Here is a 72,089-nt window from a genome sequence, read left to right on the forward strand (position 1 = left end):
TCTGTGGCTTGGGTCTGCGTGCTATCGCAGTGCATCGTGTGTGGGTGCCTGTGGTGTCAGTGGCTTCTCAGCACTTTCTGGATGTTTGAGGAGGGATGTGTGCACTGCTCTTGGCTTCTCAGTGCGCTGGTACCGTGTTCGGGAGCATCCTGTGGGGCAGGTGTGGGTGGCTAGCGCTGTGCAAGGCGGGCAGCGTGGAGAAGTGTCGACAGCAAGTGGGAGTTAGCAGATAAGATGTGCGAGGTGTGATGGTTGAAGGCTGATGTTGTGCGTACTGGCTACTGTTTTTGGCATACTTATGGGTGCTGGAAGCATGTGTGAGGCATGGAAGCGATGTGTGGGCCTGTGCTGGGGGAGGGTAGGTTGGTGAAACAGCCTGGAGACAGTATCTATGGGTGTCAGTGAGTGACTCTTCTTGTTTTTGGGAATACTGTTCCATCCATGGGGATAGGGGGCAGGCAGATGAACGCTTTTGTGTTCAGCACCGTACGCGCGACTGTGAGAGCAGGGCGAGTGAGGGTGGCACAGGGCGGCGTATGGCTTCTTGTAAGGGCTGCCCCACCTGCGTGGCAGGGGCGAGTGACAGCAGGCGCAGTCACCTCAGTGCCTCATCTTGCTCCCAAGACATACTGCAGGTGTGTGCCTGCAGTACGAGGAGAGACCTAGCGTTCCCGCTTTGAACGGTACGCGGCCGGCATTTGGCACCGCGTTTGTCAGAGCTGGGGGTGAGGGAGCGCGCGGGTGCCGGGCCTGAGGGCGCTGGGCAGGAGCGGCGCCCGTTTGGGCCGCGGGGAGGAGGGAGCAGCCGCCTCAGGGTGACTGTGCCTCAGGGTGCCCGTCACAGAGCGGCGGCTGAGACGGTTGGGGGCGGGGGGGGGGGGCGGTTGCCGGCCGCTGGAGGCGCGTGACTGCGCGTGCCCTGCGCGACCGAGGGGAGGGGGGGAGGAGGGGGGGCGCGCGGCCGTTAACCGCCGCGGCTGGGCGCTGCGCGCGCGCGCACACGCCCGCCCTCCCCCCCTCAGCGCCAACCGCCTGACACCAGCGGGGCCCGCGAGGGGGCGCGCGCGCGTGTGCCCGCCCGGCCCTTCCCCGCCTCCCTCCCTCAGCGCCGCGCGGCAGCCGGGCGTGCTGCCCGCCTCCCGCGCGGGGTGACAGGAGGAGAGAACGAGCGCGTGACGGTGCGCAACGCCCGCGCGCTTCCTCCGCCTCCTCCTCCTCTTCCTCCTCTTCTTCGCGCCGCGGAAGGACGCCGCCGCCACCACCCTCCTCCTCGGCCCGGACGCGGGCGGGCGGGCGGGCGGCGCAGCCATGGAGCCGGAGCGCGAGTGCCGGGTGCTCTCCATCCAGAGCCACGTCGTCCGCGGCTACGTGGGCAACAAGGCGGCCACCTTCCCCCTGCAGGTGAGGCCCGGCGCCGCTCCTCCGCCCGGGGGCGGCCAGGTGGTGTCGCGGCGGGCGGGCTCGTCCTGCCAGGTGGGGTGGCCGAGGTCAGCCTGTGTCGTCGTCGTCGCCCCCCCCCCCCCCACGAAAGTAGCGGGGAGGGAGGCGGAGGGCATCACGATTTTTGGCCGGGCGCTGGGGGCGGCAGTGACCGTTGGAGGGCTTCGCGTCCCTCCGGCGAGCCGTTGCCGCTGCGCCTGCCGTCGGCTCCGCGCTGCCCGGCCCGGGCCGCGGCTGCCGCTAGCGGCCGGTGCTGTCGGCAGCGCTGTGGCCGGAGCGGCGGCAGCGCCTCGGTGCTGAAAGCGTATTTTCTTCTTTACAGTCGCTTGAGGGTTTTAATGCGGCGGGTAGGTTTTAAAAAGGCTGCTTCTGATTGCCCGTTTGCTTGGCTTCATCGTGCGGCGTTTCATGCCTTGTGGGCACTTGGGGCTGTCGCTGCACCGAGCATGTTTCAGCGTCCCCTGAGCGCTCCGGGCTGAGGACGACACCGCTTGAGGCCACTGCTTTTAACGGGCTCTCGGCCTCCACAGCTTGTTTCCCCGTGACCCTCAACGGGGACGGAGGTCTGGATTTGATGGACCGGTGAGCTGACCTAGTACAGTGCAAAGCCGCTGTGGTCCTCCTGTTTGGTGGTGCTGAGTAAACCTCCCCCCCCCCCCAAATTTCTGAGGGTTGAGGGAACCTGCAGCAGAGTAGAATGGCCACTGGGTGACTGCAGAAGGCTGAGCCAGAGAAACTGCCTTACATATCTTGCGGCTTGGGGGTATAATTGGATCTTGGCCTTTACGGTTGTTATGTGCTGACTTGAGAGTTGCTTGCTAAGGTCTGGCTGACTGTGGGAAAACTCTGGTGTGCTTTGGAACAAGCTTTTGTATGTCTTATTTTTGTCTCTTGTGAAATGTCTTTGTCATAAAAGGGTTAATTTGGGGCCTAACCATAAAGAGGTCTTTGTGTGTTGACAAGAGCATGGCTGTACTAGGCTTGCTGTCTAAGAATTTAATTGCCAGAACACTATGTGTTGTCACATTTGTTATCTTAGTACATGTTTAACAAACAATGGTGTGTAATCTCACTTGACTAGGCAGAAGAGATGGTATAGTCTGATAAATGGTATATTTGAGAACAGACCTGCAGCAAGCTACAAAGTGCAACCCTTTATCGTCATCGTGCAATTATGATGTAACCAGGTCTCTTGAAAATTAGTATATAGTTAAGGATGATGTGCATATGAAATGTGTATATTGTAGAGAAATCTGTGAATGTGGAGACTCATGTCTGAAAGGCTGTCATGATCTATAGGCCAACTATTCTTCCTTTCCAGGTGATGTCAGCTTGCCTTTCATACCTATGCTACCCTAATGGAACGGTATCTAGCTATGGGATTCTCTCCCTTCAAGCTATTTTTGTGACAGCAGAAAAGCACACAGTAGGCCTTATTTCAGAAATCTCCAGCCTCTTAAACTGATGTCTGTCTTTTAATTCGGAGTTAAAGGTTCTCTTTACTCTTTTGAAACTCAGTCCTCCTGTGGCATGTGAATGTTAGTTCCTTGACCATAACGTTATAAAACGCTACTATTTTTTTAAAAATGCCTGTTGGTGTAGTAGCTGTGTTCTGTTTTGGAAGCTGTAAAACTTATGCTGTGTAAGATTCCTCAGTGAACAGTACAATGTGAAGTCGCTGGGATGAGAAAGAACTGAACTACTGTCACTGAAGGTGATTTTTAATAGGCAACTCTTAATGAAATTGTGCTTGCTGGAACGTTATTTAAACTCTGATTCTGGTGGAACGTCAGAAGTATCAAGCTGCTATCAGGTGAAGTTTTCCATTTTTAATGTTTTTTTGAACTAAGGAAAGGAATTATAAAGCTAAGCCTCTTAATTTAGTTTTTGTATAACAAGGAAACCTGGTGCCAGTCTAGAGGATTAGTGCAAATCCTCTGCCATGTTTATGTCATTTCTCTCTCTCTTTTGTACTTTGGTCTTCTGAGCCAATGCTGGTGAAATGAGGATTCCTTCTCAACTCATCAGTCCTAAGTTTGCCAGGCAAGATATCTGTAGATAGAGAGAGGTTGGGGTGTTGTCTAATGGGCTCAAATCATGACAGAAGACTTTAGGAATCTCAGTTTGGACAGCAGTATCCAAATGAAAAACAGACTTAGTTTCACCTGGGTTTTACAGACTTCTGTGGAAAGGGCGGTCATGTTTGAATGATTTGATCTTTGATGGAAGTCTATGAAATTATTATCTGTTAAAAATAGCCATTTTATGAATGTACACAACAGAGAAGAATTCTTTAGTGCCTTTCCTTAACCAGTTGTTTTTGCCTTGTCAGACTTGCATTATACTGAAAGTTAAACTTATTTAAGAAGAAGGTTTGTTGAAAGACTTTCTCTGTGAAGTATACAGTATGCATTTTGATGCATATATTATAGCAGTTGTATCTCTAGACTGTATGATAATAGAAGTAATATAGCTGAGTGAGAACTAGAACCCTGTGCTTTGATTTTTTTCTTGCCACAAGTTTAATTTTTTTTTTTTTACTGCACAGTGTTACCGCCTCCTTAAATGTTCTCAAGGTTTTTCTGAATTTTTTTTTTTTTAATGGTCATAAGCTATTTCATAATCATGCCACTTCAGCCACTCTTGGTATCGGGAAATGGTTTAGGATTGCCCAGCATTTAGGTGGGGACGAGTGACTGCATATACATTAACTTAGGGAGCTGCTACTCTTTGCCAGATAAATGGCTTTAAAGTGCCAAAGGATGTTTGCCTTGCTTGACTAAGGGTTGTCATAGTTTTCATGACATAAAATACAAATGCATGTTTTTACCATACCATTCACTACTACTTTTATCATGTGTTCTCTTCCCTTGAGGTATCTCTTATCATTAATTTTCAATATCATTTTAACATAACTTGCTTACCTGACCTTCTACTGAATGATAGGTAGATAAGGTAGAATGTGGCAATGAAATAAAAGGTGTGGTACTGGCAAATAGAGAGCTATACTCCTCCCCAAACCACAGAGTGAATGCACAAGGGTGAGTTTTCTCATTTCTCTTCTACTGAGGTACTTAATCCTGACCATCAGGAAAATTTCAGTAGGTAGTTGTATTTAAGATTCATATACTCTGCCCATCATAATACCAGCTCTTCTGAAAGAGTATTTCAGTCTTTATGGTCAGTTTTTTTGGCCTCTAACTTTTCAAAAAAGGGGTTTTGAAAGTCCAGGGAAGGGACAGGAGAAAGTCCCAACCAGTTTCACCTCGGTGTTGGATGTTAACATTTGGTTGCCATTGGACTAGTTTATACTCCTATCTGCAAGCTAGAGACTATTGATTTTTGTTTATGTGTAAGTAACAATGAGGGCCAAAGAGTTTTGTATGTTACTTTCTTACCTTGTGTTTGATAATGCTGATGGAATATGGTTCCTTTTTTTCTTCTTCTGCCCTCACATTCACAGAACATGAGAAAATTTTGTTTCTATTTCGAATATTTGGTTCTGAAGTTCCTTTTTACATCTGCTTATATTGAAAATTGAGCTAAAACCTTGGACAAACACCGTTTTTTATTTGTATCTGGATAATGAAATTGTCTGTTCTGCGTTATAGGACGCAACTGTAAAGACTTCTACGATACAGCAATTTTGAATTCTGTTCAGTGATTTATTTGTTTTTTTTTCTGACTGGAAAGAGCTGTCTGCTCAGGCATTAATAAAGACAGGTGATGCTCATTCTTCTTGGACTATATGTCTTCACTGATTCTTTCACAGAAAAAGCAGTGGGTTTGCATTTTTAGTTCTTTCTTAATTATAAAAAAGATATGAAAACAGCTTTGACCAGCACAGGTGGGAATTTCTGTGGCATTTAAGGATAGTCTTAAACTGCATTGTTCAGTCACAGGTATAATTTTCTTCCATATGCTGAGACCAAAACCATCATAAACCTATTTCTAATGATTATCTGTTACCCTTAGCAAAAAAAGTTTGTCTTTTTTTTTTCTTTTTTGAACAGTGCAGTTAAATGTATTAAGTACTCTGCAGACACAGAGAGAAGACAGTCTTTTAAGGTGACAGCTTGTTCTGTTTTTCAAAAGGTTACCTCTATTACGTTGATTGATTCTTCCTTTCTCTGCCTCAAACAATCAAAAGTGTTTTACAGAATGCCACTAAGAAATGTACCTGTTGGCTAACCCTTAGTTTCATTATAGATCAAAGGCTGGGAAAAAAAAAACTAGCCTTTAAACAAAAAATAAATACAAAGATAAAAGAGTGCATTTTCTGTTTGTAGTATCCAAAAATCGTCCCAAATTACACATCTAAAACAGGAATTGTGGCTCTAGATTCATGCTTCAAATGAAGCTTGCAGAAACATTACTTCTTGCCTGTGTTTTTGTTCTTGTATGCAGGGTAAGGAAGTGACAGATCATTTAAAAAAAAAAAAAAATCCAAAACCATCAACAGCAACAAAAACCCTGCTTCTGATAAGGTTCATTTGTGGTTATGTAAACAGCAATTTTTTTGTAATGTGAATGCCAGTATATTTAGTTGTGGAAGTCTGGTGAATGCCATATGCAGGAGGAGGCCCTGAAAGAAACTTGTAATCTGAAAGGTCCTAGCAGGGTTGTTCTCTCTAGCATTCTTGATTTCTGTGAAAAGGCTTTGCCTAAAGACTGTAGGAGACAAGCATTTGATCAGTATGGTACATAGAGCGGGACAAGACTGAGAGAGGGCGAGAGAACAAGAATTACAGTGGAAATCTTGAAAGAAAGGGGGAGAGGAAAGGCTGTTGTCACTCTTTCAGATCCTGCATTGCGGGAAGACAGATTAGACTGAGGCAAAATGCTGGGAAAAGTATTGTGTTCTCACTTTACTTAACAGAAATAGTTTACATTTTGTAACACTGTAAACCAATAAATCCTAATTTTCTTTGCAAACTTCATACAGAAATCATTTCAACTACTAATGCAAAATGAAAAATTTGAAAAATTAGAGACTCTTTAACCTGCCGAAAGAATTGTAGCCGGGGTTATTGACGTGCTGTGGAATCTAAACAATAGTTTGAACAGAGTATCTAGTACCTGTTGGCCTATTAAGCAGAGAGCAGGGCAGACTGAACGATCATCATCTGAGGTTGAGTCTAAGTGTATGGTAGTGGTAATCATAATTGTTCATAGAAACATTCAATTGTGATAACTTATTTAATAAGTTTTTTTCCCCCAAGATTCTTTCAAAGCTAAAATGACATACTTTGAAAGGACAAAAACTTTTAATGTTGTCAGCAATATTTTAACTTCTCCTTCACAAAGAAAACAATTTTACTTAATAAAGAATTGTTTTTTGTTTTTTTTTTTCTGCTGATGTCTCAAAGCCGGGAAATAACAAAATATTTCCAGTAGTTCAGTACTCCACAAGTGAAAGTGAAATTAATTCATTTTCTGTCCTTAAAAATGTGTTAGGATAGTTTTTTAAAAGTACATTGATATCAAATGATTTGAATGTTAGTTTGTCATTTGCAGCTAATGATGCTAATTGTAGTTACAGTTAATGGGAGATGAGATGGATAAGCACTTGGTTAATAACCTATAAGTATGTAACACAAAAAAGTTCATTATAGATTATGTAATAGATGTCATTCATCACTTTCCGTTTGTTTGACCAAAGAGATTAAGTACAGGACCTGGCATTTCATCTTGTCAGTAATGAAAATACAGAACTGCTGAGGCATATTCCCGCAGATTGATTACATATTGCAGTTGAAAAACTTAGGATGATTTTATGATGAATAAAGGTTATTTTGCAGTGTGTGTATAGGGCCAGTTGACTTGTTGCGATTTCAAACCTTTGAAAAAGGAGATGATAAACACTTCCAGTGATTGATTATTCTTTCAGTAGAATTTACTAACTTTTTCATGGTACCTTATGAAAATTGGAACTATCCCGTTGCATTTGCTGATATATGACATAATATTTCGACCACAGTGCGTGCTGCAATGAAGAACTCGTAGCTTTTTATAGACATAAATATAATCTGTTAATCTAAGAGCATAACAGAGCAAAGCAAACCAAATGAGATCCTCTTTCATCTCTCTGTACAACAACATGCAAATATTTGGCTCCACAATTTGATTTTGGTAAAGAAAACTGCCTTACCCTGATTTACACACTTTCTTTGGGAAAAAATCAAGTTATCAAGTCTTCCTAAAGGACTGAAAAACCTTGCCTAAAGGTGGATCAGCATTGTTCGTATGGAGACTGTCACGTGCTCAGAGACTCTGTAGAAGGTGTCTGCTTGCTTAAGGCATTTTTTTTTTTTTAGTTAGGAAATGGCCTTATATTTTATCTTCAAATCTTGTTGTTTTGATTGTTTAACTTGTTACAGATATTATGCCTATTTCTACTCCAAATGAAACAGTTGGGACCCAAGTATTTTCCCTGTATAAATAGGCAAGCACAGAAAACAGTTCATATTTATCAGATTTCTGCAAAGACTGAGCTTCAGGTTAAAGTTCATTTCATTTGTGGAATAATTAAAATGTGCTGGAATGTATTAAAATCAGACGTATAGTAATTTTAAATAACAAAACGAATCTTGAATTGTATGAGGATGATAGAAATGTACGCTTGAGGAAAAATAGGTGATACACAAAGCTACTGATGCATCTCTGAAATACCGCTGTAAACAAAGTGTTTTCTCTTACTTCTCATTTATCCTGTTTTCATCCAAAAATGATGGTCAACTTTTCTTGAAGAGCTTATTTGGTCATTTTAGATAAGGGAGATAGCATTATCCATAGCTGACTAAACACATGCATTGCAGTACCTTAGACTTCCTTAGCTGAAAAGATGCAAGTGACAGTTATACTTCAGTTTCTTGTGTTACGTGAACAATAGGCTTGAGTGGATGAAGCAAGGTTAATGTAAGAAGTCTGGCATTCACTCTGGTACATAAAATATCCATTCTTCTGAAGTACCTGTGCATGAGAAAGAATGTGTGGCTGTACAGTAATCTACAGAGAAAAAAAGAAAACTATTCATGTGTATTAAAGTTGAAACATGCCAAGAAGATCATTGTTGAGTGATAATACATGCCCCAACAGAAATCTGGCGAGTTCATCATCTTGTGGTTTGGCAACAGTGGGGTAACTTGTCATAGTAATGAAGTATTACTGAACTGAAATTTGGCTGAACTGGACTTCATTCAGGATGCGTATTTGTTCATGTTAATTCATCTGCGATTCCTCCAAGCTTCAGTTCCCTTAACATCTTAAACAATTATGAATAGAGCAGGAGAGAGAACCAAAACCCATTATATACTTCATTTAAAAACAAAAAAAAAAAAACCCTCATTTCCCCTTCGGTCATCCTTTGTAAATTCTGAGTTTATCGACAAGTTTGGGCTATCCTTACTAACAGTAGAAATCCATCCACTGTGGTTGACTTTGCTGTTGTGGGAATGCAAAGCACTTCTTACCAGAGGAATGCATTGGAGAGAATTGGGGTTAGAGTGCACGCTGTGAAATGACAGGGTCTCTTCTGTTGCAAAGCAAAAGCCACGGGGCCACTTTCTGATCTGTAGAGGCAGCTGTTTCCACAAGCAGAAGTAAATGATTTTCTTGACCAGAGGAACCTTTCCAGTCTGATCACAGTTGTTCCCATTTTCTGTATTATGAGGTCCAGTAATATTTTACTTCTCAGAACAGGATGTGGGAACTATACAGAAATCTCTAGCAAGGATGACACAGTTGTTATTAATGCTATTAATAAGTTGAAGGGGTTTTCATGGCTGCTGGAAGAATAGCATTCTGCAGTTCATAGGTCATCACACTTGCAGTTGTCGAAGAAATTAAGTGTTGATCAGTTATATAATAACAGTATCAAAACAATTCGGCGTTTTTTTCTGCTCCTTACCCTGGCAGATTGTTAGCCAATAAAGACAGGTGTCGTTGCTTTGATGTTGCCCTTAAAAGTTTTCTACTTGATCTGCCAGTTTCTGAACACTGACTCAGTTTTCTTCTTAAGTCTTGTGTGCGTTCGTAGTTTCTATGCACAGTAATTCTGCTCACCCTCTTTTGGAAAGAGGGAAGAAAAAGAGAATAAGCTATAATAGAAACAAATGTTATCTAAATTCTAAAAATTTGCCATTTCTGTAAAATGATATATCAGTTTATGATGAAGTATGTAATAAAAACAAGCCTGAAGCTAGTCAATTTAAAAAAAAATACTGATTTTATAGTTCTGTTTATTTTTGTATATGTTGCAGTATTTGTTGATGAGCGCTACTGGACAAACTTAGGTTGAAACAAAAGGTTTCTTCCATCTGTCCAAGTCTTTACTGTGGCTGCTCTCACTTTTCTGGCAGAATACAGCCTCTTTCGCATAGGCGGTAGGCACCGTGTTGCCCATGGAAACCATCAGACGTTATGGGCAGGTAACAGAAGTGAAAAAATATAGTTAAAATATCCTCAGAAGTGAGGCTAGCAGGGATATATTTCCTGCACTGTATTAATTCCTCAGTATTGCTGTTTATGGACCAGTACAAGCTATGACCTGTGTCACAGGTCATTGCCTTTGCAGTCCACTACTGCCAATCGCTTTGAAGTTTCAGCCACCGGTATATAGGGATGGTTTTTCCTGTTCTCACTGTAGTTAGTAGAAGTAACATTAGGCCTCTGCTCATTCGTCCAGTGACCAAAGAAATGTATGGCAGCTTAGCAGTGTTGATATTTGAAACGTTTTTGTATTGTCACCCGTCTTCTAGGGTGTAGTTTTGTGATTTGCTGGCTTCAGTAGTGAAGCCAGCTTGAGAAACTCTTGCCTTCCCAATGCCAGCTGCTTCTTCCACCTGCACTATTTTGCTGTCCCCTTCAGTTGTTCAAGGAGAATCATTTTGTGAGGTCATGTGGTATACTGCTCTGAGAAGCCATTCAGATTATAAATAACTTGACCAAGCAGAAAAAAATGTCATGAATGAGTTTTCTGATCTGATTCACTGCACAGCCCCACATATATTTATTCTGGCAGATCTGAAGCACCGAAGAAAGAACAAGGCCCAGGCTCTTGCACCTTGCACCAACTCTGAATGGAACATTCTTCAAAGTACTCATTTACCTAAGACATTTGCTTTCTGTGAAGGAATTGGTGAGACATTCAACTGTTCCCTAGAAGCTTCTCGTTTTCCAGATGGTGGCCTTTGTGAGATCTTTACATAACATGGTGGCTCTTTTGGAAAGTTGTTTTCTGTAACATTTTAATGAGTGTTTTTTGTTATCTTGCAGCTTAACATCTAAAGCTATGTTAGAAGAGTGGGATCCATTCATAGTCTTTACCTAAGAGGGCTAAACAGATAAAACAAATGCCTTCTAGGGTAACTCCACTTTGGATGTGCATAACGTACTTACCAGGCCTTGCTAATGGATGGACAGATAGAGAGCTAGCTATGCAAAATCTGAGCAGCAGAATTCAAAAAAAATCCAGGGGAAGATAATGTGATTACACTCTTTTGTTCTCGTTCTCAAAAAATGAATGTCGGTCACCTGTGTCAGGGGTGGGTTTTTTTTCCCCTCCTGTACAATCCGATACCTTAAAAAAGGCTGGAGATTAAATCCAGGCCTCAACAGTCGGACCTATTGCTTCTACGTATATGTCTGCCGCTCCTGATCTGTGTCTCTAAACTTACTTGTGCAGCGTTGTGCATGATTCCAGTTTGCAAGAGTTTGCAGTGACAGGTGTTATGCATTCGTGAAATTACGTTGAAGTGTAGAAGGAAGCAACATAAAGATCATGAAGCTGAAACGTGAAGTGAACCTGCAGGTTTTCAGCAGTTCTTCAAAAGGATATGCAAACTGCTCCTTCTCCTTGTGAAAGCAGCATCAGAAGTCGCTGTTACTTAGTAGGGAACAGAGTCTCAGGATGGGAGAAAAATGTATTTCATGAGTAGAAGGTGGTCAGATACTGAAAGCACCACCTTGTTTTCCTATTTTGTTTGTCCTTTAGTGGAAAGAATGAAGGGGGAAACAGAGGCTAATATTTCCCTGTCTTTCATTACCTTACCCCTTATAAATCAATGTCTTGCAGATCTGTCTATCTATCTATGTCTTGCAGATCTATCACTTAATTCCACCCAGATGGATAGATAATATAACCTCCTGCCCAGAGGAGGATTAATAGAACAACTACTCTATAAATCTCCCAGCTCTGTAGTGGGGTTGATCCTGAACTGAACTGGTATAATGCATCATGGGAAGCTGATGGCCGTGTGCATCTTCCAGGCACAGGAAGTTTATTTGTTTAAATAATCTGAAAAAAATGTTGATGACGTAGGACAGGGACTTTGTTAGTACTAAGCAAAGTGGCTTAGAGGGTGGTTAGTAGAGGCGTGTATCTTATGTCTGCTTAGTATCCCGCATTGAATAACATTAGCGGTGCATTCCAGTCTTTATGTCAAGGTGGAAAGTAAAATTGAGTTATCTGGTGATATTTATTCTGAAGCATTACTGTGTCTCTGAGGTTCGTTTGAAGGAGCATCTTTGAAACAGTGTTATGCTTTCGAATTTGGCCTGTTTGTGTTTCAGATATGCACTTATGTTGTGAGCCTTTTCAGAAGACAAAAAGGAATAAACTATTTGAGAATAAGTTCACTGCAGTCTCAGGCTGTTCGAGTCTTTTTTCTTCAGACAGTCATGTTACAGCCAGATCTGCCCATCTGCAAATTCTCACTATATACCTGTTTTGCCAGAGCGCTTTGATTAAAAGTTGCAATCTGCTCTAGCAGAAGAGAGAGGTATTTGTTTTCTGCTCCAATCTTTAGTATGCCCTCTAGGGTGTCCAAAGCTGAAGTCAGTTTGTAAATCCTGAAAGTTCATATGCATTTCATAAATACAGGAACATTTGGTTTCACAGCTATGGCTGCATGAAGGAGTTACCTTTCTAGTGGGAATGAAGTTATTCACCTAATTTGTTTCTGTATATTCTGCTGCACGTTTCTATTTTGACCTGATAGAATTGTGCTCATTAGCTCCATCTTACCTTCATTTTCCTTTTCTCTTTTTGTTCTTATTGTTCTTTAAGGTATTGGGTATGCACATCGGTTATAGTTGCTGGCAAGTGTACGTGCTGTTTGTTACAGGCTGAAATGTCTTGGCTAAGGATTAATTACCAGCTAGTTTTCCATTCCATTGTGTTATGCTTATGTTACACGGATTGTTTTTGTTTATTCAGCTGCCTAGAGTCCACAAACCCTAACAAAGAAGCCCTAAACAACATCGTGGGATCAGGTTGACTGCATGTCTTCTTGATCTTAGCAGTACAACCAGTTCAGTTTTTCCTGATGTGGCAGTATTTATAGATGAACTATGCTTTCTGTACTTGAACAACTTTGAGAGGTAAAAAAAACATTGTGGGTGGAGGTATTGTTTCTTTGCTTTCCTTCTTTCTAGAAACTCAATAGGAGCAGACTTTAATTGCACTGAGAGGAAGAAAGAAAGATTGATTTTTTTTTTTTTTTTTTTTAATTAAAATGCAGTGTGACCGTAACCTAATATGAACCAACCCAACTGGCTGTGCTGCCTTGAGATTGATTATTATATGAAAAATTGTCTTACTTTGGTGCTGTTAGATAGGTTTTATTTTGCCATGACAGAATAATTGAGGTAGGAAAGGACCTCTGGAGATTGTCTAGTCTGATCCCCCCACTCAAAGCACGGTCAACTAGAGCAGGTTGCTCAGGACCACATCCAGTTGGCTTTTTAGTATCTCCAATGATGGAGAATCCACAAGCTCTCTGGACAACCTGCTCCAGTGTTTTACCACCCTTACAGTATGAAAGCTTTTCCTTATGTTTAAATGGAATTTCCTGTAGTTCAGTCTGTGCCAGTTACCTCTTGACCTTTCCTTGGACACCACTGAGAAGAGTCTCGCTCCATTTTCTTTGCTCCCTTCCATCAGGTATATACTCAAACAGTAAAATATCTTGTATAGATTATATTTCTTATTGTGGAGATTCTATCTGCCTGTATGTCTTGTCTTTTGAGGATATCCCAAAGCAGCTAAGCCCAATTCTAGCTTCCTGGACTGAGTTTAACAATAACACCACAAAAACAGAGGTTAGGGAAGGCACAGTGTTGCTTACAGAACTGGAAGGATCCAGGGTTACTATTAATGGCTAACTGTGCTTTTGGTCTCTCTTCTTTGTCAGAACACAGTGAAATAACTTTTTTTTCTCAAGGTCATCTGTATGTTTTGTTACTGTCTATTTTGTAATTGTCTCTTTCTAACCCTAGAGCTGGAAGTGGCCTATTTGGTGCCTGACTGTAGCCTGATGAATCACCAAAAATACCTCCTGCATCCCCTATTTGTAAGCTAGTTTATATGTTCTTAACATTTATGTCCTGGCACAATATCTCCAATACCTTAAAGAGTTTTCTGTGCAGTATCTTGTCAAACACCGTACTAAAATATATCTATATTATTACCTACAGAGTTGTCATTATCTACTTTGTATGGTTTATTAAAAGCCCAGAAAGAGAAAAGGAAATTAGGTTGGTCAATAGCAGTTTCAGTTCACTCCATCAACCTGTGCCAGCCATTCTGCCTGCTTCGCTAGTTGCCAGGACATGCCTTTTCTTTTAAGCAAGTTCCTTTTCTGAAATTCAATTTGAGTTCTAATTTTCTACATCCAGTATGATGTATGGTTTTTGATTCAGTATCAGATGGAAGGAGGTGCAGTTAAGTGAAAGAGCTGGCACACAGATGGCGAGAGGTGCAGACAACAACAGGAAGAATCATTTCCCTTCCTTTCCCTCCAAATTGATTTGATTGTAGAAAATTAGCTTTTTTAAAAACATATTTCTGTTCTGAGTCCAAAGGAGTATAATGGAGGAATGATGTTCACTGGAAGATGGTGGTGGCTGTTACTGGAACTACAGTGAGGACTGTATGAGACAAAGTCCAAACTATAGTACCTAAACATTAGTGCATGTATGTAAACCACTTACAATAGAATGGGTACTTAGTGTTTCATGGCCTGGTATGAAGACTTTCCTATTGGAAAGTCTTGCAGCCATTGCTTAGCAAAATATATGTGTGTGTGTGTGTGTGCGCGCGCATGTATGAACAGCTAGTGTAATCTGTTTCACAGGCTAATTAACACTGTGGCATTAATTTTAATGCTTCTAATGATTTTTGTTTAAGCTCAGTTTCAGTATGTCCAAAAAGAATTGGAAGAAATGGAATGGTTTTGGTTTATGTGATTTAGTGCTTGTCTTTATAGTGGTTTTATAGACAAATACAGGTCCTACTGGCTAATTCATTTTACACGTTATACATGTGCTCTGCTAAAAGTCAGCAATTCGGAGACTTGTGCACCAGATTTCTTGAAAATACTTCATAAATTCAATCTGTTTAAGTCAATGTTAACCCCTTTTGTTTATGTTTGTCTTTATGCTATAAAAGTTTCTTATTTAAGCGTTCCATCTGTCAGTGTTACGTTGCTTAAAAAAAAAAAAAAAAGTAATTTTCCTATTGATCTACGGCCTACCATATGTGCATCTTGTGAACGGCAGTAGAGCCGACTATGATCCAAATGTGCTTGATGAGATACTCTGGAAGGAAATGTGATATGATTGTATACAAGTCTTTGGTTGGTTTTGTGTTGCTATCATGTACTCTCAAATAAAGGCTCTCTGTAGCTAATCAGATATGCCTTGTGCAATGCTGAACATGGCATCTCTTGTGCTTTAGTACATATATCGTGGCTCTTACAGACTTGTGGTTAATATTTTTTGGATGCTTTCCCCTCACATGGGGTGCCAGACACATTCTGTTAATACACCTGTCTACCTTTTTCTTCTTTTTTTGGCCCAGAAACATTCATGTGTTTAAGAGCCTGGCTGCAAATTCCATCTTACTGTTGAGTTTCCTTGTGTTAACTATATTTGTGGAGACGGAGGAAATAAATACTTAATAATTTCCTAATCACATTCTTATGAATTTGTTAATTAAAATTCATAGTCATAGTTAAGGTATTTGTGTTGGGATAAAATTCATGTATTTTCATGCTTCATAAAAATCGTGTGTGTGTGTATATATATATGTGTGTGTGTATGTATGTATTTGACCTGTAGCATTTGCTCTTAAATATTCATTTCCATTTTTTAAAAATGCTGCTGTGTGCTTTAAATGATATAACCACAAACTATTTCCCCATCATGTAGAAACCTTAACTAGTTCTTGAAACTGAGGACTTTTTTTTTTCCTTTCTCTATACCACCTAGGCTTGTCATGTGCTTCTATTAACTTTTAAAAATTAAATACTACTTTTGATTTTGAGTATTCCATAGAAAGCCGTTAACTTGTGAGGGGAAAAAATAGGAGTGTTTTGAGTCTGTTGTGGTTGTTGCAATAGCAGGTGGCATGGTCTGTGTTCTGAAAAGTGAAGAGTAATATGATATGTATTACACAGTATTGTGCTGTTCATTACAGTACACAGATAAACTGTGTATAGTGCCATATAATTGATTCCATGCAACATGAATTCCATAAGCTGTTCCTTAGCAGTGTGGAAGAGACCAGCATCTTTTTTTCAAGCAGTATTACTACCGTGCGTGGGAGGAACAGCACTTTTGTCTGAGTTCAAGTGATACTAGTTTAAGCACAATGCTTTGCAGAGCGATCCTGTCATTTCTTTGTCACTATTTACTGATAAAATTGTTTGTCTTGAGCATATAACACCTGTCCACTTCACAGGGCTTTATTAAGACTTATGTTTTTAATACTTTAAGGAGGCAAACATTCTGTGTTCAAAGCAGCATTTTTTACGACTTCTGTCACCGAAACCTATAGTAGCACTGTGTTTAAGATGGCATGATGATAGACCATGTCCTTCAGATATCTTCCTTCTACTCCTTTTCCAAAGGACAGCACAGTTGTTAGAAAGGGTTTGGAAATATAAAATGATCTGGAGGTTAGATAGTGATGTCTGAATGCGTTTTACAACTTACATATCTTCATCAAGAGTCCTGCTAAGTAAGAAATTTGAGCACAATACACTTTTTTAGAATGGGTTTAACAACACCCTCTTTCAACATAGTCCTGCTTCCTGGCTTTTCACCTTTCTGCAAAGGTAAGTTTTCTCTACAGAGCCAATTACTCTAAATTCAGGCAAAAGATATTTGGGCATTTGAACAGGAGTCCAACTTTTGTGGAGCACAGGTGAGAGTCTGAGCTAAACTGCAATAAAGGGGAGCCTGACAGTCACTTCTAAGTGAAAATAAAGAGATCTGCCTGGGTTTGATGACTTTATTAGTCATTCCTAGGCATCCCAATTTAGTCATCAAATGGGAAAGCAGCTGAAATTAATGATTGTTTCTGAAAATGTGCTTACATATTGAACTTGCCCAATACTAGAAAACAAACCAGGAGTACAGTTGAATTTACATATTTGATTCCTTGATTTGGAATTTTGCACAGAATTCACCAGACCTTGCTGCCTTTTTAGGCAGTATCTGGATGTTTTTGATTAACCTGCCAGGTCTGTGCTAATCTTCTCGTTATTCTGAGCATTTACTGCTACTTTGCTCTAAGTCATTGGTCTGTTACCATCCATTGGCACAAAGGGCAGGACACAGCTGGTTTGGCTGGTTCATCATTTAAATACTGAATAAAACAATGTCGTCCTCTTATAAGAAAAGTATACAGAAAAATGAATATCATCTTATAAAGCAGAAGAGTTGAAGTGCAAGGAAGTTAAGTATTAAAGCACAATGCCGCGTTTATTTTTGGGAAGAAATTGTTGCATGCAAGTAAGAAAAGTCTTAAATCCTCCTTTCGTAGCTGGAATCTGAAAGGTTCTCTTCTCCTAGCTAGCAGTATCTTGTTTTTTGTTTGTTTGTTTGTTTTGTTGTTTTCCCTTAGCCAGTGCCATTTTCTGACACAGTGTTTGCCTTGGGAATAAACTTTCCTTTTAGAAATGTGAACAAACAGTTTATAAAAGGAGGTTGTCACCTGTGACACATCTGTAACTCAGATCTGGGTGTGAAGCTCTAATAGCACATAAGAGAAATGAGGAGCCTTTGTGTGGACATTAAAAGGATTTGCATGAACAATGTCCTGAGCTGGTTACCTCTGATGTTTTCCCTGGATTTGTGGTTTCCAACCTTTTTTGCTTGTGGGCTCACTTGGGAAAGCTGGTTATGTTCTGTGCTGAACTGATAACATTAATGTCTTCCAAAATTAAGAACTTTGAAGGAACTGGAGCATTTGGAAGGAGGTCTCTGTTTTGTTTCCTGAAATATAGATAGCCACTTATGAACATACAGCAGAGGGTATGAATACCATGGAAGAAACATGAAATGTAGTTTACCTAGCCTGTTTTTACACAATCATTTTTTTTCTTTTCTTCCTTAGCACTTCTTTTTCCTCTTTCTTATTCTCCCTTTCACTTCTTCCAGATTCTTTGCCCTGTCTAACATGGGCCACAGTACTGCATCATGTTTTTAGTTTTGAACCTTAAAATGAAAGCGCTTGGAGGCAGGAACTCAGTGCCCGGAGAGGGTAATACGTCCAGATCATGTTGCAGAACAGAAAAATGTTATTAATGGAATTTCATTCTAGCAGAACTAGGTCATTGTTCTCAAAGATGGTCTAAATTAAATATGAACTTAAATGTTCTAGTTAAATTGGTCTGTTGATCATTTAATAGCGAAGGACGTATCATCTTTACTGACGAAGCTAATGTAAATGTTAATAGTGTAAACAGGCCATAATGTTGCTTTTTATCTTTATAACTACAAACTTTAGGATGGGAAGCAGATAATTATAATCTGGTAATTTTATACATGGGGTTTTACAACAGGTAAAGATGAGCTTTTCATATATAACAGTATCATAGAACCATAGGATCACCCAGGTTAGACGGGACCTCAGGAGGCCTGCAGTCTCCTGCTCCAAGCAGGGTCAACACTGAGTTCAGACCAGGTTGCTGAGGACTTTCTCCTGTTTGGCCTTGAAAAACTCTGAGGACAGCAGTTCCACAGCATCTCTGTGAACCTCCTGTTAACTTCTCTCTCGATATGTGTATATAATGCATTGTAAGTAGTTTGTTTTGCTTGTTTCTAATATTTAGCACCCAGGAAAGCAAGCACACTTTGTTCATTTTATTTTAGAAGTTTATGCAATTCAGACGACAGTTTTCCTCATGTACTGTGGAGATTTAACAGATTTCTCCTTTTTTTTCAAACTCAGTACAGAGCAAGAAAGGAAAAGGTTTGAAAACTCTTTGACTATTACGAAGTGAGTGGTACTTTTAAAAATTCTTTCTCTGCAGAAGAATAGTAAAACTGCAATATAAAAAGAAGCAGTTACTGTACCAGCTCTTAGCATTTCTCAGAGTAATTAAAATTAGTGGGAATTTATATCAGTATTTACTCTGAGGCAGAGCTAACTTTAAAGTTAGCAATTTTCTGTCTCAAGTGGTTTTAACAATCAACTAGCAAGTAGCATTAGCATTTGAAAAATGGTTATCTTTTATTGTCTCATGACCTTTGGTATATAATGTAGATTATACAAATATAAATGTAAAGCCTAGCAGTCAATAAAAACTGAATTTGAGATGTTGCATTTGCCTCAAAATCCTGCCCATTTCTCGGATGCTCGTCACATTTTTTTGTGCTGTAGAATAGTTTTCATTCTCTTGCTACTTTAACAACCCCCTACCCCCTTACATAACAAGCACAGATTAGACTGACCTCTAGAAAGATTGTACGCTTCTAATCTTTCATTTCTAACAGTCTTAGGTGCTAGTTCTTTGCAATGAAGAAATAGCATGTTTCTGTGTGTGCATGATTGAAATATGTTTTCTGGAGGGGAGAGGGAGGGACTGTAAATAAAATTAAAAAAAAAAAACCACCCTGTAATTTTCCAAGAAATGCGTTAACACAGTGGTAAAACACACTTTTTTAGGTGTGTTTTTAGAGGTGAACTAGAATTGTAAAGTGCAGATCTGGCTATATAACACAAGATGCTTTCTGTGTATCTAGGAATCTTGAAAGAGATCCATTTTTTTTCGGCTTGATATATTAGGGCTTGATAGTTGGATGCAAGCTTAAATTACTTCTGTGCTTTTAGAAAAAATAGGTTGTTGCTTCTGTTCTCCAGAAAGAGTCAACACCTTTAAAGGTTATTCTCGTATTTCAAAGTATCTTCCTTTCTTTTGTGCTGTTTTTTTCCTTGAACGCTTGTTAGTTCAAAGACGTGCATTCTAATTCTTCTGCGGACTAGGTGCCTGCATGGATGATACGCTTGTATTTCCAAGGCTGGGATAGCACCCTCTGTGTTGTGGGCAGAACTGGATGACGTTTGTCCCTTTCTTTCAGTTATTTGTGAGAAAGAACCAAGTCTAACTTTATTTTGGGCGTAATGTTGGATTATATGTTCCATGACAGCTGTTTCTTGAAATGCATTCTGTCCCAGCGTATGTGAGCATTTTAATTTAATCTTCCAGATATTTTCCTGAAACGTGTAAATTGGATCTGCCAGTCATGCCTTCCAAATATTGAACTCCCCTGTTTTTGATGTTTTATGGTTTGTTTTTAGAAATATAACAGTCCTTTACCAAAGGAGAAAGATACTTTTAAAAAAAAGAATGATGGACTCACCCATTCACCTCTCAGATTTCTGTCAAAATAAATGACTCTATATGACATGATATGAGACATATCTTAAGGAGAACATTGTTTGACATGTGCTTAGATTGGAGGCAAGGGGATTTAGGATGAACTGAGTAGGCTTTTTTCCTTTCAGGAGTGCTTATCATCCTTACCTGAATTGTCTGTGGGTTTAGAGTTGCCCAGGATTTGCAGTTCTTTGAGCACATGATATTTTTACATATATGTAAAAATACGCTGAGAGAGGGAACGGAAACCAAGAATCCTCCTCTATTGGAGGACCTGCAGGAGACCAGTTCACCTAAGAAAAGAATAATGGTAATGTAGATCTCTCTCCCTGGCAGCTGGAGCTCTGGAGGCTTGCAGAGTATCCACTGTAATCTACTCTTCCAAAACCAGGGACAGGAGTATCATCATAGGCCCCTTTTTATGGAGGGACAGTGGAAGTAACACTATGTATAGGCTATTTACAAGCTTGTGTAGGAAAGAAATATATATTAATCATTACTCTACATTTTGTTGTAACGTGCACTCCTAGCACTAATCAAGTAGTGATTTCCTCCTGATTATTTACACAGCAGTGAAAGGTTTCACAGTAGAGTGCATGCGTGTGCATGCACGCGCACACACACGTGCACACAGGCATGTGGAAAAATGACAGTTCTGAGATCCAGAGTTGGGTCATTTTGCAAATGTTCCTGCTGTATTGATCTATGGTTGCGTTTTGTTGCTTGGTGGACTGATAGGCAGCATGTGTGATTCGCTAAGATTTTACTAAGGTTATTAGTAAAATATCTACCTTTTCGTGTGTGTTGTGGAGGGTGGTTGTAGCAAACTAGCATGCAAAGAAATTCATGAAACAATGGGAAAGGGGCAAATCAGTGAGTATAAGGTGAAATTTTTCAATGTCTAGATAAAGGCATTTGTCGCATTGGTAGAACTGGCAAAGTGGTACTCATGGCCTCTGCCGCATTTGTCAAGCGAAGCATAAAGATAACTGTGCACTTCAGTGAACCATGATAAACCATTACCAGCTTGAATTTGTTCTCTGTTGACTGAACTCCACAAAACTACTATATGGATCTAACATATATTTATTTACCGTTTCACTTGCAGTCTTTGCTGAATTACAGCATTTTGATTGCTCAGAAAATAACAGAAAGTGTTGAGATTATGTTTTAGCCTGTACACACAGACACACGCATATACACGCATATACACACTTTGGAAATGTGAAGATAGGTTTGAGCTTTATTTCAGCCTTTTCTTTCTTCTATATGTAGAAATAACATCAATAATCAGAGTGGGTTGATTTTAATTAAAATCAAATTAATGAAATGAATTAAAAAGAGCAATTTAAATGTGTGTTATATCAACAAGCAAGTAACAGTGTAAGTAATGGATTTTAATCTTGTTTGAATTTGTACTTTTTAGTAGCTTTCTTAAAGAAAAGTTGATTTTTGCCAGTTTATGACATGGGAAAATTTGTTGATTTCCAATTAAATACATACTTTCAGATGATAGTTTGGTACCTGTATGTGCAAATCTGGGAGATATGCTTTACTGTATGTGAATTAACTTAATATGTTTACTGTGATCTGAATTTTCTAGGTCTGTGCACATGAAAACTATTACGTATTTATTTCTCTTCTTAGGCAGTGATTATCTTAAGATTTATTCATCCTCTGTTTTGGATAGAAATTTAAAATTAAATAAAAAATACAAAATCAATATTTTAATTTAGCTCTGCTTGTGAAATTAAAGGCTTGGTCTCTATAAGAAAAAAAATTAGCAATGCATGTTTTGAAGCAAACTGCCTTAAGTAGAGGGAGTATTATCTATCATTCAGTGAATCGGAAAATAACTGTTTCTGTCAATATGGTCTTTTAGATGTGAGAGGATGATAGCTACTCATTCTATTTTTTCATCATTGGTTGAAAGAGGAAAATAATATTTCCTTATCCACTTTCAGTGATGACTTTGTTAAAATGAACTACACAAACCAAAATTAAGATACTATTCTCTCTGTAGCTACGGAAGAGAAAATTGCTGTCAAAAGCTGATTTTAATACTTTAACATATTCTGTTTTCAGATCTTCATCTGGTGACTAAATTCCATGAAACGTCTCAATTCAGTTAGCCTTCATAGCAAATATAAACATAATTTTAAAATTAATTTAAATTACATTAATGCTATATACTAAGCCTAGACCTTCACATTGGCTGCTGTCAATTAAAATGTAATACTGGATAGTTTTTGTAACTGTACTTTGGCTATTTGTTTAAAATAACATTTTATATGTCTTTTAGCTGCTCTCTCTATTTTGAAAAGAACCTTTATAAAAGGACATTTCCTAAAATAGATTAACTATGTATTACTTTGAGAGTTGAATTTGAACTACAAAATTGTATAAATGGGTGTGTTAAAGTAACGTGCATTTATTCAAATCAAAACTTTGGGACAGATTAGAATTTGTGAGAGAGATTAGACTGACCACTGTTATGTGATTGCTAAGGAGGCTTCTAAAGTTTGTTTTATCCTCTTTAGTGCTGATGAGAAAACTGAGAGTATCAAGCTCCTTTGCTGAATTTGATCTGTTGATTTTTTTTTTTTTCTCAGCTATTCACAAGCACTTTCTTCAGCTCTGTTTTACCAAGCGCATGGCTAAGTTAACTTGACACCTAGCTGTCTCCCAGAGGTGGCCTCTCCTTTGTTTTCCTTTCTATTAGTTGAAGGAGATAAACTTGCCAAAACAAACTGAAAAGCAGTAATCCTACAAAAAAGTTTGCTGTGAAATGGAATGATAGGTAGTGCTGGTGGAAACAGTAAAGCACAAGCACTGCCTGTTCCAATGATCATCAGCTGTTACAATGCTTATCTGTGTCAGAAAACACAGGCCTCCCTAGGAGTAAACCTCACTGATTAGTTAGTAAATCATAATAATGTGTTCTGAGGTGTCAGGTGTTGAAGAGTTGGAGAGACACAATGTAAACATCGCAAAGAAATAGATTAATTCACTGTTGTTGCCAAGATGTTTGGGGGTAATTAGAACTTACTAGGTCTGCTACTTAAACGGAGGGGAATTTAATAGGGAACAACAAACTTTGTAGAGGCAGGATTCTCATTTACTTCCTTGAAGGGCGTATGCAAACATGAATGATCAAGACAAAAGAGTATCACTCTGTTCCCACCCTCTTTTTTCGTGGGCCTTTTAAAATAAAATCTACAAAGGTGAAATAAGAAACTGGTTTAAGGGTTGAAGCAGAGGTTAACTTTCATGTGATTAGACTGAGGCAACCCACCGTTCTGTCTAGCCTTAACATAAGATTACTTTGCTCTGTAGCAAGAAACAAACAGAAACCTTTATTTATTTAAATAAGAGACTGATTGTGCAGAGAGAGACCTCTGTAGACTTTAATCTGTAAAATGATAGCTATGCATTCCCTGCAGGCAGAAGGAAACATCCACTGCAACACATATCTCCATTTTTCTAATGGCTCAGGTTTTTAAATGAGGAGATTCACGCTTACCAGCTTTCATGTGTGAGAAAAAGTACATGCATAAAGAAAATCCAATGCCTGCTACAGCTTACCTGTATATTTTAATATATGTGAGGAGGTTGCCTTTGTGATGAAAAGGGAGAGATGTGCATCTTGGTGAAGAACGTTGCTGGTAAAAGCTTCATTTATTCCCTCCTCCCCATCCCAGCTACTTGCCTGAAAATGGATCATACACAATGATGCATCATTACTTTTACCTCCTTGTATGACTCACCGAGCCATATATAGCAACTCTTCTTTTGAAAAGAATTCTTATTCAGAGCAAGTAGGATGTGAAAACAAGTATTAAAATATCAGACTGTTGCCTCACTATTGTATTAGGATTTCTTCAATGGCAGATAAAAATGTAGCATGTTTTGAACAGTAATGGCTTTTTGTATTAAGCAGGTACTGTCAGGTTAAAAATCCTCATTAGTTTTCTCCTGATTTTGTGTTCTTATTTTCATAACATTTATCTCTGGGCGATGAGAATGGTTTTGATTGCACTAGCAAATTCTTTGCTATTTCAGTGCTTGGATTGCTGGTAATGTAAAGTAGAAGGTGGCTTTTGGAGCATGGTCTTAGCTTTTGGGGTTTTAGCCTTTTAAAAAGCTCTCTGCCTTGAATTACCCAGTTATTCCCAGAATTAATTCTCTGCGCTAGCTTTTTATTCTCTTAGCATTGAGTTGTAAAAAAAAACCTGCTTGTGAAATCAAAATATGGCTTATGAAGTTGAGCCCTTTTAAGATTCTTCTGTCCTCTTAGAAAGATTGGCTTTCTGTAATGCTAACAGCATCCTTCCCCCATATTTTAGTACCTCATTTAGTACCCTGAAATTTAGACTGTGCTTTTCTTGCCAAGAAAGTCTAGCCAAGGCTTTCTTCAGGACTTCAGTGACGGCTGCTGGGGCAGTGTCCCCTTCCTTATCCCCGGATGAACTCTTGCCTGAGAATTCAGAGGTCTGTTTTTCTGGTGCTTTTTAAGCCAAAGTCACTCTTGTTCCCTATCTCCTTCTGTAGTAAAGTACCGCATTGTTTGTTTAATGTTGCATCTATGTTGACTCGCTTTTACTTTAAAACTGCACTCAAGGTTTCTAAATATGCAGTTGGAGCTTTCTTGCTGTTTTGTGATACTGATAACATATTGAAAAGCAGTATTATTAAAATAAATATTCCTGCATTTTGTTCCAGGTTTTGGGATTTGAAGTTGATACAGTGAACTCTGTCCAGTTTTCAAACCACACAGGTAAAACATTTATGTATATCTTAAGACATCATTCCGCACTTACTCAGCTCTTCTCAACATGTGACTAACCTTATCACATGACAGTGGAAAGGAGCTTTGTTTTCTAGTTTTCACTCTCATTTTCTGGATGTAGGACAGAAGCGTAGTTTTCACATGTTGGTCCAAGTCTCACTGAAGTCAGTGTGTTTGGATGAGGACATGACGTGACATGGTAATGTCCTATTCTGCTACTTCAGGATGTGAGTTTGTTTTGTTAGATTTTGTTAATCTAAGTGTCTCAGGGATGAATTAACACAAATCTGGCCATCTACACAGACAGTCCTGTGAGCAGGGGAGTCTCCAGGATTTTCTGCACGGTATGGCCCTGTGAAGCTCATAATCACGCTACCAACCCCAGATATCAGAAAATACTGAAATAGATGCAACCTCTCCTCTATATAGCCCACCCAGAAGGCTAACAGCTATTCTAAAATTATATCGGGGAGGGTGTAGTTTAAACAGCTGAAATTCTTTTTACTTGGATTCTGAGCCTGAGCATGATGTGCTTGCAACATGCTTTCAGAGTTCCTAACGCTCACAGTGCTAGAGAATTTCTTCTTCAAATGAAAGTTTTTGAAATTTGTTTATTTTAATAATACCTTTCACCCATAAAGGAGTTCCAAGTGACTTAAATCAGTAGAGACACATCTACCATGCCAGAGTGGTGGCAGGTTGTTTTTGGGGAGATGAATTCTAAGTGTATCTTTAAAAAAAAAAAAAAAAAAAAAAATCCAGCAACAAATCCTGACTTTAATATCTTGGAAAGGAGCAAAAATGGTTTCTGACAAAACAAAAAAAAATGACAAAAATTTGAGATATTTTTTGTGAAGCCACAAGTATAGTGCTGTTAATCAACTGCTAATTTTTGGAACTGAGAGCCCACCAGGAAGCCTCTTTCAAAAGGTTAAAGCATGTTCCTAGCATGGAGAGAGTTAACTGTCAGCAGGGTTTCATCCTGGGAAGAAGAAATGAATGTTTCAAGGGCAGCTAGAAAGCCAATAAAATCTGCTTATTGAAAGCACAGAAGCAATAATTAAACAAGGGGTACAGGTACTTCCTGTATCAGGCAAAAAAGCTGCTTATTCGGCTTGTAACCTTTTGGCGCAGTACAAAGGTGCTCTCATGTTTAAGATGTGTTTACACTTGATTTACATTTTTTTAATGCATTTAGCTTTGGAATTGAGGATTTTTTTGTTGTTTTTTTCTTTAGCTTTTGTTAACTGACTAAAACAGTTGTAATCTCCAGAAATTAAGCAATGTGTTCACCTAAAATAATTGACTAAGTGATCAAAATGGATAAGGGATTTTTCTTTTGTTGGTCTTTGGTTCCAAGAATAAATCAAATTTATAGGGCATTAGAAGAGCTAAATAAAGTTTTTATGAGACCGTGAACAATGTGTCCGAAGGCAGACAAATTTCATTATCAATAGAATGACTAGATTCTTGAAACAGAAAACAGGGATCTTTTTTTTTTAATGGTATCTCATCTGGAGAAAGTTTACCATAGCTTTGTGCAAGGCTTGTCAGACAACGAAGATAGCAGAAGGAATAATAACCTGATTTTTTCTGTTTTTTCTAAAGTGGCCTAAATGGACATTCCAAAAATCATAAAAATGTCTCTAGGATCGCAAGACTTGAAAATAGTTGGACCTTTTGTCTAGTGGTGTTTCGGAATCACATTATCGTTTTTTTCTTTAATCTTGATCATCTTCAGTAAACATATTAAAAATGAAAGATTGTTGCACAATCTCATGATTTTGGGAAGCAGAGCTTTCAGAAAAATATCCGAATATTACAACTATTCCAGTAACTGTTTGGCACTTGGCAAAAGTACATAGAAGGAGGTTGTATTTAGACATGTTGGTTGTCTACCTGAAGGAAGAGGGAATGGAGAAGGAGGGAAGGAGCGTATTCCCTTTTATGAGAGCTAGTTTTTTGAACACTACAGTTTTCCCATTAAATCCTATCTACCCTTCCTTAAATTGATGGATAAATTTTAAGTGCAGTTGTCTTCACACCTCCTCCTTTGGCAGTAACATGTAGGAACACACATTACTGTCCTTGTATGGAGACTTTCCCAAAATTGGACGTTTATGCATGCCTTCACACAAACTTGCATTAGTATCTGCAAGTCAATGTATGCGCAGTCTGCGCTCTTAAGGAATTAATGAACAAGAACTGCAGTTTGGGGCTCTGACTTGACTGGAGCCGTACTATAATATACAAGAATCGTGTGCTGGATAAAACGAGGAAGATAACTGTTGTTGTTCCTACAAGAATGAGATCTTACCAGAAGTCATTCTGCTGCATGGCCCCGATCAAAGCTGAAGGGCAAACTTCTCTTTCAACGTCTAGCTGTGAACTCTAGTTTATGAAAAAATGCTACATGACAGAGGGGACAGGCAGCAAAGTGTGTCTGAGAGGTTTTGGACATGACGTTCGTTCTTTCCCCCTTCCCTTCTTTAAACTTGATCTTGTCAGCAAAAGATAAAATGCAAAGAGAATTTATGACTATCAGGCCTTCTTTAATTAATCCCTATTGCTTTTTTTTTTTTTTTTTTTTTTTTTTTTTTTGCAAAAAGCAAAAAGAGCCCTGTCTCTAAATCAGTAAGACACCACTGGCCTATTTCTGCTGACTCCTGCTCAGAAAATTCAGCTTTAGTCGCTGATAATCCTGAAAATGTGTTTTAAATCAATCCCCCGTAGGAGAACATTTTGTCATGTTACTTGGAGAGGAGCTTTTACTCTATGATTAGAGTGACTCAGCCTTAAATGGCATCATGCTTCATGTACAAATAAAAGAAGCTGTCATATAACCTACAGAGATTCTGTGGATTTTCCTCTATTTTATTTTACTGTATTGTTTGCAAGAGCGTTGCACCTTCTGAGGTGCGCAAAATACAAATCTAGGTTTTGGAGTTTTTTGTTACAGTTTGTTTTTGGGGGGAGACATTTTGATTCTTCAGTGTATTTGAATTTTTGTTTTTAATTGCTAGATTAATTTATGGTAAGCACATGATGTGCTTACTTTGCCATCCAAATCGTATCTTTGAAACTATTCCAGAACAAATTGCTGTCATCTTTTCTTTTTTAAGCAAAGCATTTTGACTTCCGCTTAGTGGATGTGTAGTGGGTGGTTGGGTTGGCTGGTAGGTCTGGTATGTTAGAAATTATAATTATGCTTTGTTGACCTGATTCTTCACAGCCTACCACCCCTAGTCATTCCCACCTGTGCAGTTTGTGTGTGTGTGGGGGGGGGGGGGGGACAAAATGAAAAAATCTCCGCTCATGTCTAACAGTGGTTACATTTTACTCTCACACTGCCCAGCTGTAAATCTTCCAGTTTCTTCCCAATGGAGAATTAGCTACTGTATTTCTGGGTTTCATTTAAGCCCTCCCGATAGCTGAGGGTTGAGAAATGTTGGCATAGAATTCTTTTAGACCAGGTTGTCTGCCAGCATTTGTATGTGAATTTCTTGGCACAGGCTGGGACCAGCTTGCTAATCGCATGCCTTAAACACAAGATCTTTCTTCCTTTCCCCCGTGCAAAAAACTTGGCTATTGAAGCCTCTCGGTACAGTTTTGCAGGGAGCACCATGGGAGAAACTCAGACCTCAGAACAGAATGTCTTAGGTTGAGAAACAAAGAAATCTTACGTGCCTTGCTATTTTAAGTAGTACTTTTATTTGCTTTTTTTCTTCTGATGTGCCTAGGATTTTTCCTTTTCTTTTTCAAAGTAATGCAGAAGCTTATAAATACATTCCAAAGGAAAAAAAAAAAGTACCAGAGGAGGAAGGTGAGAAAAAGTGTGTTTAAAAGCATCCTGGGTTTAGTACTGGCTTCCTCTTGTGGTATTTTTTTTTCCCTCTTAATACAGATAAAGCAAGACCTTACCTTGGACACTAATGAGTAGGTTAATCATTTTAGAGGGATGACAAGCAAGAAGCATCGTATCTTACAATTTTTTTCATTCCTTCAGCTGCTTAAAAACAAATATGTAAAACTTAATTGCAATAAGAGGCTAGAACCCAGATATGTAGAAGGAGTATACAGATGTTCTAATGCTTATGTTCATCTCTGTGTTTACGTCTTTTATCAATCTGGGAAACTAATGCTGTGAGTTTGAGCCAAATACAGTTCTGGAGAGCTGTATCCCGATCTGCCGTGTTCTCTCTGCTCTGTCCTGCACTGACCAAAATTATTTGGAGGTTTTGTAACCAAAGGTAGGAAGGGAAGACCCAGCTTTCTTCCTTTATGCAAGATACAATCCAAAATACAACCCAAGATAATGCCCAGGATAAAAGATTAATAAACTGATCCAGCTGCTATGCCTAACCGGCCAAGTCTCCAAGTGGGATGCAGTTGTTTTGTCGAGTACAAACTGCTTATCCTTAAGTTTTCTTGGCTGTGCTTTTCATATGTGTGCAAATAGTCAAGTACTGTGGGACTTCAAACTTTTGTACTGTTAAATGCTACAAGGAGAATATTATTACATAGTAGGCGTTATAGCAAGTGGCCGGTTAGACATAAGATTTTAAATTTTCTCTTGTAGTTCCCCAAATGTTCATGTGTAGTGATGCAGGAATAGGGATCGGGAAGGAAGCTGACTTTCCTTTGGGTCTTGCAAGGTGTACAGTGCAACTTTGGACCATCACTTCCCTTGGTTAGCTGAGAAAGACAGCAATTCCCCATAATCATCCTTAATTCCAACCATATTCTTGTTTTCCCAAAGCCAGCTGGACTTACCATGTTAAAGACTGCTGTTGGCGTTCCCTGCTAAGTACCTTTGGGTTCAGGACTATGCAGCGTTTTTTCCTGTCACAGTGTCCATCTGGATTTTTGCTAGACCTTACTCATGCCTTTCCCCTTTTGAAAGAGTCCCTCTTCCTGGAACTCCACGGCATCCATTCTTCAGTTAGTGAAACCCTTTTTAAACGTGAGCAACTGGCTTTGTCCTCTGTCCTTCTACAGAAGCTGCTTTTTTGGCTCCGAGTTCTAGCAGGAGAGTAGGATAAATCTAAGGTCACAGGTTTTGGCCCTTTTGTTCATTATATTACATGAAGTTATCCTGGTTTCCAACTCACTGCCAATTATGATTTTGTTTGTTTTCTTCCTTCAAACCCTTTTCAGCCCCTGGGGAAGTTACAGTTCTCTGCAGATCCAGTGAAGGCTTTGCCCTTTTTGTTCTGTTTCAGTATCTGAGCCTTCCCTCAGGGCTTCCAGAGGGCTATTTTTCTCCAGCTATTGTATAATTAGATTTTAGTTTGTATTACATTCGTTACCAGGTGGTAAAAAGGAAAAAAGGATCTTCTAGATACCCTTGGAAGCCATTCCTGTAGAGTTCACACGACCTCCCTGCCTACCTGGGCACTTTACCGATACCTAAGTGCAGCCAGGCTGCTACCTTACATTTTGTTTACATGTATATATTTCCCTCCCCTTCTAAAACTCAGTGGAGGATAAATATAGGGATGACTTCCAAGGGTATCTGGAGATCGTCTTGGCAATGTATTGTAGTTATTTTTGTGACCATGTTCACTATAAGATGAGTGACTGCTCTTTTGTTGGCTAACCTTGATTTTTGGGTGAAAACTGCACTGTCCTGTAATGTGCTCAGTGAGTTTACATGGGTGCTGAAACAGATTAAAGCTCATTGATGAGTTTCGGTAATGGACACAACGAAATGAAAAGAACTTGGTTGTGTCCCGCGATGGGCTGGCTCTGCAGAGCTGAGAGAAGTAGAGGTTTGGGGAAGAGGAGCGGGCAGATGATGTCTGTCTAAAGCTGGCAGATATGACAGAACAAATGGGTGCGTATGTGTTAAATAAGCGAAGTACATGAAGCAGTTGGAGTTACACTTGAAGTTAGATGTGTGCCTAGGTGTTAGGCATTGCCATTTTGAATATTGTCATGTTCTAAATGGAGCTACAGTCTTCAAAGGGGAATCCCTCTCCCTCATTTTGTCCATTTCTTCACAAAGACTTTCTAAAAAATACGTGCTAAAGAGAGAATCCTCGTGGCTGATGTGAGTCAGTCCCTTAGCCAGCTGGCACAGAGTAATGTTTTAGAGGCTAGGCCTTTGTGAGATGAGAACAAAACGATCTGTTCTCCCTACTGTGGGTATATTTGCATATATAAGAAGGAAAACTGAAAAATGTGCTTACCTCAGGCTCTAGGCATCTTTTTGCAATTACTCTAATAACATAGTTTAGAGTGCTAATCAAAGCCAACAGCTTTTATCACAGAATTTTCTAACTCCAAGTGAAGAAATTAAAACAAACAAACAAAATACCATTGTCTTCTCTCAGGAGTGATCTGGAAGAACATCTGTCATGTAACGTTTCACTTTTCGTAATCTCAGTTAATAAAAAGATGAAGTTTTAAACACAGTGTGAATTTCTGGAGAGTGGAAGAGTTAAATTGTGGGGGCCTCATGTAATTTTTTGGAGGAAACCCCATTCTTACATAGAAGGGAGAGATAGCCGCTATCTGGATGCGCAGGCTTTGATGACGTGGTGCAAGATGCATTTACATTCTTCAATGAATGCTCAGAGGCTGTCAACAAAGTTTTGTTTTGTTTTGTTTTTTTCCAAGAATTGGCTGCCTTGGACCCTGGTCTGTTGTCTGCTGAAATGAGTTCAGCTTCTCCCAATAACTTCAGCTTTCATCCACTTCTCAGCCAAGAACTTGTACTTGTAGTTCTTAGAGATCATTTCAAGGATAACACTGTATGGATATTCTGTGTTTATAGTAAGAGTCCTCCTTACCCATTTGCCTCCTCCAGGATCCTCAGCATTACAAACGTGCTATTTTGGAAGACAGTCCATCTGATGAAGATGAGATGGTGATAAGAACGTTCCATGACAATGTTCTGCTGTGGTCACTCTATTTGTTACATGCAGGACACAGAGAAAGCTGTATCTGACGACGAGTACATCAGTGCAGCATACTTGTGTTCAGATAGGCTGACCCACAAGCCTGTTTTCTTCCAAGTGAGACCTAGCCTCTGAATTGCTGCATAGTGCAGCGCTTATGGTTGGTATTTAAGCCTGTCATCTGGTTGTCGATTTCTTGTTTACAGTGTAAAATAACAAAAATAGATATTCTGATACCCTCCCCCAGTGAAGACTAAAACATATGTCTGTCTCCCTCCTAGCAGTTTCTCCAGAAAAGGAATAATTGTAAAGGCTCCATGGGGAAACTTGCAAGAGTGACTGTGTGTGCTCAGCTTCATTTGCTAATAAATGGACAGTCTGAAATTCCAGAGTAGTTGTGCTAGTTCCTTTGGGAGACAGAGGTGCTAAGAAAAAGCTGAGCGTGTACCTGTCCTACTGACAGCAGCTTTCGTTCAGCAACATTATTTTAGAGGAGAGAAGGTAAAAATGCCTTCTGGTGCTAATGTCTCATGCTGTCTGTCCAAGTATATGATCTGTGTGATCCTGTGTGATCCTAAGCAGAGTATCTAGCTCTTGAAAAATGGTCTGGCTTTTATTTTGCAGGCTATGCCCACTGGAAGGGTCAGGTGTTAAAATCAGATGAACTTCATGAACTGTATGAAGGACTTAAGCTGAACAATGTCAACCAGTATGATTATGTACTCACAGGTAAGAACTTGTTCCTTTGGAGTTCCCATGAAATGCACACAAGAGTAAGGATATTTAAACCACATCCCTTGTTATTCCAAACCAAGCAATTGCATTTTCCCTTCTTAAGCCTCTCCAAGATTTTCAGTTGGATATTATAGTCTTAAGCACTTGTGCTGTATAGTTTGAAACAGCTGGTGTTTTCCAGCCTGAAGGTTGTAATTGGGTAGGTGAATTGATCCCTTTGTTTAGTTTGAAGACTTGTACAGGCCAGTGTTGTACAGGCTTAGTTAATGTATTGGGAGGGATGCTAATGAGAAAGGAAGAGGAATGTCAGAGTATTTTTAAACTTATGATGATGATATGGGTTAACCCCTCCTCTTGTAGTGCTAGTACTCCATGGTATAATAGAATACTTATATACACAATTGGCTATGCTTGTTTTTCATAGTTGATCCTTAAGAGGTAGTGCATTGAGTATGGTGCAAAGGGTGAGCAGGGTTGGATTCTGTCGTTCACTCTGTCATAATATTTCTTGATCTTTTGCTCTCGTCACTGTATAGGCCCTTTTTATCCTCTCCAAGTGAGTGTAGTTCTGCAGCACGTACAGACATACTTAGTACAACGTCTTCCTTTGCTTGCCACTAGGTGCAGAGTGCTACCTTGTACAGGTAAAAGGAGCTTCTCGAAGAACACTTTACAGAAAGGAGATGTTAAGTGTGCAGTTTCTATTACAGATTGCTTCTCAGTTACTATATTTCCTGCTTCTGCAGTGTAGATTGCTGATCGGGTTCTAACTCCGTGAGGGCTATGCCTCTAGGTTAGATTTCAGTGAACAGTCACTTTTAGGAAGGCAAACAGAATTAATTGCCAGATTTAATTGCTTTCACAGCTTCCACGTGTAGGAAAGTGCTTTATATGCAGGGAAAACTGGAGGATCTGACTGTATGGATCTGGGATTATGACCCAAAGCAATCATCCTGTCATGAAGGGTATGGCATGTCTGAAGAGTTATTTTCCTTTCAGTTTCAGAGAATCTCTCTGAAGTAAAGGAGATAATAAATTGCAAATAAACTGAGCTTAGGTTAAGAAATTAATTTCAACGGAACTGTGTTCTTGTGTGGTTGAGATATAAAAAAAATTATATATGTATATTTTTTTTTTTCTTTGAAAGAAGTCACATCGAGGAAATTTCCAGGAAAGGCATGCTGTGCTGTAGGACTTCTGAGGAGGTCTTTGTATGCAAAATTTGTAAATAATGATGTTTGAATATTCTTTTTACTGACACTTTATTTTTTTTATTTTACTCTCAGCTCTTGGAAAAGGCCCCATTTCCTTTCCTATTACTGTCTTGTTTCTATTGGCAAAATGAATGTAAGAAATTTAAAATGCTAGAAGGAAAAATGGATATCTTCAGCAAATACATTTTAAAGAAAAAGCTGAAACTAAATATTTGTTAAAATGCCTCTTAATGTGATTTGTGGGTAGATGGGTTATAGTGTATTGTTTAGGTTCATTTAAAAATCTCATTCAGATCGGCCTTTTTTAATATGGACAAAGAAAAGGAACGGTCAGAAATCTTGGCTTTAAATGGAGATCATAATGCTGATTATGCAAAATTAAATTTATTAACTTTTGTGACTTGTGGCTGCTTATAGATCTTCACATAGTTTTTTTCATTTAAAGGAAAAAAATAGATAAGATTCTGCATAATGCTTTTGAAATACCTCTATTAAAAATGTCAGTCGTACTGTAGCTCTGAGAGTTGTTTTCTCAGCAGTCTATCATGGCAGATCATTTTAAACGAAAATGTTTACTAGATTTTTTTTTCCACTGATTATCAACATTTTGTGAACATAAAGCATTTAAGCCAAAAATCTTGGAAGCTTTCTCCATTTTCTCTAAAATAAATAAATAATTTTATGAGTTAAAAAAAAAAAAAATCTCCCAAATGTTTTACATTTTAATTAAAATGGACATTTCCAAGTTGAAGGCTTGAAGAAGTTACCTTGCTAAAAATAGTAATATTAAATAAACTAAAATAAACAAAAATTGCTGATTAATTGATAAATAAATTTTTATTTATAAAATGTATATAGTAAGTACATAAATACAACAAGAACAAAAAATAAGTAGCTAAATAAACAGATAACAAAGTGGTGAAAAATTAAATAAAGCTGTTATAGTGCTAGCACTGTTGTTAGTGTCTTGAGTTTTTACGAAACCTATTTTCAGCTTCCTTTACTGATAAACCTCAACAGAAGAATTTTATTGGTATGTCAGCCATTGCTCTAAAATGTTGAAGATTAAGTCTCCTCCGTTGCATTAATGTGTTAGACTGTATCACCACAAACATTAATAATAATAAAAAACTGCTGCTAGCTAGAATATGAGAGACGTATATGGAATTTAAAGCATTTCTTCTTTGCTACATGATAGATAGTACTGATTCAGACTGGTGAAGAAAATGAGTGTTCTTTCCGTTCAGCCTGACTTTTTAATATATATGTTCAAGCATTTTGAAATTGATGAGCACTTCTTCCACAAGGTATTTAGTAAATCGATTTTCAAGGTTGAATTTGTGGGTGAGCAAGCACTGTCTGGATCTGTCTTTCACCTACTTATTCCTAAATAATGAAAGACTAAAATGCCTTTGTTCTGAAAATGCATCATTCCAGAGAATGAGAAGTAGGCAGCATTCCTGTCCAATTATTAAAAAAAAAAAAAAAAGGCAAGAAACTCTTCATGAAAATTTACTGTAAAAATGTCCTTTTTTTCCCAAAGGGTATACAAGGGACACTTCATTTCTTGCAATGGTGGTGGATATTATCCAGGAGTTGAAGCAGCAGAACTCTCACCTGGTATATGGTAAGGATGTGAATTATAATCTTTTCTCCTTTATCATCCTATGTGCCCATTGTTTTCACTGTTCAGGATGAAAACGCTATTCTGACATTATCGAGCATTTCTGATCTGGCAGGCTTCAGCTGAGAATGCAGTGAAATTTCAGTTCAGCATTGCTTAAGTATTGAGGGAGTTGTTTTTCATTTTTTTTAGTCTTTTTGATTTTATGCCTTTCAGTATGTTTCTTGCATTATGCCAGCCAAAGGAGAATGTGCCTTAAGGAGTGATTGTCTGTATCAAAGAAAGTCCTGTGAAATCCCAGCTGGCTACTGCTGTTTGTAGTTCAGTGACATAGGCTGGAAGCGCTGATAATTGAATCCTTTTTGATTTCCAAGTCAGGCAAAAGCAGAATAGGCTCTTCTGTATTGCCCTGCCATGGTTTCTTGTTACATCCCAGAAGTAGCATGCTGCTGTGCCTTATACGCTTGGAAATTTAGCTTAAACTCAAAGACTTTTTCTTAATTCTGATCCTCTGTGCTGTGATTACCCAGAAATGCTCAAAGAGCAACAAACTGTAAGAAAGGTATCACTAGTATGTCATGTCAGGCTTAAACTGTGAGAAAAGATTGCCATCTTTTATTCCTGACTCTTAGTGTTTCAGGACTTTTCAACGTTACCAGCGTAGACTTGAATTGAGCAAAACTTGGAGAATGACAGAGCAAAGTTGATGAGAATTTACAGTGCATAGAGAGCTGTGAATGGTGGTTTGAGCCTCTCATGTTCAGGCTTTGTCAAACCATGCGGTCAGGAAACGACTGGAATGGCTCACAGGAATTGCTAGGTTTAATACTGCGTATTGTGAGATTGGATTTACTGGCCATTAATAAAGTACAGTTCTCATTTTGAAAGCGTAATAGAGATATCTTCATGAGCTTGATTTTTGTTGTTTGTTAACCTTTATCAAAACCGTTGTGTTCTCAGCTTCTCCAGAGCCTTGTGCGAATAAGTGAAAGCTATAAACTGTATTATGTGTGAACAGAAGCATCTAATTGCATAGAACAGGAAGGAGGTAGTTAGATAGTGAGAACGGAACTGGGCTTGTTAAGATTCTTTATATTTTAAAAAAACAGATTACATTGCATGGCAAATGCTTTTAAAAAGTAAAAATGAATGATGCTCTTGTAACTCGTGGAAGCTTTCCTGAACGCTGACTGGACATTGAGTAGATACCTTGCAGTTTTTTCTTTCATTTTTTTATCTGGCTGAAAACTCTCTTAATACAGTGAACAGTACTCCTTGTTTAATACAAGGCTTGGATGTTTCCAGTCTTACTTTGAAATTGAGGCCACTAAGAATATGCTGTTAATGTTTTTTATGATTCTGAACCTGTGCCAAATGTGTGTTAACATTATTGTGACAAGTATGAGCTTATGCAGTTTGGCGAGGATTTTCTTCTTGTTTCATAATAATACATGCAATTTTGTTCTTTCACAAATACTAGCTTCTCCCATATTTCTTTCCCACCATAGTAATATTCCAGAGTTTTGGGGTGGGGAATGAAAGGGAAAGCTCTCTGCTCTTTTCACAACAAAAGCCCCTTCACTCACAGCAGTCAGACATAACAGCGTGGAAGGAGAGGGTGAGTGCCACCTTCTGACACCTGTTTTAAGACCCTTGCCCTACTCTTTCAGGATTGCCAGCCACCAGTTACAAATCTCTGGTTGAGTATGCTGCAAGAGCTGTGTGAGCGTGTAAGCTATCAAAGGACAATGCTGTAACAGGGCCACTACTGTTACTTAAAACTTTTACTCCCCCCAGGGTCTCTATGATTGTCCCCCATTTCTAAAGCTAGATTTACTCTCTGTTACAGTATGCGATCCAGTGATGGGTGACAAATGGAGTGGAGAAGGTTCTATGGTTAGTACTTACCTACTTGGGTTCTGTATACAGTGCCTATAGGGATGTATAAAGTTTTATTAATTTTTAAATACCAAAACTAAGCTGCTTTACCTAGATTTGGCTTTGGATCCCCTCACCACTGTTTTACTGTGGTATCTTGTACCTGAATGAACCCTGGGACTTGCATTTAACCCTCTGCTGAGACAACAGGTAGAATACAGACCTTGACAGCAGGAAAATATCCCCCTGCTCCCCGCTCCACTGCTCCACTGGAGTTTTCTCATCTTCTGACAAGAGAGCTGTTTTGGCTAGTAGCCTTGCTCGCATTGTCAGTGAGCATGTGAATTGACATACCACTTGAACCTAAATTAGGATGAGTTATTTCGTGTGAGATCCAACAGCTGTTAGGCATTGGGCTAACAGACAGAAAGACTGTGTGTGCCAAGACCAGATTGCATATTGACAAAGAAGCATTCGTTTTTAATCAAAACTAGCCAATATTTTTAATGGAAAAAATGCAGTGTGGGAAGACACCAGCAATAATGATATTTTATGTTTTCTTCTGCCTTAGCTAGTCGTGCTCTATGCATTACTCTTTGTCCTTGTACCTTTTCATAGTTTACCTGCTCGTAACACATCACATTAACCAGCACTTAGTAATAAATTTGTCGTTGCTCTTGTGTTCTCATTCATTCAGTTTACATCTAGTGCAATATTTGTTGTCCTTGGCTTTTCCTAACAAGGCAAAGATCTAGCAGGTGCAGAGTCACGTTGCAAAGCCTTAGCTTTTAGGAGAAGTCATAACCATAGGCTTACACCGTGGCTGTAGCATGGAAGGCAAGATAGATGGAAGAAGAGGAAAAATTTTTACCACGCAGCCCACCAATTCATGTCTACTGTTTAAAAAAAGGTTACAAAAACATCTTGACTTTAGATGTGAATGTGTCTTGCATTTCTGTCTAAAGGCAGGGTCCCTGTGACATCATCGCTTCACCTTGACTGCATGGCTGAGCTCAGTATCAGTAGGATGGGTGTTTTAGTAGCACCTTGCAGTCAGCACTGTGGTGGGGTTATATTCGTTGCTGATGTAATTGCAATGGGAGGCAGTAACACACTTCCTTGTTTACTTGTGGACACATGTACCTTGTTGTAAGTAGCTTGTGAGCCTAACAGAGAGAATAAAGAAAGCAGAGATGAAAGGGAGTATTAATTATGGTTTAGCAGATAGGGTGCTACTGAAGAATATCAGCTACTAGTAAGCAATGGACTTTCATAAAGGGTTTTGTTAAATTGAATTACAGCAAGACTGAAGAGGATGAGATGACTCCTCTACCTACCTAACTGGAACTCCCGAGTGAGCTGCAGTATGTGCCAAAACAGCTGATACTTGCCATTATACTTTTAAACTTTATTTGAATCCAAAGAACATACAGGCTGGTAGGCTCCTGCTACATCTTAATGTATGTCACCTGCTTAGACTGTCAGTCTGCCTTTGTTAATGAGCTATAGATAGCTAAAGAAGATGGGATAGAGTTAGGATAGGAAAGGAGAAGGGGGAGTGTTGGCCCTCGTTACTTGAAGAGCTGATTCTGCAGTCAGTGAAGTGTGTTAGCGGTCTGCAGTCAGTGAAGTGTATTAGTGGTTCGTTAGACTTGTGTACAACATGAGCAAAATATTTTAAATATACTTATCATAACTGCTTTACAGAATAAATTGTACTGAATAAATTACAAATGTGATTCCTTCTCACACATAGGAATGTACAGCACATCTAGAAATACTGTACTGAAAGGAGACAAAAAATACATGGGGTGAATGTTACTTGTTCCTGAATCACAGTCTGCAACACAATTAATGTGGGTGCACACAGAGGCACAGAAGGGCCTCCATACTGTCAGTGTAGCAACAAAGTAGTTTCCTCTGGAGGTAAGGACGTGAAAAAGTGTTCCCCATGTGGGTACTGTATTTCCTCATCATACTGCTGTCACCTTGCTAATGGGGAACCCAAAAATTCTTCATCCAGGCACCACTTTCATTTAATGCTACCAGTTCGCACTCAGTTGCATAGTGATGTTTCCCTTTGCCTCCAGTGAAAAAGAGGTTGTTGGCAGTACTATCATCAGACAGAGAGTGCACTGACATTGTAATTTCTGCTAAATATCGATATACCAGGAGCTTTAAAGTTACTAAGTGACAGTATGAATGGCAGTTCAGGGAAGGAAAGTTACACCTCTACATTTGATGTGGCTGCTGACATTTGATTCCGTTTCTTCTCCCCTCCTAGTATGTGCCCAAGGATCTTCTCCCCGTCTACAGGGACAAAGTTGTTCCTGTTGCTGATATAATTACTCCTAATCAGTTTGAGGCTGAGTAAGTACTCATTTCCATTTTTATATCCAAATAAACCTAGGGATGAAAGCAGGGGAGACTGACCCTTTTTTTTTTTTTAATTCATCTCGGTATGATACCATATCCATGTATGTGTTGGGCTTTGATTTTTAGCTGTTGCTTCTAAGTAGTACTCTTCAACAAATCACACTGTTCCATACTGAAAACAACATTAAAAACCTGGGGATTATTTGAGGAATATAATTCTCTTGTTTTCTCCTATTTTCATGATTACTTTTCATTGTCTCCAGAGGTCTGTCTCTAGGGCTGGTTGAAAAAACACCTCTTTCCTACCTCATTCTTAACCATTCCCGGGAAAATGTGTATTATTTTTCAGGATAATGAAACTGCAATAGTTTGACTCATTTCCCCCCCCCCCCCCCCCCCCCGCCCCAAAATTAGATTTTAAAAGGACCACCATGGCAACATCTCATAGGAGTTAAGAGCTTACATGCCTCATGCCATCCTGTCTCCATAGCTGAGACTCTATGTTCAGGAGCTAGCCTAATACAATACATCACAGGCTGTCCCCCTAAAAGGAGGGGTACCAGCAGCCACATGGGAGATGGAGAGGATACTTATGAAATAATGTTAGTATAACAGAGATCTCGACAGTAAACAGGTTAGGACTGGTATAAATCTATGTGAGAAGCACTGTATATCTGTGCACGTAACTTTTAAAGGCAGTAGTCTGATACAACAAACTACTTCAGTGCTAAGCAATTTGTTAGCTACATGTATTGTGCAGTCCAAACTTTCATCCTTTCAAAGCGTGAACAAAGCAGTGATTGCCCGGAGCGTTTGTGCTCTTTTAAAACTTGTGTTTTATTCTCAGGTTACTCACTGGTAGAAAGATTCACACAGAAGAAGAAGCTTTAGAGGTAAGTGGGTGAGGGATGTAGGCAGAAAAACAGACAAAGATCTTGCACAATGCTTCAGTTTGCCATTTGTGTTTAACCTTGAAATCACCTTAGCCACTATCCTTTCTCTTCATTCATTATTAAAGCTTGTGCACTCCATGCCCAAAATACTTTTTGTTCTAGTGCCAGACTTCTGAAGAAACTTCCTGAAGGAGCTACAAACGAAGGCATTGTAGTGATAATGATGAGTAAGATTACTGTGAGTTTGTCTTCCTGAAGTGTAAGAAGGGAAGCAGCAGCACACATAGCATAAGTGCGAGCCATGTGGAAATGCACTGGTTGTGGTGAAAACCCCTGCTGACGTTCTTCAGAAAGTGACGCCTGGCAACAGAAACGTGTACAAGTAGCTCCCTCTGCTGCCCCCATGGGACTCATGCGGCTGTAACACTGTGTCTGTTAGGACGGCCTGACATTCTCATTTTCCCAAAGGGTCTGCCTGCAAAGCAGAGAGCTTGCAATTAAGCTCGCACAAGAATTGAATAGACTCTGAATCCTCTTCCTAGACTTTGCTGATGTTTTATTTTCTTAAATTAACTCAGAGGGGATGAGACCTAGGTTGCAAAAGGAGTGCATGAACAAGAAACCAGGCTGGGAGCGATTGGCTTTCAGGTGCTTCTTGGTGAAAGGCAGACAGATCCACACTGGCAGTACTGACAGCTGCTGTCATCACCATACAAAGATGATGGGTAGACCGCAAATATACTATGCTGAGGTGTAAGGATTTACTCTTCTACACAAACTGAAGAATCCTAAAAAGCTGCAGAGCCTGGTGATGAAGGACAAAATAGAAATGTGGTTTTATGGATATTTTAAGAAAGCTGAACTCTTTGTTTCGATGACTGCGGTCAAGTGCTTTCGTAATGGACTAACATGATTTCTTCCTGTTTGCTTTTGAACTCCAAAGGATCACAAAATTTTTAGACAAATAGCAGCTGCAGTGGCACCCAGGAGAGTAGCTGGGCTCTGTCCATCCTAGTGTTTGTTATTTTTTCCTCCAGCAAAGCCATGTGAACATCTTTTCATAGCAAAAAGCGGCTCCTAAGATCAGATCTTTTTTTTTCTTTCCTCCTCCTCCCTTCCCCCCCTCCCCCCCACCTTCCAGTTTTATGTTCCCACGCTGTGCTGGAGCAAGGAAAAAGCACTGTGCTTCATGCTACTGGCTGCAAAGTATAAGCCAGTTCTGCTATTCTTATCTTTACCAGTGGAACCACAAGCCAGAGTGCGACAGTCCTTCCACTGTTAGCTGAGTAGCCACTAGTTTTAGGTGTGCGTATTTCAGCTGCCTACACGAGCTGCATGTGCTAAACAATTTTACGAGTCAGTCATCTGCCAGTCTTCCTGACTCGTGCATGCAAGCTCTCATCAATGATGGGCTTTTTTTTAAAGCCTCTCTAAAACAAATGGTATCTTATTTAGGAATGGAAACGGTTTTAAAATAGTTGCTTGCAGGATATATGTATTTTCATATGTCCGTCTCTTCAGCTGCATGTCTTATATAGGTTTATCCTTCTGAGTAATAATCCATGCTGGAAATTGTCCCCTTTGGAATTGGTAGGAACTTTGCCATGGAGTTACATGCTGGTACACTTTGATTCATTGCGTTAGCAAGACTAATAATGACAGTATCATTGTCTGATGTAAAATTAAATATGGCCTAATATTAATGTAGAAGGGGCTGAACGCTGCAGCTAGAAATCCTAGTGATCCTTGGTGAATTGCCAATGAGGAATGAGACTGAGATTACTGTTTCTTCACAGAATGATTATGTAAGCACCTGCAGGTGGACTTACTGCTTCTTTTAAAAATCCAACCCAGTGTCTGTGCAAAGAGGTCTGACAGCTGAAGAAACTTTGAGGCTTAAACAAGAGAGAAATGCAATAGAGAATTAGAAATGGCAGAAATAAATCCTTATCATTCAGCTACTCATGAGTTATAGCTAGGCAAAGAGGATTTTTAATTAAACTCTTCTGTGAGAATTAATATTTTATCTGTATCTTATGCTAAACCCATTATTAAAGTTATCCTTTCTTCTGTGAAATGAAAATCACTTTTGTAGCAACCAGTTGTGATGTCAGAAGCAGAATATTAATGGTTTCAGGTGAGGAACATGCAGAGAGGAAATAAACCTACAAACATATGTAATTTACAGATGTAAATGTGAGTTTTGAAACAGAATGAGAAGGAAGGATTGAGACAGACATACTCATGCCTCTGATTTGAGCTCTTTCTAATTCTTTAAAAAGTGACCATATAAGAATTTGTGACCTGGATTTATTTTCTCTCTAGCAATTGTTTCGAGATGCCAGCTCAGGTGCATATATTTGTGTATTTGTTCTCTACTTGCTAATATTTTCTGAAAACGTGGTGCAGACAAAAATTCTGATCACAGCTGAAGTTGGAGTATTCTTTCCAGAGAAGCAACCAAAGATAGTGCAAATAGAGATGCTTGTAGACTTTAAAAAGCATATACATTTAAACACTAATGTTTTGATTCTCATATTTCAAGCAAATTCCTCTAATTCAGGTGAATCCTTTGAGTAGGAATTGTTCTTTCTCTTTACAAAAGACTCCACAATTAGATGTTTGTCAAAAATCCTCAGTATTAAGAATGATTCGAGACTTCATTAACATGTATTGCAATCACTGATTCCTGCCCTTTTGCACGTGGAAAGGTAATGGATATGCTCCATGCCATGGGACCAGAGACTGTGGTGATCACAAGCTCAGATCTACAGGCTCCTTTAGGAAATGACTACCTAATTGCACTGGGAAGCCACAGGAAAAGTAAGTCATGAACTCCTTCATTGAAATGCCCTTTTTTTTTTTTTTTTTTTTCCCCTAAACGTGTTCTGTGCTTTCAGTCACTTTAAGGAGCAACGGCTTCATCAGACCCATCTGTAGTGCATGGAAGTAGCTCATCTAAGTGAACTTCTTCTGCAGTAGTGTCAGGGAGCAGGGAAGGGGAGCTGGGAGTCGAGGGTGACCACAGCACAGGCAGAGTACTCCCCTCACTGACAAGGTGCAGGCCCACAGATCTGAACAGGGTGAGCAGAGCAGGGGTAGTGATGACAAACAGGTCCCACTGACAGTCCACTGATCATCAAAGAAAGATGAGACAAGTCAGGTCTGAGGTCAAGCTGGGAAATCCAGTCAACAAGACCGGACAGCAGGGCTGCGTGCAGCTACACCTACAACATAGCTCAGGCAAGGATTGCTGGGCCAGAGCTTCCATGCAGCTCCTGGGCCAGTGGGCAGACAGTACGCGGGTGCAGGTCCCAGGTGAGGCTGGTCAGGGCTATTAAAGTGAGTGGCCCTGACAAGTAGTTGGGGTATAAAACAGAAAATTTGGATATTTTATAGGTTTGGATGCTTTTATGAGAAGTTATACTGTCCTGTTAACGGATTGTTCCCGCTCTGATGCGTTATGACATGTCCTTCTGCTTGTTCCTTATATTCCCTTCCATATTGTCACCAAGATTGACTGTGTGTTTGGGCTGTTACAGATTGTTTTCATATCAGAAGGGCATATTTGTGTGGGATAGTAAATAATCTCACTTTCTTGTTTGCCTATGTGGTATAGGCAAACACTTGTATTACCTACGTGATATAAATCCGGGCATCGTGCTCTAGACTCTGAGAGAAATAAATGTGTTTAATATAGACTCTACTAAGAACCACTCAGTATTTCTTAACACTTAGTACACATCAGGTCTGAAATGAGTCCGATCAGTCCCATGGCACATGGATTAGATATTCTCTGCTGATGTCTACAGCTGCTCTTGTGCCTCCATACAACCTAGAGATATTATAGGTTCCGGTTTGGGAAGCCCCATCTAGGATTCAGCAGTCTGCATAAACATGTGGCTTCCAGAGTAAGCTGCCACTGATGCGTAGATGAAAAATAGGTAGACTGTGTCTCTCAGTCCTCTCTGAAGATGAAGGTGCCAGCTACCTGCTCCCTCTTAGTGTACAGTATGTAAGTTGTATATGCTATCCCAGCTAGGCAAAGTTTCCGAAGGTTTCACATTTAAAAGAACTGGAACAATCTTTACAGTTCTCCTTAGGATCTTTAAGTTCCAAATAGCATAGGCTTTTGAGTGTGGTGATCACTTTTAAACGTTGGTAAATGTTATTGTATTAATTGCTGGATGTGTTACTTAACTGTCTGTCTATGTTGTAGCTAAAGCAGATGGTACCAAGATGACACAAAGAATTCGAGTGGAATCTCCTAAAGTGGATGCTGCCTTTGTTGGAACAGGAGACTTATTTGCTGCTATGCTTTTGGCGTGGACACATAAGCATCCAAACAATCTGAAGGTGTGGGAGAGGTTATTTGTCTGTCTGCGAATCTGGACTACAATATTTCTTTTTTGTTATTTTTATTCTGTAACATTATTTAAAGACTCTTCTGGTTTTGTTTTTTTTTTTTTCTTTCTCCTCACCATAAGGAGGGGAAAAAAAGCAGAATTTTCCTTCTTGCCGCAACATTTTAGATTGTATAAGCTTGGGTGACCGCATTTCAGTTAAAGCTGATGTGGTCTTTTTCTCTAGTCTGTAAGCATACTTTGTAATTTTGCCAAATAAGACATTCTTTTCTCTCTCTGTAGTGAGATACTGCATGTGTTTTGTTCCTAGCATCTGTTTTGGGAGAATTAAGAGATTCTAAAACTTTTTCTTTCCCAAACTCTGTTACGTTTTGTCTTTATTGGTTTGAAGAGAATAACTCATTAACTCTCTTTACTCTTCTGATCAGTCATGCTGGCCACTTAATATTATTATTTCAAAAGCACTGCTACTAAACTGGGCTACTGAAGCGTCATTAAAATCTAAATGAATTCTGTTAATGTGCAGGTGGCATGTGAAAAGACTGTATCAGCCATGCAACATGTTCTGCAAAGGACCATTAAGAGTGCAAAAGGTAACTCATTCAAACCTTGTTCCCAGATTTCCTCTGTCTGGATTTGTGTCAAAAGAAACATTTAGAGAGCTTTCTGTTTCCTAACTAAAGGTACTCCTCGCTGTGGAGGCAGCCAGGGAGAATTTTAAGAGAATTTACAAAATGAAAGCTAGGTAATCTATCAGTGGTGTTCCTTACTGTGTCCTCCAGTCCTATTCTTGACAACACCAGACAGAAGATGTCACTGTTCAACTTATACTTGGACTACAGTGGTGGTGAGACTTAACTGCTCTTTGAAGCAGTGGTAGAAGAACTTGAGGAAATGCTGTTTGACTGCAAAAGAGCCTATATTTTCAGTATAGCTTGCTCACTTGCCCTTTTAGTACCTGTGTATAGAGTTGAGAGTGGTTTATCAACTGGTAATAAACGGTAGGTCTATTTGTTGTGTAGGCTATGGAAGAAGTGTGTGTGTGTGTTTTTTTTTTTTTTTTTTCCCTAGCCCCTCTTCCCTTTGATTTGCCATGTTCTGTCAACTCCCAAGGAGATTCAGAAGGGAACTGTTTGCTCTTGGAGCATCTGTTTATCACTTTGTAATTGACAGCAGAGCTGTATTATTTTCCTGGAGAGAGATGCTAGGCAGGGATGTTGGCAGTTACAATGCTGACCTGTATCTTCCATCTTGAAGCCTTACACAGTAGTAAGGCAGGTGGGGAAAAGAAGAAAAAAAAAAAAAAAAAAGGATAGGCTAACAGAACAGTGTAACTTGTTTACGTTTGTACTGCTGTTTTTACTGATGTTCTGATATCATCTTTTTAGCACAAGCTGGAGAAGGAAACAAACCAAACTCAGCCCAGCTGGAATTGAGAATGGTCCAAAGCAGAAAGGACATAGAAAACCCAGACATCATAGTGAAAGCTACTGTGTTATAAAGGCTTTATGTCTCTACTAACGCACAATGTATTGATGTCCTCCTTTCTTTCCTGTAAATTGTAATATTTGCCTTAGATCTGTGACAGAAACCTGACTTTCATGAAATAGTGCCCAGCATAGGCAGATATCCACACTCAAACATATGTGCTGGCCTTGTTCAGTTTTAAAAACAAAACAGAGTTAATGTGCATTAATGCATATTCCCAGGTATCAAAATGGCTGTCAAATTCACCTAGTCTGTGTATTACCCTGGGCAAGGGAATATAATGTTCCTGCCTTGCCAAAGACTTGAGATGTGAATTTGCTAATGGAATGCTTGACTGACTGGAGAATATATTTCGAGATGACATCTAATGCCAGTGGAGCTGGTTATGTGCTTCTGTTTCCTGGAGATACCTGGTTACTTATTCTGGTATTCAGTATCTCGGCTGCTATGAAACTAAGCAGGGTTAAAACTGCACACAAACTTCTGGTTGTGTGTAAAGGAGTACTTTGAAGATGCATAGCATTTAAGTACTCTGAAGTGACCTTGAGGTGTCATTCATGTTACTGATAACTGCTCCTGTTTCTTGTTTATGAACAGTTATAATAATTTCAGTTTTTATAGGTACTGGCTGCTTATTTTTAACGTCCACAGGTACCCACATCACCTTCTCCTGAAAATCTGCTCCAGAAGCTTCTTTATGAATAAGGTAGAAGACTGTAGTTGTACCTCTGAGGCCAGGTTTGGTTCTTTTGTTTAGTTTTTAAGTAAAGACAAATGTTCTTTAAGGAGAAAAGCTAAAGCAGCTCCTGCTCTGAAAGCTGACCATCCTAGATTGCTCTCCATGAGTGGATGTACTTACAAACTGTATAGGACACTTCCACTTAGCAATAGTGAGTGCTGTTGGTGGGCTCATCCGTGCAGCAACCTGTGGTGAAAGTAATGTGCGTGCTTGAGTAAGTTAACGTACATTTACTAAATGCAACAAAACATCCAGAATTTGTTTGTCCGTAACGTAATTCTCTGCAAACCTCGCTGACTGGAGTTTACAGAAGTGCATTATTACTCATCTTCAAACAAATTTTTATTTCCAAATTCTGCTTCATAAGGCTTTAAGATGGGATTCTTATTAATTTCGGTGTGCTGTATATCACAGCCAAACATTATACCAGTAGATAGTAGATACGCTGACACATGCTGACCCCTTGTATTTCCTGTTGACTTCAGTATGGCACTGAAGTTCTTGCTTCTCCCAGGATGAGAGCTAGTGTGTTGTCAAACCCAAATTCAGTTGCTGAGCTTTATTTGTCTTTGATGGCATAGGAAGATAAAAAAGTGCATGTGTGCTTACAATTGCCTGAAGGAAAATTGCATTAGAAGAGAGGGCAGCTCCGTTTTTTTCCTGATTACTTGAGTATGCTCAGGAAACTTGCTCTCCCAGATGCCTTTCTTGCATCTTGCTCGCCACGCCTGCCTAACTGATAGGCAGTGTCACTTGCATAGCTTGGAGTCCCCAGGAGAACTGGACTGGAGACCGCTTGGGGTGCTGTAGCCTTCACTCATCCTATGATTTTGTGGATTCTCTGCCATTGTAAAAGTTCATTGGTTTCACTTAATAGAAGAGCAATTTATCCTTTCGGTTAATTTTTTTTGGCTAAGCAGATTTTTTTAATAGAGTAAGATTTCCTAATTAATACACTTCCGAAACCCTGATTTTCAGTGTCTCTGAAGCAAATGACATTTAAGAGGTGAGCACATTTTGCAGTAAATGTAAGAGACAAACTTTCAGCTTTCACTCTCGGTAACTAGTAATACTTTTACTGCCCTCTTGCAATAGAATGCCATTGCGCATTAAAATGAGAAAAATTCTTTTGACTTGAGAATTTTAAGGAAAAAAAAAAAAAAAGAAAACTTGACTCTACTGCCACAGTTCATAGTAACCACTGCCATAAAATACCTTTCTAGCAATAATGATTTTGGTGATGTGAAGAGCAATTAGCAATCACTAGAAGAGATGAGTTTGTGGCTGATGTCCAGTGTATAAAAAGAGGTGAAGTATCTTATCAATGTGTATAAATATCTGATAAGAGCAAGTAAAGAAGATGGAGCCAGACTTCTCAGTGGTGCCCTGTGAAAGGACAAGAGGCAATGGGTACAAACTGAAACACAGGAAGTTCCCTTTAAACATAAGGAAAAACTTTTTTACTGTAGGGGTGATTGAACACCGGAACAGATTTTCCGGAAAGGTGGTGGAGTCTCCATCCTTGGACACATTCAAAACCTGACTGGACACAGTCCTGGGCAGCCTGCTATAGCTGACCCTGCTTGAGCAGGGGGCTTGGACTAGACGATTTCCAGAGGTCCCTTCCAACCCCAACTATTCTGTGATTTTTATGAGGTACAAATCACTTGCCTTTTTTCTCCGCGTTACATTTTTAAATTAATGCAGACTTTTTTTCCTTCCTGAGACACAGGCTTCCAGATAGGCTAAGAAATAGCTCTGTATTAATAAATTGCCATATTTTTTTAGATAAGCTTATTTTTGCTAGGGCAGTTGCACAGGGAGCACAGTTGCCTTTTTTGAGATAGTTGCTTTCAGCAACAGTATTTAAAAGCTGCAGCTGGAGATGCATTTCAACAGTTGAGCGCAAAAGCATTTTAACTATTTCTAGCATGGATTACATAAGTGTTATACACCATATTCCGAACATAAACTGACTCACTTATAGTTATTTTTTTAAAATGTAGACCATTTCACATTGAAATATATAATCCCCATCATCCATTTGGGAAGAGGGGATGAACAGACTGAACTTCCTTGGCTCTGTGTGCCATGGTTCTTTAACTGACTTTGCAGCATTAAGCTTGACTCCCTAGCCCAGACATAACCAGCTTTTTGGCTCCTGTGGGTCACGTACCAAAATCTTCAGATGGCCAAACTCTGAGACCTCCACCACGTCCCTCAGGTTGCTAAGAGGTAGATGAGCCCTAGGAGCAGTTCACAGGCAGGAAATGACTTAAAGTTACCTTACAACCAAGGTTTGGCAAGTGCAGTCAACCTTAATATTGCCATGAAACAGCGTGTGAGATGTTTGCTGGGGCAACTTATATCTGTCAGGTGTCAGTCACCTCTTCCCGTTGCTTCAAAGAAGGAAGGATCACTCCAAGTAATTCACACCTTCTTGGAATGTGTGACCTGGCCATACACTGACAGGGGATGGAAGCAACAATGAAGAGAGAGCTTCGGGGGGGGGGGGGGGGGGGGGGGGGGAGGGATACAAATACAAAAATACTAAGTTTGCAAAAGTTTGTGTTTTTGTACTAGCAATTGGCTGCTAGCTTCTTTTGCCGAAGTCCCTGGGAGTTGCTCCTATGGTATCTGTTCTGAACTCCAACTGACCTGATCTAAATTAGGTCGGGTTTATGCATTCACTGAAGAACTGGGCTTAACATCTCTTGCCTGGAAGATCAGAAACTTAACATCAAAAAATTAGCTCTAACTTTTTGTAGTCACAACGTGCTAACCTAGGTATTTTTAAACGGAAAGGTATACATAAATAATATATAGATGCATTTTTACTGGTTCAGAGTTATCTAGCACTTTTTCATAATGTTTGCAGAACAAAATTCATACTCTTAACACAATCATATCCAGTCTTTATTCTCTCCTCTCCTCCTGCATATAATATCAGTAAAGATTCCAAGTTGCTACTGTATTTCTAGTGCAGCTGAAAAGTGTTTCAGTATTAGACAGCTATCCGTTATTTAAGGGAATGGAGGAGGTGTATCAACGTTATGTGATCTACTTGCAGATCCTTAGGTGAGGAAAGAGGGTTAGTCTAAACCAATTTAGGTCCCAGCTGGCTGCAGAAGAGCAAGCACTTTAGCACAAAAAGTGGTGTTGATAACTGAAAATCTTCCATGACTGTCCTAACAGCATGAAAGGCTTCTGTAACCTACTAATCCAGGGCCCCTCATCCATGAGGCTTTTCTGGTTAGAGACACTAACTTCACTGCTTGTGTTTGTGCCCAGTCGCCTTTCCCCCCATGCTTTCTCTTCACTTACTAGATGTAATTTGTGTTGTATCCCTTTCTCTGGAATGAACTTTTCAGTGTATGTGGTCAGCCATTTTGATTACTGCAAGTACACTTATTTGTGGAGCCACTGTGCAGGACAAACCAAAACTTATTTAAAAATGATCTACTCTATCCTGGGCCTAGATATAGTTTTTACATGCTTGAAATTCCCATTTGCATCTGTGGGAGACACATGCATAGACATTGTGCTAAAATGTGGGAGACACATGCATAGACATTGTGCTAAAATCAATGCTATTCACACTTGGTATAAACATTTTAGAAATCTGCAGTAAAATTGTCAACTTAAATGTTTGTTTGCTGATTTACATCATAAGTGGAAGAAATTTATAATCAACATGCTATACAAAAGATTCGGAGGACCAAGGTTTCTAGCTACTTATACTGCCTTGTTGAGTATCTTATGTGTGTCTTGATTAGATGGTGTTAATTTGTTGTCTGAGACTGCTATGGTGATTGTTTTATCTATTTTATTTTAAAATATGTGGCAAGGAAGATTGTAATAAAAGCATCTAAAAGCATCTACCCATACAAATTGTTAGATCCGATTTTTGAATATGTTAACCGTTTCAGAATTAAACAAAACCAGAACAGTTTGATAGTGTTGCTGAGTAAAGTGGATGTAATTAAAGGTTTTTTTCAGTTGTATCCTAGTGTAGAAAATGGGTAGGTAGTTGAAGAACTTGCATTTGTACACTGTAATCATCCCAGTATAACGCAGTAGGTGTGCAGAAGAGAATAACATCCTTGTCTTCTGAATTTTCCTATGAAACTTCTTCAAAAAGAACAGCTACTAGCATTTTGCCCCACTGCTCCTGTATGCCTTGTACTGCATGTGTAGGACTTCTCTGTGCTGTGCATAAAAGGTGAGAAGAGAGGCTTGGGATAAGAACCGTAACGCGTTTCCAGTTCTAATCCTTATGCAGCATTTAGCTGCAGTACCCTTCACAGGGTAGTTTTTACCTCATTGCCTAGCTTAGAACATAAAAGACTGCAGTAGGAGACAAATCCTGCATGTCAGAGCAAGTGCTTCTGTCAGTACTCTGCATTTTCTACGCAAAGGCAGGTTCTGCAGGAGGCAGAGAGCATGTATTCAGTTTAATGAGAGCACTGGTAATTGCAGAAGATACTATGGCAGCATGGTTATGCCCACTGGAGAAGTTAGGTTTATAATTATACCCAAGAAAAACACTCCTCCTAACTGAAGGGTCTTGCGCATTTAAATAATGCCCTGAGACGCTAAGACAGAAAGGATGCAAATATTGGTCACGTTGAAGGTAAAATATTTCTTCATAAATTGAAACAGAAAACAATCCATTCTTTTGTATGACACTGCAGCCTCATTGGCTCGTTGATTAGTCCCATCATTGAACTCCTATTAAAATCACAGGTTAAGATTATCCAGAAAACATCGGTACTTCGTAAAAAGCATTTGCTTCTGATAATTGAGAACTTAACTGCTGAGCAGTTTTCTAGCCCACCAGCATTCTAAAACACATCGATTAAAGACACCCATGGAAACTAGGCTTTGAAACATTCAAGCAGAGCCCTGAAAATATCTCTTCTCTTTTTAAATAAACAAGTAAACCAGTGAGTTTATACCTGCTTGCAGGAGCAGATTTAAGGTACATTCTGATCCACAGGTTTTAGATCAGAAACCTGAAAAGTGACCTAAACTGCTAGAGAAGGGCTTTGAACGCAGAATCCAAGGTACCTGCTCTTGTCAGTACGCTCTTTTCAGGAAGGCTCAAGCTACTCTTTCATCATTTATGTGGAATCGGGAGGACGGTCTCCAGAAGGGGAGAATGTAGTTTGACTTTCAGCAGCTGAGGAGAGAGCTCCTGTCTGCTTTACCAGGTAACTGGTACCAGGTGCCAGCCCCAAAGCCACCAGCCACTGACTGCTCCAGCATCAATGATTCTTGAGGCAAATGGGATGCTCCCAAGTATGTTCCTGAATAAGCATGCATTCCTGGATTAGAGCCTCTACAATGCAAATAACAGTAATAACAAACACAGAGAATAATTTGTAGACTAGCAAATAAGGCAGCGCATTAGTAAGAGAGAGAAAACCAGCAATATGAGAAGGCTGTGCCATATGTTACTACTGAAATCACGTGTATTCCTTACCTATTGCCCATGTGGTTGCATTGCTATTTAGAAAAATCTGTGTGTAGAAGACTGTAGTATATGTACTCTTTGTTTGTGTGCGTGTATGTATGTTGAAGCTTTATTTGCAATGTGGTGGGGATGGGAAACAGAATTTGGGGGCTGGCTGTGTAGGCCTTTAGAATGTGAGCAGGAGGTCTTAATGATTTATATTTTTATAGATTGTGCTGAAGCTTTGGGTCCCAGCCACACATAGCCTTTTCTTCCAGAAAAATAGAACGGTATGAGAAGCGAGCAAGGTGGCTGTAATATAGTAGGGACAGTACAAACCCCACCAGCCCTGGACGGACTAATGTAACTTAATAAAAGATGCCTTTTTAAGTAATATTTTTTTAGTGCTAAATTGTTAAACAAAGAAATATTTATGAGCAAACTTTCTATGTACTTAAAGTTTGTGTGGTGCTTTGTACTAACTAGGTGGACCTGTTAAATGTTTACATATCTTAATAATTGTCCTCGAGATGTATATAGTAATTCAATGAATTTTATGCCAGAAAAAACAGTGGAGTTCTGTGTAATAGCAAATTACTTAATTTCTAATGAAATGGTAGGCTTTTTTAGTGTTTGTGTATTTTCTGGTTGGCAGTTACAAGTGGTATTCTTTCTGCAGTAAGGCTTATACACTTGATTGTAGAGAGAGGCAGTAGGATGGTAGATAATACTATTTAAAAGAAAACCCTAAATATTGCTACCTTATCCATTATAAAATCAGGTAAGTTGTGACATAAGCCTGAAACTTGGGTTTTGCATTAGAGTAAGATACCAAACTACTGGGGGCAGGCTAAAAATGGGTCACAGGTTTGTTTATTTACGTAAATAGGTCTGGAGGATCCTATAGGTACCCAATAACAGCATGTAAATAAATGAGAGATTAGAACAGGACTAGTCTTTACGCATTACATGAAGTTGACCGAGACTAACTTCTTTGCTTATACTGAATGAATGTGCAATAGATAGATGAGTAGGATAAATGGGCAAAAATGACGATTTTTTTTTTTTTCCTCTCCAGTCTTCTGTCAGTTGTAATAATGTGAAGGTTTTAAGTAGAGTGATCGGAATTTAAATTCAATAAATACATGACCTAGCTTTCAGAAGAGCTGAGTTACCAACAAAATTGCATTCAATCAAAAAGCAAGTGGTCAGCATATTTGAAAGTCAGAACGTTTTTTTTATCTCGTTATAATTATTTTATTCTTTGTTTTTTATAGCTGGGAGACTAGGGCTAAAGCAAATCCCTTCTAGGTATTTATTTTTCTGCTTGGTCATTTGGAGGCTCTCTGGGAAGTGCAAGGATCTGCCTCCGTAAGTCTATTAGTGGAGTATGGCCCTCCACTGAATGCTCCTACCCCAACCCTTAGCGGTCTGGAGGAACTGTGACCATCATTAATTATGATTTTGGTTGTTTTTATCTTTAGAAAAACAAGCCAGCATCCTCACTGCTCTTCTGAATAAATCACTATTGCAAAAACTAGGGAAGAATCCATCAGAAGTTCTCTCTCGAGTTCCTCAGCTCTGGATATGTTTAAAACAAAAGTATTGCTTCTGTTTTGTTGAGTTAGCAAGAAAAAAGTCGCTAAAACTGATCATCTGTTGTTGAGGAGAGAAGATAAGGAAGTGAACAGTTAGTGTTTTGCCTGCTTCACTGTGCCTTTATTTTCCTCTCTGGGAGTCTGTGGGTACAATGTAGGCATAGTGATGGCAGAGTGACTCTTCCACCTGCACTGCCCCTTGGGGGAAATGCAGAAGAGTTATTCTGTAAAACTGGGAGATAAGGTGGTGTAAATTTGTTGGGCTGTCCATTTCTAAATACAGTAACGAAGCTCTGATTTAGCACAGCTCTTAAGTGTGCACTTTCAAACTAAAGCATATACTGAATCGGGACACTGCTTTTATGGCTGTGGCAAAGGCAGTGGGATATTAATTCTCTCGCCTTCACCTCTTCCCTATTTTAGGAACCTAGTTTAGTCATGTAATTTCCCTGAACTTTTTCTATAGTTCGTGGAGAGAAAGTGACTCCACAAGTGAATGATTCAGATAACTGAGGCTAGGCTCTTGCTCTTTGGAAAAGGAAGGTGTGGCGTTATCAGCTGCGATGGTGGATTTCAGTTGTCCAGCTCTGCTGCACCGTAAATCTGCACCCAGTTATTCCTCTGCTATCACTTTTGCTGGCGCGGGTACTTGCCCATCCCCGTAATGAGTGAAGTGAAAGAGCTAAACCAATGGAGAACTTACCCAGACCAAAAAAAAAAAAAAAAAGGAGTTTTCAGCTGCTGTAGCTCATTTTAACTTTCTCATCTTGGGAGCAGACAAGTACTTGTGCTACAATGGAGAGGATGGGAGGATGCAGCTGGGCAAAGGGGGCAGGGGGCAGTGGGACTCTCCCTTTTCATGGCAGCAAGTGGCTAGGTAAGCACAGCCAAATTGCAAAGTTGCACCAATAGTGGTAGAGAAAAGAAGTCCTTGTCAGCTTAAGTACTTGAAAGAAGAGCTATAGATTTAATAGTATGAGTTTGGTGTTCTCAGTCGAGCCCAACATGTGTAGGGCAAAAACATTACACTATTGGAAGATTTTGTGCGACTGCCCTTACCTATATGCTCCTTATGCCTAGCAGAGTAGAAAATAGCAGATAACAAAGCAGTAAAGCAGTTATCTAACTAGGGAACACAGATAGAGTAGCAGGTAGATAAAACTGCAAGTCTGCTTTCACAGCACTTGCATGGTGTCAATATTGTCCAGGTCTGGCTCTTTTCCCTTCCCATGCCCCTTAAAAAAAGGGGGAGGGGGCAGAGTTACCTGTGAGTTGAGGTGACATTAAGATTTGCTTTTGTTTATAGGCTTCTGATTCAGAAGGGTTTTTCAACAGAAGCCTTTTCAAGCAGTGTGATACAAACACACTGTTGGCTTGGAGCATGATTCTACTTTTTTTATAGATATATCACAAAGCAATGTTGTTGGAAGATCACTTGTAGACAGGTACTCATGCTCTGTGATCTGTATCTAGTAAAGCTCATATATTCACATACCCGATATGAGCTTATGCAAGCCATGCCTTGCTAGGGAACAAACCTGTATGGTTTGTTGTTGGAGATGAGACGACAGAAGAATTTAGCACCAGTGATCTTATAATTTGCCTTTAGTGAGCGTAATTACTAGCGTAATGGAGCCCTTTTAATTTTGTTTTCATACCAGAAAATGGGGTGTGACATCATATGTGTGATTTTAATAGTTTTTAGCTGGCTGAACTGGGAAATATGAATCAGGATTGTTAAAAATGGGAGGGATAGTCATGAACTTATCTAAGATATAAATAAGGGGAGAAAATTTGACATTTGTGTCTAATTCAGAAATAATTAAATATTGACCCAGTGGGTGTGACATATCTTGAACAGGGAGTAGCATCTGGAAGAGGCCAATATTTAGGGTTTTTGTCAGAAGCACAGTTAATTCTGCTCTACTGCTCAGTGAGAAGGACCAGCACAGATGCCACCAGAGCCTCATCTCATAATACTGTAATACTGACTGTGGTTTTCTTGTGAGTCTTGACCTCTTCTTATGAAAATAATAATACACAATTAAATATTTTCATGGTGTATAAGTGAAACTTTTTTTTTTTTTCAATAAAACACATTTCTTTTACTAAATGGTCTTTTCTTGGTGCTGTTTTTCTTTCTCCAGTTAGCTGGGGGTGCCCAGCTTTACCGGAGATCAGAACTGTGGGATTCCGCCATCTGCCCCCCTCACAAACATCTCCCTCAAGTTACCCAGGGCCCAGTCTTGTGCCTGCCCTGCTCAGTGGTATTTGAAATCTACTTGCCTTTCACCTTTGGGAGCCGCACCACAGGGCACTGGCCTTTGCCTGAGCTAATCGAGGCTGGCCTGCTGCCAAAAGCCGGCTGGGCAATTCTACCCCTTCATCCTGCACAATGAAATTTCATTCCACAGTGATATGGATTGGTTTTAACTGCCAATTTAGCATCCAGTTCCTGTGGCTCTGGAATAATTTGCAGTTAATTATTGTAAAGAATGACTACACCCCAGAAAGAGAGTATCTAATCCTGCTTGTGCTGGGACATTTCAAAACCTAACAGTGAGGAATAAGGTTAGGTAAAACATGATGGATTCCTTCAGGGATCTGAGGTATTTAAACAGCCTCTGTTTCCAGTTAGCTAAATTTCACCACCTGTAAATTATGGGGTAGAATGAGTAGTATATCGCAGGCCAGTGTCCAAAGCAGGAAATAATCTGCTAAGTGCTACTGGCTTAGGTTTCTCGAGTGACAATCAAAGAGGAGAGGTTTAAGGACAGCTACATACCTTCCTGTTCCTGTCTTGTTTTAATCTAGATCCTTTATTTACTCATTTATTTACATAGCTAATCCAGACGCTTTGTGAATGTTAATCACAGGTATAGGTGCATTCTTGAATGATCAAGGCATCTCCCTGCTAATTATCTGACCACATCCAGCATCACTGGAAAGAACAAAATATTAGAAAGTGCTTCCTATGCATTCATTTCAGGTAATATTATCAGTATAACTTGGCCAGAGAATTTCACCCTGCTAATCCTGGTAACCAAGCCTCTAGGGAGTTCCCAAGATATTCCCTCTCTATAGTGGGTGCTACCCCTTTGGGAGCTGTTGTCACCTCTGCCTGACAGCGTGGTGACAGTTCTCTTTACTACCAACCCACGCTGTAGCACATGCTTGATTCATGGCAATAACCTGGCACTACAACCTTTAGAAATGTTTATATGAGATGCATCGAACTGGTGTGGCCATGTTCTCCAACTGATGGCATTTGGGGGCCAGTAGCAGGAGTGAGCATGGGGGGGAAGAAAGCTTGGCCCAATTTTCATTGGCAGTTGCTGGCCCCAGAGAGCAGACACAGGGAACCAGGGGAAGACAATTTGAGCATTTGTTTTAGGGGAAGTTGCTTAAGCCAGTACCTATGTTCATAGCCTCGAAAGTGGGACACTACCAGCTGAGGATCTCTCCTGTCATGAGCAACAGCCGTTTCTTTTTGTCTCTCTTTGTAGTTTGCTGAGTAGAATTAGAAAATGTGCAGAATAAGGAGACACCTCAGAGGAGCAGTACCTCCACCTGTGGAAATGTAGCTGAGATTTCAGGAGGTCCCTCTGCAGCCAAACAGAGGTGCCACACACTCCGTCCATGGGTCAGTCTGACTCACTTGAAGTCCCACCTGCCCCATACCTGCAGTACAAGCCATAGAATTTGCTGGGCACATCTGCCTTTAGGGGATTCAAGTGGTCAATCTGAGGCACTTGGCTCTCCTGTTTTCTAAAAAAGGAAACGTCTCCTCTTTATTGCTACACAAAGGCCACGTTCTGCCTCTGAGCTCTGTTCATCCGGTTCGTGCCCAAGAACGCTGCTGCTGTGGATGAAGGGAGTTAAGAGTCTCTCATTTCTGTCCCAGTCATGGACCACAGCTCCTCACAGCAGAGCCCTCTTCATGGAGAGGGCTGGTTATCCCTATTGCAGAAACAAGGTGGGATTTTGTTTATTTACTTATTTTTGGTAAGCAACGTTTGTTTCAAATACAAGAGAAAAGTGTTGCAGGCAGCTTAACAAGAGGAATTTAAGGTGATAATAAAATAATAAAAGCTGACATTTTTCCCCCCTCCCCTTTTTATTACAAAGACTAGCTTAGGTTAATGAGCGGAGACATTTAAAAATGAACAGAAGGGTAGTGCTCACACAGCATGGGCAGCCTTTCGAATTCATCGCTGAAGGAGGTTGAGTCAGATACTGTGAATGGATTCAAGAGAACTGGACGGTTAATGATACTCGTTGGCTACGGCAGCTAAAATGAGGTAATCGAATCTCCTGCCTCCAGGAATACGTTAACTGTCGGGAAGCCTGGGAAGAATTTAACACTCCTGTTCGCTAGTGTCCAGTGTCCAGCATTACATGGCTGGGAGGCTGTGACAGCCTGGCATGGTAGGTCCCAGGTGCTGAACGTGGTGATACAGCACTGACCCACTCCAGTATCTGAACCCCATGATACTTGATCTGTTTTTTTCAAGTGGTACCATTGATCCAGCAAGCCTGCTTGAGTGCAAAAAAAAACGCTAGTAAGGCTGGTAAAGATTAAGTTTTGTATTTAATATTTGAACAGAGTTTGGTTAAATTACTACTACAAAAGGAAAGATGCCCCTATTAGTGAAAGCAAACAGGTCAAAAGATTATAAACCCCATTTTTAGAGGTCACTGATGTATTCTCTGGAACTGAGTAATTCTTAAGACTTTTTTGGCTTTTTTATCCCATTGACACAATTCAGGCTCTTAAAACTTCTGAGCGAGCAGCCAGCGCAACAGTGCTGGTTGCAACAGGCTGTATCTTCCTCCGAGAGAATAAGTACCATGTGTTCAGGGAGAGACGAGTTTTTTGGGTGCTGGATGAATTTTCCAGGGCTCTGCTAGTGAAATGCATGTGGCTCAAAGCAGCCAAGGATGCAGTTTTATGGCAGCGTGGATGGATCCAGTGCAGGGCTGTTGTGTTCCCAGCTGCCCTTTGCCCACAGCTGCATTTCTTGCTCCTTCCCCTCACCCCCCAGAGCCCTGCTGGCAAGGAAGCCTGCAGTGAGCTGGTTCAGGGAGCTGATGCAGCTGGAAACCACCTCTACCAAAAAAATTGGATTACTTTTCAGCTGGATCAGTTCCCTGAGCCACCTCACTGCAAGGAGCAGCATAGGCACAACAGGGCAGGGGCTGGCACATGCACCTAGGGATGGAAGAGAGCACGGCGACACCGCCTTCAGCGTGCTGAGGCAGGTGGGAACCAGGCTTGAGCCAGAGCGATGCTGCTGAGCCATGCACCCTGTTACCAGATGCCAGAGAGCTTTCCTGGTTTTTGCTGATCAAAGACTCTCCCCTCTTTTAACTCCCTGCATCACCAGGGCTGAAATCAGCCCCTGCAGATGAGCAGGGAACATGTGAGAACGACCTCCTGCCCAGCTCTGGGGCTCACTATGCCACTAGCTGTGAAGTGCTTTGAAGCAGGACAATTAGTTAGAAATCACTCTTCCACCAGGTGGAGACAGAAGTATTTATTTACTGCAGCCAAAATAATCAACATGGTTACAAGGATCTTGATGCTGATATTTCTTGCGCTGTGCCCAAACAGTCCCACCTGCTCAGGTGAGACTCAGCTGAATAAAGACTATTCTTAATGCCTGGCTAAGTCCTTAACAACTCATTAACTCATTGTGAGGCTTTGGGCTAGGAGGTTCAAGGCTTAGCCTAAAGGATCTTTATGCATTAATCCCTGCCTTTCAATGTAAACACATATATTGAGACCCTTGCTTGATACAGGCAGATAGCTAGGATTAGGAAGTGGCTTTCTGCTAAGACAAGGCATGTGGTAAGTTGGTGTTTTGGGGTGAAAATGGAGAGGGGTTAGGGGAAATGACTTGCCTTTTTGGTTCTACTTTTGAGGAATATTGTGACAGGGCCTGCGTGGAGCTTATGTACCACTGCTGCATTCCCCAAAGACTGTTTTACTGCTTATCTCACTGCTTAGATGGCTTCCTGCAGAGAGGAACAAGACATGAAATAATAATGATGTAATAGCTAAGGAATAAATGCATCCACTGATTTGTTAGCTAAGTAGGAAATATCTGACTTACCTTTGTAAGGGCAAGGTGCATTAATAATTACAAACCTTGGGCTAATTAACACCCCTTCAAGGCAGGGAGCGGTCAGGGAGTGACCCACTAGAGTGACGAAAGGGATGCTTGCAGCATGGGTGGCCAGATAGCCTCAGGGGTCACTGGTGCTGCACTGGACTTCCCAATTTTTTCCCTCTCCCAGAAGCCTTGCTGCTCCCATCCCTCTCTTGTGAGCTCTCTGTGCATGACCTGAGCTTGCAAGGGCTTTAAAACAGGGCAGAGATGCTTGGGGGTCGGGGTGACCCTGCCTCTGCCGACAGGGCATCCCTGCTCTCCAGCTGCCCTGGGGAGGCCAGCAACCTCAGAGCTGCGTTTTCAAGCATTCAAAGGGAAACGGCTGCTCTTGCAGCGTACTTAATGGCTTTGGATATTACAGCAGGGGAAGCAGTCTGTGTTTTGCTGGCCTGTCGTGCTGCTGTTGTAACTGTACCTGTGCGCCGGAAGTGCCCTGGGGTGCGCTCGCCCTGGCGCTGGGGAGCAGGGCGGCCGCTTCCTTGCGGGCAGCTCCGGCATGCGGTTCCCTCCTCCATAAGGTGGGGATTTGGCCCTCCCTCACCAGTGTGGCAAAAATGGTATTTCTAGGTCATCCCCATCAACCCTTTCCTCTTCCCTCTCAAACTCACAAAAACACTGTGCTTAAAAGTGAAGGTGATTAGTTGTCGCCTCCTGTCTGTAAAATAAAGCATGTGTGTCTGTGTGCACAGTTGAAAGTATTTGCAGTGTCTGGGTCTTAACCGAGCATGGTTTCAGAGCACGAACCTTTTGTCCTCCCCCCCCCCTTTTTTTTCTTTTTTCCCCACCATATCTAGCCCCTCTACCTGATCTTGTTGACTCTTCCCTCCCCTCCATCTCATCCTCCTCCAGCAGCTCAGATCATAATTTCTTCCTTCCCCTTGTGCCCTCCTACCCAGACACCTCCCTGCTGGTGGTGGGGAGGATGCCTCTGGGGGCGACGGCCGTGCTGAGCCACGTTCTTGGCGATGCGCAGCAGGCTCGCTCAGGCTGGCTGCTGCTGCTCCCGGGAGCCCCCGTGCGGAGCCCAGGACAGGATGGCTTTCTGGCATCCCCACGCTCCCTCCCAGCCGGAGGCAGGGTGTCCTGGGCCAGCTCCTGGCTGTGAAGGTAGTCTTCGTGTGATTTTAAGCAGTCAGTGTCTCTGTACTTCTCTCTCTAGAGAGGGAGTAACATTGCTGTTTCTTTTAAAGATGGGTTGTGGGATAAACTCACTTTCATGCAAGGCTCTTGAATGTCACAGAGATGAGGCTTTTGTAGGCAGGTGAGCAAACTTGGCAGTCAGTGGGGTGGACTGTGTGGGCACCAGGGTACAACCGGGGTATCTTCCCTCACCTTCTGGGTTTTTTGGAAACCATGAACTAATCTGATGCCCATTTTGTCAAAAAGAACAATCCTGACTTTGCTAATCTTCAGTGATTTCATAGTATACCTGTCCAGGCATCATCTTCCCACCTTCAGTCCCTGGAAGAAGCCCTCTCTGCCTCTGATGAGGCACTTCAATCTGCTCTCTATGATTACGGTGTATTTGATCACTTCATATTATTTCCGAAGTCATTTGGAGAACTAGTCACAGTTCATATCATTACAGGGAATTTGGAAAGGATTTGTAATCTTTCATCAGCTAGGCAGCATCTCAAGCTGCATGAGTGTTTAGCTGTACATTGTGGGACAAAAAGTGCCAAACTGGTCCCTGGGTCAGTGGTGGCAGGGCCATGCAGATTTACCACCAGTGCTTGGGGTCTTCAGCTCCTTTCCCCGGGAGGGTCTTTGCTGCCCTCCCGGTGGCTCCATACATACTGCAGGACATGGGAATGGGCTGTGGCCCCCCCATCTCCTGCCCTTCCTGGGCTGGGCCACATCTATGGGCACATGGCCACATCTATGGGCACATGGGCACATTTGTGTTAGTGTGAGTTTTAGGTTGTCAAGATACCAACCCATTTTGGTTTTATTTACCCTCGTTTGTAGGGAACTAACCCTCTTGGAGAGTTTAGGCAGCTCTTGAGGCTCGGTTTGCTTTTCTACTCAACTACAGAAAAGCCAAACTGGGTTCCTCTGCTCCATCTCTGTTGATTGCGATGTCCGTTAGCAGGCAGCAGGTTGTAGTGCATTAGTCATGCTCTGAAAGAGGGGAAAGGGAAGAAGAAAAAAACATGGAAAGAAGAGTTCAGCTTCTTGGTGATGCCAAGGGAAGCTTTAGCTAATCCAGTGGCGAGACAGATGTATCGCTGCATTTGTGCAGGGCTCAGATCCCACAGTGACTGCGGCAGGATGGAGGGGCTTAGGTAGCAGCCGACGGTTATATTTTCCTTACAGAGGTGAAAGGGAGGGAGGTGAAAAAAGAGACTGAAGTTCCAGTTTTCAAAGGCTTTCCTCTGAGCAGGTCAAATTCCCGCGCTGTTGCCCAGTTTCGGTTTCTCCCATGCAGGAGCAAGTCTCGCGCAGCCTTTATTAACACACTCCTGAGGCATCCGCTGGACCCAAGTGAAGTCAAAGGGAGCGTTTCCACTCCAGAGGAAAGGCCGCCCAGTGGTCCCAGGGCTTCTCCAGGCCCTAGAGCAAGAACCAGAGCTGGCCAGTGCTGAGATGGTCTCCTGGGGCCTGTCAGTGCAAGGACGTTCACCTCTACCAGTTTTAATCTACCTCGCTTAAAAAGCAGACTAAGCGGGGGGGGGGATGTGCTGGCATGGGTTTTGGGCTAGGCCGAACTCGCCTGTTGGCTGTGATCAGGCTATGGGGTTGCATCTGTTTCCTTGTTATTACCTATTATTAGGTGGATAAAGGTGGCGTATCTGAACCTGCTCTTGCTCCGTCATAACTCTGTAACCTCACAGTCATAACTCTGTAACCTCACAGTCTTTCTGTCAAATGAATGTACTTACAGAGCTTTGCCTCTCATAACTGTGCTAATGATTCAGAGAAGCTCATGTACCTCAGTAATGTGTGAGTATATGCACATGGCACGCACACAGGTATGTACACAAATACATATATAAAAATATAAAATTTGTCCCTTCATGCAATATATAGCAAGTCTCCTAAAGGCCCTGGAGGGCCCTTTCTTTCACAGGAAATAAAGCTTGGCTGTGGACCATGATGGAAAAATTTGATAACCAAATTTCTATTTGGTTATTGCTTAACTTCTCTCTCTCTCATTCATCTCGGGTGAATGCATAGGAAGTGAACATGTGTGAGTGGTTAATTAAAGGCTTTAAACATTGGTGTGTGAGGGGGAACCCTTACTGATTATACCCATAGTTTACTCCAAAACTTTGAAAGTATTATTAGAGGGACAGACTAATTATTGTGTTGATTTGATACCGACAAACTCTTCAAGTCCTTTAGAGGTCCCCTGTCAGTCCTAGAAGGCAGAGGAAAAAATATCCTGAAAGGTTCTGACTAGCTGACTCAGAAAATTGTCCAAGATTCTACAAAAACCATCTAAAAATAGCAAATTGTCCTTGTCATAGAGATGCACAAAACCAGGACAAGTTAGAATAAAGTAAAGGGCTCTCCTCCGTGCCCCCGCCCGCTTTGATAGAGACTCACTTTAGTGAGCTGCCTTTAAAATAAGACCATGATGGGCAAAACATACCTGTCTAAAGCTCCAGCCCACATAGTACAGCCCTGCCTGCTGTATTGAACACAGAAGCTGCTGTGTCGCATGGGGATGCTGTGAAGCAAGGCAGAGCTTGGCTTATAGAAGGTCTTTTTCCCCCTCCCCTTCACTTCCGCACCTCAAGAAGTGGCCACTGCAGTTTGCTGCCAAACAGACTGCGTGGGCTTGCAAAAGGCCAAGGAAAGGCTGAGAGAACTGTAAGGCGGTTTCCATTTTAAAATGAAGTGACTCATAATGGAAGACACTAACTTGTGACCTCAACGATTATAAATCGATTTTTGGCCTTAAATCATTATCAAATGACTGGGGATTTCCCTTCATCTTTTTCTTGAAGGCTCTTATTCTACCACAGGACAGTGGACTCACTCCAGGGAAATCTTTTACAAGCCCTGGGGAAGGAAGAGGAAGTAGACAGAAAGCATAAGAGTTGCATCATCTTGCTAACGCATGCACGTGTACATACACATGCATGTGGACAGTACCCGTCATGCTGCCTCTAGGAAGTGCTGAGGTTGCAAACAGCCCGTTCTGTTCAGGTACTGGAGTAATGCTCTGAAAATGGTACCCACTAAGTAGAAATCTTGCTGTTATTCTGCTTCCCTGAGGGCCAGTAGCTTTGAAAAACTGCTTACCTGCTTTGGACTAGAGAGCTGAAGGAGTGCTCTGTTTAAAGCAACTTTCACTGCCCATTCAAATATATGCAAGCGGTCCGGGTGTTATTTCATACCACTGTTGCGGCTAGAGCAAAAGCTCCCTTGCGTCACCAAACCTGTGTGCTCCTCGGTGAAGGGCACGTTTTGCCTCATGTGCGATCCGGGAGGCCAGGAATGGGCAGAATATTGCCTTGGGAAATTGAAGCCCAGCAGCTTTAAAGAGACGTGGGACAGAGTTAAGCGTGCTACTGAGCAGCTTCCTGCCTTCTCTGGAGGTCTTAAGTTGCAGTGACTGTGCCTGGGCCCTGCTGCCTGCACGTGCTGTGCCGCAGAAGTCCATTAAAACCGGACAACTGTCACTTTAAACTGATGCTACCTTTGAACTGTAAAACTTTTTTGATCAATATCGTGGCGCAGGCAGTATTTTGAGCAAAAGCATTTTAACAACGGTATCCTATCCCGAAGCTATTCTGGGTCAGGGGTTTCTGCCTGCCTGCTGAAACTCTTGCCAGTTAGATTGTCTGGTGTTTTGGTTTGGTTTTGGTCACTGCAGTGGTATGGAAAATGACTCCTGTATACTGGGCGGCTTAGGGTCAAATTCCTCCTTTAGAGAGCCAGCTGGTGCCAGCCATATAGCCTGTAGGGCAGGACTACGCACGCAGTCAAAAAGAGCTTGATGACGGTATTAGTGGCATAGATCTGCAACAGAGGGTAACTACGCTTGGAGTAATGATTATAGAAAGCATTTGGAGTCAGTAGACACCAGGCCAGGTTCTGGCTCTTGCCCTGGTGGCCCAGTTAGTTGCATGAGAAGTCCCCTTTGCTAAGAGCAGCGGCGTGGAGCAGCCCTGTGTGCCCCTGCCGAGCCCCAGCTCCAGTAACGGGGTGGCCCTTCGTCATGTTGGGTGTTCCCAGCTGCCGGAGGGGCCCTGAGGGAGCTGGATGGTGGGTGGCCGCTTAGCCATTGCTCTGCTGTAAGGTAGGATGGGGAACGGGATGCATGTCTCACTTAAAAGACCGAGAAGGGAGTGCTGAGCATTACTCTGTGAGGGTGTTTAGCAATGCTAGGTGACGGTCCAGTACTGGCGCGCTGCGACTTCACTCCTCCCCACCCTTACAGGAGACACCCTCGCTGAAGCCACAGGGCTTCCCCAAATACAGACAGGCTACTCCACTGCAGAGACTACTTCTGTCACCAAAATTTGCAGGCGCCAGACAAGCCGTAGCACTGAAGCATGCATGTCCTCCTTCCAGTCACCTTTCTGCCTGTCAGCAAAAGCCCCCTAAGAGCATCCAGGCCAATGGATGCAACATGTTTCTGCCATTAGCCCAAATTTTTTTCTGTCATGAACTGCAAACACTGCAGCGCCTTCCAAAGCTCCCTGCATATAACGCTGGTTGAAGATGAGCATGACTGCCTGCCTGCATATGCTGCTATGTGGGGTGACACAGAGATAGGAAAAGAGAAGTGTGCATGGGAAGGTGCTGGGGGTAGGGGTAGAAAAGGAAGTTACTTATGAGGGACTACTTATAACCACTTAGCTTATGGAAAAAAATGAAGTGATGCTTTTTTTTTTCCAAAAAAAAAAAGCCCTGTCTTCCAGATTATTGGAGTGCAGCACTCTGTGCTTATGGGGCCCACTGGCAAATATTGGGATTTGATGGCAAATCACTTCTAAATTTTGGGTTGCTCTCCAGTATTTGCATTACTTTTTATGAAGCTTGAAAAATTTTTATTTTTACTCATTCTTTTGTCCTTTGTCTGTTTGCTAAAAATGCCCCAAGTCCAACTTAATCAGCTGACGGGAATGTGACAAAAGCAATTCAATTTTAGCCTCCATCTTGTTCCTGCAGCAGAATACATCAATAACATTGAACATGATCACCTTGCTAAAAGCTGCAGCTGGGCCAACAGAGAGAAGAAAACATTGTGGGTTTGAAGGCCTTACAAAAAGCACTTTAAAAGATGCTTTGAATATAGTGAATGGCTGAAAAGATCAGAAGCTTAGTTCTTCCCCCCCCTCCCCCCCCCCGAAGATCTTGATGTTGTTATTGTAAAGGTAAAGGTTTCAAGGTACTTCCCATAGCTTCGGAAAAAAAAAAAACAAACCTCTAGTCCCATCATTCATGGGAAACTTAGCAGAAAAAAACCAATCTACTGTTCAGCACAGCTTTTCCCTCAATTCAGAAAATTCCCCCAGTCTGTTATCTTTCCCAGTAATAGTGCGTGGTAGTATAACAATATTCCAGTTGTGTATAGACAATGTTAGACTGCACCATACAACAGCAAAAAAAGCTTGAAAATAGTATTTTCTGGGCTTTTGCTTTGATCTGTCAAAATGGGGGCAGTGTTGAGGCTGATCTTTGTTCTAGTAACATTGATGTATTTTGAATCTAAATCTTAACTTTTCTGTTCCTGCTCTCCCATTCCCTCTCTCTTTCTTTACCAAAGCATATGGGTGCTTCAGAAATGCGGTAAGACCCTGTTAGATGGGAAAGGACCGCGTCCCCTTTTCACACTGAGTCGTAAAGGAGCGGTGATTTGTGTGAGAGGCCATGGGAAACGCACATGTCAGAGCGGGGAATTGAAAACCCCTCCCTCAAGTGCTCTGCTCTGCAACGACTCCCTGATACTGTTGTCCGTATTTCTTAGATTTGTTACAGACACAGTGTCAGATCTGCAGCTCCTTTTTTATCAATATACATACACGTATATATTTAATAATTTCAAGTCTCTTATTTTGTACTGCTCTTTCTGATCCAAGTGACCGGTTGGGTGGCCCAAGGTGCAGTCAGGCCCTTGGAGGCTGCTGATGCTCTGAATGGGGCTCCCGTGCTTTGAACTAGTAAGTTTGTGCTAACCTGAGCAATGGTAGCCCATCTTGCATGTCTTCTGCATGCTCTTATGAATGTGCCTGGTGCTCTTTGATATTTCGTCTTTAGAAGTGGAAAAGCTAATTACCTCCTTTCATTTGTTACCTGATAAATCATGATGCCTCTCTTGCCCTCTTCTTGGATGTATAATTTTGGGGGGGATGCTGACAGATCACTTTGACATTCTGGGGACTATCTGACCCTAAATTAATTAAAAGTACTTCACTCTACCTCCCTTTTCGCAGCTTTCAGATATACTGTAATGACCTGTACAGTCTAATGACCTTTTCACTCAAGATCTAATTTGCTACAGACTCTTCCTTCAGCATACTGCTATGGACAGAAACGAACAGCTTTTAATCAGTGCTGTTCATTAGCAACAGCAATCAGTTTGGCAGGTAGCATGGGCCACTGCTCTTGATGCATGTGCTCGTTAACAGAAGTTCGGCAGAGAGTTTAGACCTTTTGTCTTCCAAGTGCTGTTAGAGGCTGAACACCTTCCCGGCTCTGAATTCAAACACCGTTCTTCAAAGATTGCTCTGCAAAACTGGTTTTGGTCAGCACTATGGGCTTCGTAAAAACAGATGCTTAGGAACCTAAAATGCTCTGGGTAGAAGTTTTTCTAGCTGAATATTATTTGGGGCATGGGATGTGTAAGTGTCCTCATATGTGAGTATATCAAAAGAGAGCTTGACCAGGGTCTTGCAACCCAAAGAACAAGTCTGCTGGGAGTGCCTTGAAAGAGGAGACTGCTGTCTGGAAGAGATTTAGCACAACTAGCAGGAAAAATGGATTTCTTGGGGAAAGCAGGATTTTGGCCAGTCTTGTTTATTAACAATAAGATGACATCAAAGAAGTCTGATGGTGCTCCCTGCTTCTTCTTGCAGCTAGAACAGCCTGTGAGCTGCACTTGGTTAAAAAGGATAACAGATGGGGGGTGGGGGGGGGGAAGGAAAGCTGGACCCATCTGAAAGCCAAATAATGGTCCTCTGTGATGGTCCAGTGATGAAAAACCAAACCCTTCCTATGATACCTGTCAAAGAAAGGATATACAGGCAACTCTGCCAGATCGCGTGGAGAAAGAAGAACCCTGAAGTGTTCAGTAGGGATTCCTGAGCCCACTGAGGATGGGAGGCCTGAGAGGTACCATTAACTGACCTAGGCTTCAGCTGTTCCCTTGAGGCAAGAGTTGATTTTTTTCTTTCTTTCTTTGTTTTTATTTTTTATTTGTTTGTTTTTGAACAAAAAAAAAATTCCACCCCACATCCCCTGCCCAGTCTTGCAGGTGCTTTTTCAACCTTCTCTATTATGATGAGTGCACAGATTAGGCATGGTGTGCCTGGAGGGGAAAAAAGGGAATCCAGATGTCATTGGAAATCCTCCTGCATTATAAGGAATTTTCTGGACCTAAATACCCCATGGAGCTGTAATAAAATCTGTTTAAACTGAAGCTTTGTTGGGGAGAGCTTTATTTATTTATTTACCCCAGGCTCTTTGAAACCAGAAGATTAAAGTAAAAGACTTTGTTATTGTATGGTAGATAAAATGAAAAACACTTCTGTAACTGGTTTCATGCCACATCAGCTGCTTTGGAAGATCCGTATAGGGTGGGTTTTTTTTATCTTTTTGTTTCTTTCTTTAAAAAGCCCAGCCAGCTTGTTGGCACTCGGAGCAGACCGTAGAGATGCAGAAAATCAGAAACTCCTGGTAAGGAGGGAGGGAAAAGGCCTCATGGAGACTGTGCCTTTGCCTCCCAAAGGCACCTATATCATCTCCCTCCCCTTCCCCAGCTGCTACTGAAGCCGCGATGCCTGGCGCTGTGCTTAGCCCCACTTTGCATAACTCCCAAAAACCCTTCTTCCCAGGAGAAAGCCTTCCCAGGAGCGTTCCCGGGGTTTTGCTCTGTGCGGCGCTAGCTGACTCTGCGGACGCTCTTCTGAGCTGCTCTCCTCCGGAGTCGAACGGGTAATTCCCTTCCCTCGCTGCAACGTGTTGTTTTAAATGGCTGTGGGGTTTTATACCTTTCTGAGCTTTTACTTAGCCAAACTACACGTTTCGTTCTTTCAAGTGTCCTCGTCTATCACTCCTTACCCCTCTGATCTTTCTTATCTCTGCATTTTTGCAGTGTCTGACAGTATTTTGCTAATGCCCCTGCACCTACGGTTGCACAGCGTTGCCGAGGTGCAGGGTCGTCGGGCCGTTCGCGTAGCGGCATGCTGTGCTCGGCACAACTCCACTGCAGCTCCCTGATGCTTTCCTTACTCACATTCGTTGGCGGTATTTCCCTGGTTTTCACAGTTTCAAGCCCTAGCTTCAGATAAAACATAGACTTTGGGCATCACCTTGCCACACAGCATAAATCTGGTGCACTGTTACTCTTTTATGTTTTCTTTTTTTTTTAATGTGTATTTTTTCTCTTTTAGGTGCCTAAAAACTTCCAAATCAACAAAGAGGTGCATTTAGCTTGTCAAAGGCTGAATAGATTTTATTTCCCACCTGTAAAAGAAATGCTGCTCCTATTATAATCTGGATTGGAAATTTGCCATTGCATGTAGCAAGGCCATAATGTTGATCTATGTTAATGCTGTTGATGTATTTCAATATATAGAATTATTTTTCTTTAAAAGGAGAACTAACAAAATGAAATAAAACAACATCTATGGTACAAAACAAAGTCCGCCACCATCAGAAAGGCCCTTATTGCGTTTACTGATTGCTGATTACTCCCCTGCTGTAGTAAGCTGGTTAAGGAGATATACAAAAACTCTGTCACTCTGTATAAAGTTCTGAAGTTTTAAGTCACTTGCATAACTTCCTCATATATGTCCTTAAAGGCTACAATAATGGCTATGAGCAATTCTCTAGATTTTTCCCGGTTCTTGCTGCGTTAACCTTAAAAGTTGTATTCTTTTTAATATATTTATCTTTAATTTTTCATTTTTCTATGAAAGGAAAACATTTTCTGTAGAAAAACCAAACATATCGTTACAAAGCAGAGAGTAGAGAGGTATGGTTAGAGGAAAATTCCGTATAGTTTTTCTGTACTGCATCAGTTACTTACTGATTAAACTGTACACATTATCTTTCACAAGCACTTTAAAGTGTGCACATACGTGACTTACTTGGACAACAGATCTTGCAAATACACTTTAATTATAAGCTGATAGCAAAAGTTAAATACTGTTCCCAGTTCAAGTTCAGCCTTGGTAAACGATAGCCAAAAGGAGAGAGAACTGTACTTCCAAGATTAAAAAATATTATATACCAAGAAAGAATATCAAAATGAAAAATCAAGTTCTTCTTCAAAAACATTTTCTAGTTTCTGACTCAATAGTATCATATGCTTGTTTCCTGGAGTGGAGAGTTTCTTCTCTGACTCGATCACGAAGCTCTGCAGGCATGTCCCTAACCACAGCTCCAGGCAAAGGAGCAGCATGGCTGGTGTTCCCATATAGCTGGCTCGCTTCGGTGGGTGCTGGCTGAAACACTGAATGATCTGTTGTTCAGGACTATTTCTATAAACCAACAAAACTGTGCGAAGTATAGGAATGGGTTATTTTCTGATAGTCTTTCCTATCATAAAGATACTTAGAAAGGTGAAGTAGAAGCGGTGTGCATTTCAAATGGCTCCCAGAAAGCTCCTGTGCTGTAATCTGCAAAAACTAAGACTGCTTTGACAGGAGAAAGCAAACCCAGGGCTTGGCTCTTTGGAAATATGGCAAGTCCTGAGAGCTGAGCTTCTCCCACCTTGCTGTTATTAAACAAGAGGGCGTGAAAAAAACACTTACCAGAGTTGCTATGTGATTCTTGTTTTCAACCGTGAGAAGGAAGTCAAGGAGTGTGTGAGCAGAGACTAGTGAGCCACCCTCACAAGTCCTGGTGGTGCTCATCCATCTTTGGGGAAGCCTATCGACCCTGCTTTGCAAGGGAGGCATGCAGGTGCTGCTCTCCCAACACATGGCGGACGTCACTTTCCTGAGCTATTTTTCTAACACCTTTTCCCTGCATTAAAATCAATGGAGTAGCTGCAGATGAAGATGCTTTAGAGATTTAAAAAGAAGGAATAAACAGGTGGGTTGTGTAATGCTTTTGAAGTCGTTACTTGTTGACATGAAACTTTGAGCTCGAGGAAGGAATTATTTGGTTCCAGATGTTCCCCTGTTGTGTTTCTTGGTGGGCAGAGTGCATCTGGAGCAAGATCCTTTCATCAGTATCCTGTTCAGTAAGCAGGGAGCCAAGCACTGAGTTCAAAGTAGCCACAAGTTATTCTCTACCCATCCTTTCCCCAATCTTGGACTCACGCTAGCTTTCTAAACACAAATGAATTATTCTTTCTGTTCCGAGCCAGCATGTCGTGGCTGAACACAGGGAACTGGGTAATGCACCCCTCTTCTTCAGAACACCTTTGACTGCCAGGCTTTGGCTGACTCCCTGAATGTGCTCCCTTGGGAAGTAACAGCTTCTTACAAATCTGTTTTACCTACGACTTCATGAGTCTTCCTTGCTACGACTCTCGTGGCTGATATGTCAGAAATGATTTAAGCTGTCCTGGACACTAAATGGCCAGTGGCAGTGGTCACGCTATGCAATGACCTTATGCTGTAGCA

At 40.9% G+C, this 72,089-nt stretch overlaps 1 protein-coding gene across 1 annotated transcript; it reads left to right on the forward strand.

Annotated features, from left to right (window-relative positions):
- Positions 1 to 947: 947 nt before the first annotated feature.
- PDXK (pyridoxal kinase) lies at positions 948 to 51,001 on the forward strand. The gene is made up of 11 exons (XM_068915501.1): positions 948 to 1,401; positions 24,831 to 24,885; positions 32,424 to 32,528; positions 35,292 to 35,375; positions 37,222 to 37,268; positions 39,535 to 39,620; positions 40,474 to 40,519; positions 43,231 to 43,342; positions 44,739 to 44,875; positions 45,410 to 45,476; positions 46,272 to 51,001. Exons 1-11 carry the CDS (start codon positions 1,309 to 1,311, stop codon positions 46,382 to 46,384), a joined length of 945 nt encoding a protein of 314 aa, XP_068771602.1. The 5' UTR covers positions 948 to 1,308; the 3' UTR covers positions 46,385 to 51,001.
- The last annotated feature ends 21,088 nt before the right edge of the window (positions 51,002 to 72,089 follow it).

The sequence above is a fragment of the Struthio camelus genome, chromosome 1, assembly GCF_040807025.1.
Source record: "Struthio camelus isolate bStrCam1 chromosome 1, bStrCam1.hap1, whole genome shotgun sequence".
In the NCBI taxonomy this organism is placed as follows: domain Eukaryota; kingdom Metazoa; phylum Chordata; class Aves; order Struthioniformes; family Struthionidae; genus Struthio; species Struthio camelus.

Coding starts and splice junctions, on each gene's coding strand:
- PDXK (XM_068915501.1), top strand. CDS start 1,309: ATGGAGCCGGAGCGCGAGTGCCGGGTGCTCTCCATCCAGAGCCACGTC. Junction 24,886..32,423: donor CCAGTTTTCAAACCACACAG/GTAAAACATTTA, acceptor TTTATTTTGCAG/GCTATGCCCACTGGAAGGGT. Junction 39,621..40,473: donor CCTAATCAGTTTGAGGCTGA/GTAAGTACTCAT, acceptor TTTTATTCTCAG/GTTACTCACTGGTAGAAAGA.